General features: G+C 41.7%; 8 protein-coding genes and 1 pseudogene across 8 annotated transcripts; 3 read left to right on the forward strand and 6 right to left on the reverse strand.

Annotated features, from left to right (window-relative positions):
• Positions 1 to 2,693: 2,693 nt before the first annotated feature.
• Positions 2,694 to 3,770, reverse strand: LOC127204966 (trace amine-associated receptor 7b). The gene has a single exon (XM_051164083.1). The coding sequence runs from the start codon at positions 3,768 to 3,770 to the stop codon at positions 2,694 to 2,696; it is 1,077 nt and encodes a 358-aa protein (XP_051020040.1).
• A 9,717-nt stretch (positions 3,771 to 13,487) lies between these two features.
• Positions 13,488 to 14,564, reverse strand: LOC127205252 (trace amine-associated receptor 7c). The gene has a single exon (XM_051164455.1). It carries the CDS (start codon positions 14,562 to 14,564, stop codon positions 13,488 to 13,490), a length of 1,077 nt encoding a protein of 358 aa, XP_051020412.1.
• A 4,248-nt stretch (positions 14,565 to 18,812) lies between these two features.
• On the reverse strand, positions 18,813 to 19,889 carry LOC127205264 (trace amine-associated receptor 7c-like; annotated as a pseudogene).
• A 1,814-nt stretch (positions 19,890 to 21,703) lies between these two features.
• LOC127204967 (trace amine-associated receptor 7a-like) lies at positions 21,704 to 27,477 on the forward strand. The gene is made up of 2 exons (XM_051164084.1): positions 21,704 to 21,760; positions 26,374 to 27,477. The coding sequence occupies exons 1-2, from the start codon at positions 21,704 to 21,706 to the stop codon at positions 27,475 to 27,477; spliced, it is 1,161 nt and encodes a 386-aa protein (XP_051020041.1).
• Positions 27,478 to 33,517: 6,040 nt separating this feature from the next.
• On the forward strand, positions 33,518 to 34,555 carry LOC127205259 (trace amine-associated receptor 6). The gene has a single exon (XM_051164460.1). It carries the CDS (start codon positions 33,518 to 33,520, stop codon positions 34,553 to 34,555), a length of 1,038 nt encoding a protein of 345 aa, XP_051020417.1.
• A 7,148-nt stretch (positions 34,556 to 41,703) lies between these two features.
• On the reverse strand, positions 41,704 to 42,717 carry Taar5 (trace amine associated receptor 5). The gene has a single exon (XM_051164270.1). It carries the CDS (start codon positions 42,715 to 42,717, stop codon positions 41,704 to 41,706), a length of 1,014 nt encoding a protein of 337 aa, XP_051020227.1.
• A 6,043-nt stretch (positions 42,718 to 48,760) lies between these two features.
• On the reverse strand, positions 48,761 to 49,804 carry LOC127205106 (trace amine-associated receptor 4). The gene has a single exon (XM_051164284.1). It carries the CDS (start codon positions 49,802 to 49,804, stop codon positions 48,761 to 48,763), a length of 1,044 nt encoding a protein of 347 aa, XP_051020241.1.
• Positions 49,805 to 65,124: 15,320 nt separating this feature from the next.
• LOC127204980 (trace amine-associated receptor 4-like) lies at positions 65,125 to 66,167 on the forward strand. Its single transcript, XM_051164094.1, is given in 2 exon segments — positions 65,125 to 65,761; positions 65,764 to 66,167. Coding segments are annotated over 2 exon segments (1,041 nt in total).
• Positions 66,168 to 69,371: 3,204 nt separating this feature from the next.
• On the reverse strand, positions 69,372 to 70,403 carry LOC127205320 (trace amine-associated receptor 3). The gene has a single exon (XM_051164563.1). The coding sequence runs from the start codon at positions 70,401 to 70,403 to the stop codon at positions 69,372 to 69,374; it is 1,032 nt and encodes a 343-aa protein (XP_051020520.1).
• Positions 70,404 to 71,625: the final 1,222 nt, after the last annotated feature.

Consider the following 71,625-nt stretch of genomic DNA (forward strand, 5'->3'; position numbering starts at 1 on the left):
GTTGTACTAAAAAAAAGTCATGCTTTCATGGCTGGTAGATGCTCAGAAAATTAAGTTTGCATCCATTATACTCCCATAGGTAAGAGTGTCTTGTTTGCATACGTCTGTGTACCATGTAACGGAAGTGTCTGAGGAAGCCAGAGTTATGCACAGGACTATAGTGACCTACGGCTGTGAGATGACGTGGATGCTGGGCCGTGAATCCTGGTCATGAGGAAGAGCAGCCAGTGCTCTTAACTGCACAACCATCTCTCCAGCCTAAGGTTTGGAGTTTTGTAATTTCATATGTCAAACAAAATAATAAAGAGTAGAATGTGAGGGTTGATTATTCCTCTGCTATATAATGCCCTCTAGTTTATATTAAAGCAAGACGTTACAAACACCCAACTGGCCTCATCCAGAATAGATTATATGAGGAATTCAGATCTCTGTAGGAGGAGGCATTAGAAATATATCTGCAGGCCCTAATAAAATGTGTTTTTTAGACTCTGAGTGACTGCATATTTTGCCCTTTATCTCAGAGTTTTCTTCTTCAGAACACAATATTAATTTTACTTTTATGTACATCTTTTAAAACCCGTGAAAATTTTTAGAAACTTTACAAAATAAGTGAAAGATCATAGTGACTAAAGAGGATCATCTTAAAATCCTTGATTTAAACACATTACAAATTGTAAAGCTTTAGAACTGTGATCATTCCTCTGTGTGCTTCCTCTGTAGACAGCACGTCACTGAACAGAAGTTACTATCTGTGGTGACATTTACCTTTTCCTCTGTAAGCAACTGAGTGCATTGCCGCTTCCCAAGACCAGCTCCAGGAATGGGGAAGAGGAGAGAAGAGAGGCAGATCCGCAGTAGGGAGAATTGATCAGATGATGAACAGCTGGCTAAGGGAAACCAACTGTTGGCTGAACAACTATCTAAATGACCCAGTTGTTGAGGAGAAGTTCAGGAATGGAGGAAAAAGAAACTCTCAGAGACTCGGGCATATGCGCTATAAGGTGAAAGTCTTGAAGCCCAAGAGAACTTTTCTTCTGGCTTTCAGTCTGTCTCTGTTTCTGTATGATTTGCTGTCTGTCTGACTCCTTGCTCCTTGCTCCCTTACTTGCTCATTGTCTTTCTATATAACTATCTTCTTGCTTGCCGTTGTCCATCTTTCTGTCTCCTTGCTTGCTGTCACCCATCTTTCTAATTTCCTTACTTGCTGTTACCCATCTACCTATCTATCTGTCTCTCTTACTATCCCCCATCTCACTCTAGCTTACTCGCTCATATCTGTTACTTGCCTGCCCTCTTTTCCTTGGGCCAAACCCCGTATTTTATTGAAATGAAGTTCAGTTTTTTTCATTACACATCGCATCATGATTTTTTTTCATCGTTACAAATACTAGAACAATCAAAAATCAACAGAGTAACAAGGAAATACAAAAAGTTCTGTAGCCTACAACAAAAATCAATTAATTTCCAAATAATGGTCAGAATAATCTGCTTGTTATCTTTTAAACACTACATAGGAAAGTTTAATCAAAAATTTCCCCGAGCAACAGCCAGTGTGTTTACAAGATGCTCATAGCAACATAGCTTGACCTAAATGTTCTCTAAAGAAAAAAAACTAGACCTACTTCCAGTCCCAGACCAACAGGTATGTTATCTAAACCTAGGCTTAACTGCCAAGGGGTCCTCTATTGTAAAATAACTGTAAAGCCTGACTTTCCAAGCCCACTTCTAGTGCTCTCAAAGCAAATTATAAGGAAATGTTTCTGCAGGTAACGGTATCTATCCAGGTACTGTTATGTCCAGGTCTTAACTTTCTTTCATGCAGTTTCTCCTTGGGTGCTCACATTCAGAGCAAAAAATACTATCATTGTCTCAAGACTTTGGCCAGATACCCTCTTTTTAACATTCTCTATGGGAAAAAGTTTTCCCTGTATGAATTTTCTAAGGACTGAGAAATAAAGAAAAAAAAACAGTTTTAGTATAAATAGCACATTTGTAAACAACATTACACCTGGACCATACATAATATTTAGCTGTAGTGGTGATCAGCCAGAGATCTTTGGAACTTTGTCAAGCAAAGCCTCAATAGCAGTTCAAGATATTTAGAGGCCACTTTGGACAGTCAGAGGTCTCTGGAACTTTGTCAACCAAAGACTCTATGACTTGTCCTCATGTCTGTGACACTGGGTATTACTTAATTTGTAAACATCTTGGCTTACTTTAATAACTTCAAAAGTAACATTTTGAAATGCACAAAGCTAGGACCTATGTATCCCCCATCTTTGAGCACGAGAAGGCCCATGAGGGTCTCTTTGTTTCATGTATATTGTATTAAAGACATAATACCAAGGGAATTAAAGACTATATATTCAAATTTGAGACTTAAAAGGTTCAATAAGAGCCAACAATTATAATTTTTAGAAAAACAGGAAAAGGGACAGCTAGGCATGGATCAGGGAAACCAAGCTAGACTAACCAGGACAAAATGTAGTGATAAATGATTAGAGCTGGGGTCCTCAGACTCCATTTAACTGGAACTTAATCTTACATTTAATTTTTTAAAAGCCTGTCAGCTGAATTTGCCCTTTTGAGCCACAGAAGAAACATAATTCATCATTTTACAGGAGCACTCTGGGCACTCAGTTTCCTGCTGATGATGTCTGAGTCACTTTTCAATCCCCAACTAAACCAAGAATCTATGCAGGAAACAAGTTGGTGGTGGAGGAATTCTCTCTTAAGATTTGGCCAGTGACAATCATTCTGATGGCTTTTCGAAACCAAGGATAAAAAAATGCATAAATCAAAGGATTCATGGCTGAGTTATAGTATGCAATCCAAACTAGTATTTCATACACATACGTGGGAGTGATGAAGCCTAGGAAGGCATCAATGATGGAGTCAGTGAAGTATGGCAGCCAGGAAAGGAGGAAGGCAGCCACTGCGATTCCCAGGGTTTTGGCTGCTTTCCTCTCCCTCTTGGCCACCCTGTCCTTGTAGCTCTCTGCTGCATTGGCAGTCCGGTCACTCATCTTCTCAATTTTCTGAGCCTGCTGTTTAGCAATGAGGAAAATCTTAGAGTAGACAGTTATCATCACAAGTGTGGGGATAAAAAATAATGAAAAATTGATGAAGACCCAGCTTTGATTCACAGCGACTTGACAACCCCCCACACAGGTGAGGGCACTGACTAGATCCTCCAGCCCTACTTCATTTGCCCCTGAGTAAAGGAGAGTAAATCCATAGATGATTGACAGGAACCAGGAGAAGGTGATGCACTTGCCAGATACAGATGCAGTGAACCTGGTGGGGTAGGTCAGGGGGTCACTGACTGCAATATATCTGTCCACAGAGATAAAGCTCAAGTGAAAAATAGATGAATAACAGAAAGATACATCAAAACAACTGTGCAATTTGCAGTAATTCTCCCCAAAGTACCAGCATCCTTCCACAGTCCTCACTGTGCTGAAGGGCATCACAGTCAGTCCCACCAAGAAGTCAGCACAGGCCAGGGATGCCACCAGGAAGTTGGCAGGAGAATGCAGCTGCCTGAAATGAAGAATTGATGTCATCACCAGGAGGTTTCCACACACAGCCAGCACAGTCCCAAAGCCAAAGACTGTATATAGGATGAGGCGAGGGCCTGTGGAGTATGGGATCCTGACACAGGAAGTGTTCAGGTTCTCATAGCACAGCTGGGCAGATGTGGCAGAGAGCAGGTCTCTGCTCAGGATGCTGCCTTGATCCCAGGTAAAATTGTCATCTTCTGCTGCCATGTGTGCTGTTCCAAATGTCCTCAGATTCCAAATACAAAATGTGTAATTTCTAATGCATTTTGTCTTAGCACCATACTTAGACATTGATTCAGGTTTTCATTTTCTGAAATGAGTTCCTTTCTAATCCACAGGAAAGCTTCCTAAGTATATGAATGCCATTCAAGTCTCTTTAAAATGTTTTCTCTGCTTTATCTATTTCTTCGCATCTCATAAGCACCAGTGTGTCCTGTGATGCACATTTGAATCTCACCTTTTATTAGCATTCTCAGCCTTATTTAGCTAACCTACATTAACAACCAACCACTCCTAACCCTCAGGAAAATGGCCTAATGATGACAAATACAGTGTGTCCCTAGGACTTAATTCCCCCGGTGTCAGGTGAGGCAAGTGAGAGCTTGTCTATTCATCCTGTTTATTTCCTAAACAGTTTTGTCCTTGTAATTTGCTAGTGACTGTTGACCTTTCTGTACAATGTAGGTTGGTTGTGGTATCTACCCAAATAGAACTTTACAAAATATTTGAACTTTGATCATTAATTGGAGATGACCTTTTCCCTTTGTGAGAAAATTTACCAATAACTCTCACATTGGAACTGACCAAAATTCCTTCATGAAAAAATTTTCCTTCCCTCAAGGATTGGTCTGTGTCAAAGAAATAAGATCCAAAGCCATGTGAACACCTACTGTCCTCCGCGTTCGGCTTTAATATTTCTCATTTGGAATAATGAGGCATTGACTGCCAGAATTTTTCATGGAATGAGGCAACATATAGGAATTCCTTCTCCATGTGCCTCGTTTGATTTAACAGAATCACTGGAGAAATACTGTAAGATCCAACATGGAAGGGGTTTTCAGAGTGCGGACAGCTAGTGTGTGCTTCCATTTTGTCGTAGAAAATAAAAATGGTTAATTATGTTTATCATTAAAAGCCTAATTATTGCTGCAGTATTATCCTCTAATCCACTACTAAACCTGTAAAAGACACAGACACTTGGTAGATTTTAGATATTTTTACCTGGGGTTAGGCAGATATTTACCCCTAAACTCCCTTGTCACCACCCAGCCCCACACCCAATACCATTTGCTTTCATTATTCTTATCTGGGCAATTTTCCATCCAATATACCCATGTATATTGCGCGTGCTTCCCATGTAGGCCGCTCTTTTCTATGCCATGCTCAGAATTCTCCCCTCCTGGCCCAAGGGGTTCTTTTTCTTTTCCTATCCCGTGGTTGCTACCCTTCCCTTACCCCACCTCTCCCCCTCAGCCTCTTCCTTGACCCTTCTTCCTCCAAGCCTGGGAACTTTGACCACACCTACCTCAGTTTTGCCCCGCCCCCAGGCAGGCATTTATTCAACCAATCAGGGAGAAGTTGGAGGCAAGGATTACAAATGTCATTTCGGGGTCTGTGAGTGTCTGCTCCTAAAAGAGAGCAAGCATACCTGAGCTGGCGAAATAATTAACAATCAGATGCAAAGCAGCAGACCGTTACACCATTACACCATTTTACCTTGGAAATGCTTCCTTCCTTCCCACAACACTGCTACAGAATCTGCCCAAGCTCGGGAAAGATTTTTCCTTTGCAAATCTGGACATTGTTAGCACTGTTTTTTGGTTTTGGTTTTGTTTGTTTGTTTGTTTGTTTTTGACTTGTAAATTATATTTTAAATTCTTCACATTAAATTTTTTTAATTACACAATTTTTGCTTTCATCAGCTTATACTAATATGAAACTTCCCTGTAGATTAAGTGTCGGCAACATAGCATTATTTTCACCATCGTCCTCATCTACAGAATAGTATATTCATATTTGCCACGCAGAACAATAAAGGGGTAACATTCTTTGCATTACATTTATGGTTCTACTCAAAATAAAACCATGCTTTCATGGCTGGGAGAGGCTCAAAAAATAAAGTGCTGGCAGCACACATGTGGAGATGGGTGTGTGGACCCTCAGACCCCTGTAAATGCCTGGTGTACATGGCTGCTCACCCGTAATTTCAGTGCTCAGAAGAAAGATACAGTTGATTCCAGAGCAAGTGGGCCAGTTGAGTAGAAGTGTTAGCAAGCTACAGGCTCAGCTGAGAGAACTTGCCTTGAAGAACAAGAGATAGTAGTTGAGGAAGTCTTACAATGTCCCCTTCAGGCTTCCACAGGCACATGTTCTGACATGCACACACCCGCTTAGCATAATGATAAGAAGTAATGTTCTATTCTCTGTTTAATTCTAAATTTTCCATTTTATTATTGGAGATATTTTGCTTATAGTTTATGATTAGGTAACATTTACTTAGTTTTAATTCTATGAATTTTATAGGGTACATTATTATCTCTTAATATATATCTCAGGGGCCATGTGCAATTTTTATAGTTTCAAACATTTATATATCTTATTACTTTCTATTCCTGTGACAAGTATCCCATTATATTTTATAATGTTAATATTTCATCCAAGAGAAAAACCAACATTTTCTTTTAATACTTGGTATCCAAATGAACTAATTACAATTCTGTGAAGGATATGGATGGGTAAGTTACTTAGTAATTTTTAAATAGCTCTATACTCCAATATCATTTCTTAAATGATCTATTCTTTTTCCATATCTTATTCTACATTGTGGATATTTTATTATCAACACTGTAAAAATATTGTAGTTGTCAAAAATAAAGACAATATTCCTGTATATTGTGACACTGGGCATACAAAATTTCAGATAAGTGTAAAAGATCCCCACAAAAGACAATGTCTAGGTGTTGGAGAGATGGCTCTGCGGTCAAGTACACTTGTTGCTTTTGCAGAGGACCTATGGGTGGTCAAAACTCTCTTTAACTCCAGTTTCAGGGGATCTGATACTTTCTTCTCATTTCCACGGGCACCAAAATGCAAGTGGTGCACAGACATACATGCAAGAACAGCACTCACATGTCAGAGAGGGCTAGTGTAGGTTTCTCCCCATCACCCAAATTTTCTTCCCAGATTGCCTTCCTCCTGTTCCAAATATACACAGGGAGAGTTAAGGCATATTACTGAACAAGGAGTCATTGTTAGAGACTAAATCCGGAACCCTCTGTCAATGACTTCTTCAAAGGCATAGTCCTTTACTGAACATAACCATATGAAAGTCCCACAAAGTTTTCTGTCATTGACACTGCCAACAGGAGTTGGGAGAGCCACTGGAAAGGCTCACCCACATGCCTTTGGGTGGGAAGGGCTGAATTCTCCCAATGGAATCAGGAGTGTACCACATCCTGGAGCTTACATTCATTGGACAGCACATGGAGACAGCCATACATCTCCCCACCTGACAACTAGACAGCAGGACATCGCCCTCAGAGTATCAATATTCTCTTTGTTTCATTTTTTCTCTGTCCTGGATATTGAGTGGGATTATAAAAGGAAGGAATGGAGAGACTGAAAACTAAGAAATATCAGTCTCTGGTATGGAAGTGGATGGCATAGACATGAAAGATAATGTGTTATACTGTAAATGATTTTGAAGTTGTAAATTAAATTACATTTTATGCAAATACTAAGCCTTTTTCATCGTTGTTGTTAGCTTTTTAATTTTATGTGTTTCAATAATTTAATAAAATCTTTTATTTGATTTCATAATTATTAGAATTTATTAATAACATTGTAACATATTATACAGAACATAGTGTATCATATATTTTCACAAAGGCAACTTTATTTAATTATGATTAATAAATTTCCCAGAATTCACAATAATACAGTATCATAAAGCATATGATTCATGAAAGTCTATAATTTTCAAACAAGTTCTTAGAATTTGCCTTTGTAAGCTGTTTCCATGTCTCACACTAAATTTATATTAAGAAAAGATGCTCACTGAAAAGTGTCTAAATTATACAATTGTTTTTATAACTATGACCTAGAACAAGTAATTTTCAATAGTAACTATTTGGCAAAGCCTTTTGTATTATTATTAACTTTATTGATTTATTCACTTTACCTCATGATTATACCCTCCTCCCTCCTCTCCTTCTGGTCCTGCCCTCCCACCCTCTTACCCCTCTCCCTGCTCCCCTTTTCCTCAGAAAAGGGAGCCTCCCTCATGTACCAACCCACCAGGAGCACATCAAGTCACATCAGGACTAAACACATCCTCTTCCACTGAGGACAGACAAGGCAGCCCAGATAAAGGACAGGGATCTAAGACAGGCAACTGAGTCCATTCAGAACCTAAGTAATAACTTATAAAATCTATTTAGTGGATTTATCAAAGGTAATGAATTGATTTAAGGACAGTGACCAGAACAGAGAGATAAAATGATAAGGCCATTTTGAATCTGTGACAGGCCAAATTTAGATTAAAATGAAAGTGGAAAAATTGTTGACATATCATGATTCATTGTACATAAATAGTAACTAATGCTTTAGGGTTCTTTGATACACTTAAATTTTTATATGTCCGCTTGCATTAACACAATTTAAATGCAGAGACAATGTTTAAGGAGATGTCATTACGAGATTCCTTAGTCCATATTCTAAAAGCAGAAGAGCAAGGATAGGGCAGCAACCAACCAGAGTCTGTGATATTCTGAGAGTGGAGCATGGCCCTGAGATCATGTGACCTCGGGACCATGCATCAGCATGACCAGCATGGAGGAAGAAGTCAGATCACATGACCTCGGGACCATGCAGCAGCATGACCAGCATGGAGGAAGGAGTCAGATCACATGGAGGCCCAAGGCCTAGGTATTTCCTAATAAATATTCCACTTGCACAATTCCACATTGTATTAATCAAATTATTGATTAGTGTCCACTACCTCACTTCACACTGAGTACAAAGTTTTGCTTGCATTGTTCATGAATTCTCACTGAAATAGCTTAAGACATAGGCCTGAAAGATAAAAAACAGAAGTGGTCAGCAGGGTGGTGGCGATGCACTCCTTTAATCCCAGCACTGGGGAGGCAGAGGCAGGCAGATCTCTGTGAGTTCAAGGCCAGCCTGGTCTACAGAGTGAGATCCAGGACAGCCAAGGCTACACAGAGAAACCGTCTCTGGAAAAACCAAAAAACAAAAAACAAACAAAAAAACCAAAAAACCAAAGTCATCAAATTGATGGAATAAAAAGAACACCACAAACACACACACACACACACACACACACACACACACACACACACACACATGTGCACATACTTATAGACATACACACACATAGACCTTTAAATTTAATGATGAAATAATTTTCCCTTCAAATAATTATGTGAAATGTATGTGTTACAAAATTATACTAAACAGCTTTGCAGTAGTGACTGGGCCTCATCTCCTCTGTGATAGAAGGAAGATTTAGGAGCAGCCCCCTTACTCTCTGAGGGGCTGAGTATGAAGGCATTAGGCTTTAGACTTGACCTCTTCTGACCTAAATGCACTCACTAACAGAGGGCCCACCCTGCCTGATTTACCAGGTTGTGGTGAAAGTAATGAACCACTGTAATTAACGTAATCCATAACACAGAATAAACACCCTGCAAATTTACATAAAATCTTCTGAAGGTTTAAGTTCCCTCCATGTTGTGTGAATTGGTTCCAGTTTCCAGAGTTGGTGTGTTTGTTAGTGAGCAGCTCAACACCTGGTAACTGAAAGAAGGGCTCATGCACAAAGAGCCAGCACAGGTGAGAGATTGTTAGAAATTAATGATGCACTAACACATTCAGATTTATACTCAGTTTTCCAGTGCGTACAAATACATTCAGAAAAGTATGATGATCGAGGAGGGGACATGGTAAAATTACTTGTCAAATGTGTTTAAACGGTGTCTTAGTCAGGATAACTATTGCTGTGTGTTGGGAGCACGAAGGTCCTGTAGTCACAGGAACCATCTCAGTGGAGGAGATAAAATAAGATGCCTGCAGTCCACGTTAAAATCTGTGAAAGGATGTTGTTATTGTCCCGGTGAACTTTTTGCTATTAGTAGCGGCAGACCTCACCCAAATACAACAGAATGCCTATTCCAGACTCTTCCCTCCCTGGGCTATTATCTCTAGTTCTCAATTCCTAGTGTAAGACTCATGTGGGGAGAGTCTTTTCCTGGAAGCCCCAATGAGAGACGGAATCCGAGACGGATGCAAACACAAGAGGCTTTTATTGATCTGTTGCGATGGGGTCAACCTGTCTTCGAGAAGGATGAGACCCTGAACAGCAAAAGCTGTGGGTTTTTATATCCTTTACAGAAGCAAACTTCAGCAACCCTGACCAGTACAAACTTGATTGGATAACAGGGTAACATTTAAGATGATTGGCTGAGTGACCAAGGCTAAGCAAGGGGATCAGGGCCAGATCATAGGAGGGAATTTTTCATTTGTCCTGGTCACTGTGACCTGTAGCTCTGATTGGTTGGCGCCGGGTACAAAGCTCCTAAGAACAGTTGCTAACTGTGTGCTTATGGCTCTCCCTGGAAACTCTGCCCGGGGAGGGTCAAGTGCTCAGGCCCTGAACACAAAGTGGTGTTGATTTGGTCTCTACACTAGACCTCACTTGTAATATGACTGTCACATGCACTTTATGTCCCGCTGATCACTATGCTTTCATGGTCAGAGAACACACTAGATTCTAGGCCTTTCCCTAATACAACACACCTTCATGGTCATATGTACATTTCAAAGGAGTTTCCAAGTAGTCATGAGACTACTTAAGCTTTATTGCGCATCTGGAATCAGAACAATTGTTTTCCTGAAACCTTTTCCGAATTCGATTGTGTGGCTAAAAATTAAACCAACTGGCATCAGAATCCCCAAAACTACCATGATGAAGGCTATCAGAATCAAATTTTTACTTTTCCCTCTTCAAGGTTCATTTCTGTCCCTTCCATGACACATGTAGGAGTTCCCATCAATTGTGATAAAGAACCAGGGCCAAGGCAACTTGTGGAGGAAATGGCTTATTTCAGTGAGCACTTTCAGCTAACAGGCTTTCTCTTAAGGAAGTCAGGATAGAAACTGAAACAGGCCAGAGACCTAAAGCAGCAGCTGATGCAGAAGTCAAGGAGGGCACTGCTTACTGGCTTGTTCAACATGTCTTGCTCAGCCTGCCTTCTTATAAAACCAGGACCACCAGCCCAGGGATTGCACCATTCACAATGGCCAGGGCTCTCCCCTATTAGTCACTAATTAAGAAAAAATTTTATTGTCACATCTTACTGACGTATTTTCCCAAATAACTTTTTCTCTTTTCAGATAACTCTAGCTTGTGTCCAGTTGATATAAGACTAGACAGCACAAAATGCTACTGGAAAAGGAACTGCTACTTTTACTGAATTGAACTAAATATCAGTTACATTTGAATGCAGATACTCTGAAGCTTTTGTTTACCTACACTGCCACTCAGATGAGGAACACATACAGTTCTGTGGCTGCAGGAGAAGCCGCTCTTAGTGAAACAGCTGAAGACAACCCAAACTGGTGCTGTTTAAGGTCTGAACAGAAGAGCCATGGGAAGGGAATATTAATGGGTCTGAGGTTCCTTAGTCACCTGTCAGTCACACAAAGACAGGCTTCCTCAAACACAAAAAAAACCCTCTAATCACAAGGTTCAGAAACCTGAGGCATGGGGATTGCCTGCAGTTAGTCTGAGCTACAGAAAAAGTCTCTGTGTCTCAAATAAAAATAAGATACAGTATCACACCTAACGGAAAGCTTTACAAGTGTAAAATATATCTAAAATAAAAGACAGTGTATACTGATGATAGTCGTGGTACATGACAAAATCAAAACTGGAAAAAATTAGCAAGCCAGAATATTTCAATACATATCAATAACCTTGCTATACACAGTAGACTTAGAGTTTTTTCTTTACTTTTCTTCTTGTAGGCTTTGAGCTTTTTCAAAACCTACTTCATTTGGGTTCTTTAATGTTTATTCCTTCCTTTTCAACCCATCTACTGTAGATATGAGAGAAAACAGGTTGCTGGCAACAGGAGAAGTAGACCTTTGTAGACTCAGTTCCTTGGACCCATTCTGCTCTTTGTGGTCAAGATTCCAGCAAACCAAGTAAACACTGCAAACCAGCAATTCAGCAAAGGTGACTGCAACTGTAGCAGCCGGAACCCAGAGCAGCACCTGGAACCCAGAACTTGGAAGAGTTCTCTGGATCATTTCCTTCGAGAAGTGTCTCCAAGCAGAGCAATGAGCAGTCAAACAAAGTCCAACAAAAGGGAGCGATGCTAAACCCAAAATTCCAATCCTCTGGTTTTTGGCATATATATATATATACATATATATATATACACATATCCTCTCAGAGTTCATACTAGGGTTTTGTCAGTTGACAAAGATCATGATCCCCACAAAAGGCAATTCCTCTTCTAGTAGACAAACACCACGTGTCCTCCCACAACTCTGTTTCCAGCGAAAAAATACCATACATTCTCCCAGAAATCTATTTCATCCCACATTAGGGATCAAAACAAAAACATGTTTACATCCAATATACCACTATATGTAAGAGTGTCTTGTTTGCATGTCTGTGTACCATGTGACTGAAGGGACTGAGGAAGCCTGAGTTATGCACAGGACTATCGTGATCTATGGCTGTGAGATGCCATGGATGCCGAGTCATGAATCCTGATCATCAGAAAGAGCAGCCAGTGCTCTTACCTTTACAGCCATCTCTCCAGCCTAAGGCCTGGAGTTCTGTAATTTCATATATCAAACAAAAAATAGGGAGTAGAATGTGAGATTTGATTATTCCTCCACTTTATCCTGCCCTCTAATTTATAAAAAAAAAGCAAGACATTGCAAACACACCCAGTTGGCTTTACCTAGAGTAAATTATACAACGAATTCAGATCTTTACCGGAGGAGGCATTAGAAATACATCTGCAGACCCTAGTAAGATGTGATTTCCAGACTCTGGGTGACTGCTTATTTTTCCATTTATCTTAGTGTTTTCTTCTTCTGAACACACTAGTAATTTTATTTTAATGCACAACTTTGAAAACCTGTGTAAATCTTTAGAAACTTGGCGAAATGAGTGAAAGATCATCTATAAACCACAGTGACTAAAGAAGGACCAATGTAAAATCCTTACTTAACATATTACAACATGTAAAGCTCTAGCACTGAGACCATTCCTCTGGGTGCTTCCTCCCTAGACAGCAAGTCACTGAACAGATGCTGCTATCTGTGACAAAGCTTTTCTTTTCCTCTATAAACAACTGAGTAGATGTTAATGTATAAACATCTTGGTTTATACATCTTGACCTTAAAATTCACATTTTTTGAATGCAGAAATCTAGGCCTCAGTTGACAGAGATCAATATATTTCACTTCTGTAAGCACGAAGGGCACTGTGGGTCTCACTTTTTCATTTACATTGTATCACATATATACTACAAAGAGAATTAAAGACTATATACTCAAATTGGACGCTTAAAAGGTTTAAGAAGAGCCAACAATTAGAATTTTAGAAATACAGGAAAAGGGGGAAATAGGCATGGAGCCACAGAAACCAAGCAAGACTAATCAACACAAAACACTGTGGAAAATGATTAGAGCTGGGGTTCTCTAACTCCATTACAATGAGAAACTAATTTTATATTTAATTTTTAAAAACTCTGTCATCTGGATTTACCCATTTGAGTCAGAGCTGAATCATAAGTCATCACTTTGCAGGAGCATTCTGCGCTCTCAGTTCCCCCAGTGACGATGTTCTGCTGTCTCTTTTCAATCCCCAACTAAACCAAGAATCTACTCAGGAAACAAGTTGGTGGTGGAAGAATTCTCTCTCAAGATTTTCCCAGTGACAATCACTCTGATGGCTTTTCGAAACCAAGGATAAAATAAAGCATAAATCAAAGGATTCATGGCTGAGTTATAGTAACCAATCCAAACTAGTATTTCATACACATATGTGGGCGTGATGAAGCCTAGGAAGGCATCAATGATGGTGTCAATAAAATATGGCAGCCAGGAAAGGAGGAAGGCAGCCACTGCAATTCCCAGGGTTTTGGCTGCCTTCCTCTCCCTCTTGGCCACCCTGTCCTTGTAGCTCTCTGCTGCATTGGCAGTCTGGTCACTCATCTTCTCAATCTTTTGAGCCTGATGTTTAGCAATGAGGAAAATCTTAGAGTAGACAGTTATCATCACAAGTGAGGGGATAAGAAATAATATAAAATTGATGAAGACCCAGCTTTGATTCACTGCAATTTGACAACCCCCCACACAGGTGAGGGCACTGACTAGATCCTCCAGCCCTGCTTCACTTGCTCCTGAGTAAAGGAGGGAAAAGATATAGATAATGGAGAGGAGCCATGAGAAGATGATGCACTTGCCAGAAACAGATGCAGTGAACCTGGTGGGGTAAGCCAGGGGGTCACTGACTGCAATATATCTGTCCACAGAGATGAAGCTCAAGTGGAAGATAGAAGAATAACAGAATGAACCATCAAAACAAGAATGGAATTTACAGTAAGTCTCCCCAAAGTACCAACATCCCTCCACAGACCTCACTGTGCTGAAGGGCATCACAGTCAATCCCACCAAGAAGTCAGCACAGGCCAGGGATGCCACCAGGAAGTTGGCAGGAGAGTGCAGCTGCCTGAAATGAAGAATTGATGTCATCACCAGGAGGTTTCCACACACAGCCAGCATAGTCCCAAAGCCAAAGACTGCATATAGGATGAGGCGAGGGCCTGTGGAGTATGGGATCCTGACACAGGAAGTGTTCAGGTTCTCATAGCACAGCTGGGCAGATGTGGCAGAGAGCAGGTCTCTGCTCAGTATGCTGCCTTGATCCCAGGAAAAGCTGTCATCATCTGCTGCCATGTGTGCTATTCCAAATGTCCTCAGATTCCAAATACAAAATGTGTAATTTCTAATGCATTTTGTCTTAACACCATACTTAGACATTGATTCAGGTTTTCATTTTCTGAAATGAGTTCCTTTCTAATCTCCAGGAAAGCTTCCTAAGTATATGAATGCCATTCACGTCTCTTTAAAATGTTTTCTCTGCTTTATCTATTTCTTCGCATCTCAAAAGCACCAGTGTGTTCTGCGATGCACATTTGAATCTCACCTTTTATTAGCATTCTCAGCCTTATTTAGCTAACCTACATTAACACCCAACCACTCCTAACCCTTAGGAAAATAGCCTAATGATGACAAATACAGGTGTCCCTGGTGTCAGGTGAGGCAAGTGAGAGCTTGTCTATTCATCCTGTTTATTTCCTAAACAGTTTTGTCCTTGTAATTTGCTAGTGACTGTTGACCTTTCTATACAATGTAGGTGGATGTGATATCTGCCCCAATATATTTTTACCAAACATTTGAGCTTTGATCATTAGAGATTGCTTTTCCCCTTTGTGAGAAAATTTACCACTGACTCTCACATTTTGTGTTACCAATATTCCTTCCTTGATACATATTGAAATATTCTGGCTTGCTAATTTTTTCCAATTTTGATTTTTGTCATGCACCATGACTATCATTAGTAAACATTGTTTTTTGCCTTAGACACATTTTACACTGGTAAAGCTTCCTTCCCTCGAAGATTGGTCTCTCAAAGAAATAATATGCAAAGCTATGTGAACACCTATTGTCCTCTGTGTTCAGGTTTAATATTTCTGATTCAGAAAAGTGAGGGCATCAACTGCCAGAATTTGCTCACGGAACAAAGCAAGGAGTGTGTTGTGATAAGCAGTAGGGAAACCAGGATTGATAAACACACAGGGAACCATCTCAGTGAAGGAGATAAAATAAGGTGCCTGCAGTCCACATGAACAGCTGTCAAAGGATGCTGTTATGGTCCAGGTGAACTTTTTGCTATTAGTAGCAGCAGACTTCACCCAAATACAACAGAATGTCTATTCCAGACTCTTCTTTCCCTGGGCCATTATCTCTAGTTCTCAGTTTCTAGACCCCCACCTGTAATATGACTGTCCCATGGTCTTTATGGCCTGTGGATCACTATGCTTTCTTCGTTAGAGACCACACTATGTTCTAGACCTTCCCCCAACACAACACACCTTCATGGTCACATGAACATTGCAAAGGTATTACTATACTTAGTCCCATCTTAAGCTTTATTGTGCAGCTGCAATTGCAATGATTGTTTCCTGGAAACCTTTCCTAAATTTGATTGTGTTTAGAGATGCTTAAAATTAAACCAACTGGCATCAAACTCCCCAAACGTCCATCAAGTTTAATGAAGCCTATCAGAACCAAGTTTTTATTTTCACCTCTTTAAGGTTCATTTCTGTTCCTCCCATGACACCTGCAGGGAACTCATCATCTGTGATAAACCGCCAGGACCAAGGCAACCTGTGGAGAAAATGGTTTATTTCACAGAACACTTCCAGGTAACAGGAAGTCAGGATAGACACTCAAACAGGCCAGGAACCTAAAGCAGGAGCTGATGCAGAAGCAAAGGAGAGGCTCTGCGTACTGGCTTGTTCACCATGGCTTGCTCAGCCTGCTTTCTTATAAAACCAGGACTACCTTCCCAGGGATTGTACTACTTACAACACCCTGTACCATCCCTAATCAGTCACTAGTTTAAATTTTTCATACAGCTAGATCCTATGGAGTCATTTTTTTTTCAAATGAGGTTCCCTCCTTTCAGATAACTCTAGCTTGTATCAAGTTGACGTAAGACTAGACAGCACAAAATGCTACTGAAAAAGGAACTGCTACTTTGACTTAATGGAACTAAACATCAGAGTTACCTTTGAGTGCAGAGGATTCCAGTAAGCATGAGCTCCTCTGAAGCTTTTGTTTACCTACACTGCCACTCACTTGAGGAACACATACAGCTCTTACTGAAACAGCTGAAGTCATCACAAACTGGTGATGTTTAAGGTCTGAACAGAAGAGCTACGAGCAGAAGACATTAAGGAGTCTGAGGTGCCTTTAGTCACCTGTCAGTCACACAAAGATACTTCCTCAAACACATTAAAATAGGAAATAAGGCAAGTGTGGTTCTTTAAACCTCTAATCACAAGGTTTAGAAAGCTGAAGCGGGGGGTATTGTCTGCAGTTAGTCTGAGCTACAGAGAAAGTCTCCATATCTCAAGTGAACATCAGAAATAGTATCATGGCTTAGGGAAAGCTTTACCAGTGTAAAATATATCTAAAGAAAAAGACAGTGTATACTAATGATAGTCATGGTGCATGACAAAATCAAAACTGGAAAAAAATTAGCAAGCCAGAATATTTCAATATGTATCAGGAACCTTGCTATACATGGTAGACTTAGAGTTTTTTCTTTACTTTTCTACTTGCAGGCTTTGAACTTTTTCAAACCTACTCCATTTGGGTTTCTTTAAAACTTATACCTTCCTTTCAACCCACCTACCCTAGATACGAGAGAAAACATGCTAATGGACACAGGAGAAGTAGACCTTTATAGACTTGGATCCATTCCACTTTTTGCGGTCAAGATTCCAGCAAACCAAGTAAACACTGCAAACGAGCAACTCCTCAAAGGTGACTGCAACTGCAGCAGCTAGAACCCAGGGCAACAGCTGGAACTTGGAACCAGGAAGAGTTCTCTGGGTCATTTCATTCTAGGAGTGTCTCCAAGCAGAGCCCATGAGCAAAGTCAAACAGTAGGGATTGATGCTATACCAAAAATCCAAGCCTCTCAGAGTTCATAGTAGGATGTTTTTCAGTTGACAAAGATCATGATCCCCACAGAGGCAGTTCCTCTTCTAGTTGACAAACACCACGTGTCCTCCCACAAGTCTGTTCCCAGTGGACAAACATAGCATACCCTCATACAAGTCTATTTCACATCCAACATTTAGGATCAAAACAAAAACATCTTTACATCCATTACACTACTATATGTAAGAGTGTCTTGTTTGCATATCTGTCTGTGTACCCTGTGACTGAAGTTCCTAAGAAAGCCTGAGTTATGCACAGGACCGTAGTGATCTATGGCTGTGAGATGCCATGGATGCTGGGCCGTGAATCCTGTTCATCAGGAAGAGCAGCCAGTGCTCTCCAGCCTAAGGTTTAGAATTTTGTAATTTCCTATATCAAACAAAATAAAAAAGAATATAAGTGGGGGTTTGATCATTCCTCCACTGTATCCTGCCCCCTAGATTATAAAGAAGCAAGACATTGCAAACACACCCAGTTGGCTTTACCTAGAGTAAATTATACAACGAATTCAGATCTTTACCAGAGGAGGCATTAGAAATACATCTGCAGACCCTAGTAAGATGTGATTTCGAGACACTAGGTGACTACGATTTCCAGTTTATGTTAGTGTTTTCTTCTTCTGAACACACTATTAATTTCACTTTTATGCACATCTTTGAAAATCTGTATAAATCTTTAGAAACTTTGCAAAATAAGTGAAAGATCATCTCATAGTGACTAAAGAAGGACCAATGTAAAATCCTTACTTAACATATTACAACATGTAAAGCTCTAGCACTGAGACCATTCCTCTGTGTGCTTCCTCCCTAGACAGCAAGTCTTGAACAGATGCTGCTATCTGTGACAAAGCTTTTCTTTTCCTCTATAAACAACTGAGTAGATGTTAGTTAATGTATAAACAACTTGGTTTATACATTTTGACCTTAAATTTTGCATTTTTTAAATGCAGAAATCTAGGCCTCAGATGACAGAGACCAATGCGTATCATTTCTGTGAGCAAGAAGGGCCCTGTGGGTCTCACTTTTTCATTTGCATTGTATCACAAATATACTACGAAGGGAATTAAAGACTACATACTCAAATTTGAGGCTTAAAAAGATTAACAAGAGCCAACAATTAGAATTTTAGATATACAGGAAAAGGGGAAAATAGGCACGGATCCACAGAAACCAAGTAAGACTAATCAACACAAAACACTGTGGAAAATGATTAGAGCTGGGGTCCTCTGACTCCATTACAATGAGAAGTTAATTTTACATTTAATTTTTTTTAAAAGCCTGTCATCTGGATTTATCCATTTGAGTCAGAGCTGAAGCATAATTAATCACTTTGCAGGAGCATTCTGGGCTCTCAATTCCCCCAGTGATGATGTTCTGCTGTCTCTTTTCAATCCCCAACTAAACCAAGAATCTACTCAGAAAACAAGTTGGTGGTGGAAGAATTCTCTCTCAAGATTTTCCCAGTGACAATCACTCTGATGGCTTTTCAAAACCAAGGATAAAAAAATGCATAAATCAAAGGGTTCATGGCTGAGTTATAGTAAGCAATCCAAACTAGTATTTCATACACATACGTGGGAGTGATGAAGCCTAGGAAGGCATCAATGATGGAGTCAGTGAAATATGGCAACCAGGAAAAGAGGAAGGCAGCCACTGCGATTCCCAGGGTTTTGGCTGCCTTCCTCTCCCTCTTGGCCACCCTGTCCTTGTAGCTCTCTGCTGCATTGGCAGTCCGGTCACTCATCTTCTCAATTTCCTGAGCCTGCTATTTAGCAATGAGGAAAATCTTAGAGTAGACAGTTATCATCACAAGTGAGGGGATAAGAAATAATGAAAAATTGATGAAGACCCAGCTTTGATTCACAGCGACTTGACAACCCCCCACACAAGTGAGGGCACTGACTAGATTCTCCAGCCCTGCTTCATTTGTCCCTGAGTAAAGCAGGGAAAAGCTGTAAGTGATGGACAGGAGCCATGAGAAGATGATGCACTTGCCAGAAACAGATGCAGTGAACCTGGTGGGGTAGGTCAGGGGGTCACTGACTGCAATATATCTGTCCACAGAGATGAAGCTCAAGTGGAAGATAGAAGAATAACAGAATGACCCTTCAAAAGAAGAATGGAATTTACAGTAAGTCTCCCCAAAGTACCAGCATCCCTCCACAGACCTCACTGTGCTAAAGGGCATCACAGTCAATCCCACCAAGAAGTCAGCACAGGCCAGGGATGCCACCAGGAAGTTGGCAGGAGAGTGCAGCTGCCTGAAATGAAGAATTGATGTCATCACCAGGAGGTTTCCACACACAGCCAGCATAGTCCCAAAGCCAAAGACTGCATATAGGATGAGGCGAGGGCCTGTGGAGTATGGGATCCTGACACAGGAAGTGTTCAGGTTCTCATAGCATAGCTGGGCAGATGTGGCAGAGAGCAGGTCTCTGTTCAGGATGCTGTCTTGATCCCAGGGAAAACTGTCATCTTCTGATGCCATGCGCACTATTTCAAAAGTCCTCAGAATCAAAATACAGAATGTGATTGCTAATGCTTTTTGTCTTTCTTAACACCAGACTGAGACATTAATACAGGTTTTCATTTTCTAAAATGATCTCCTTCATAATTCACAGTAACCTTCCCAATTACAGGAATGCTGTTCAACTCTATTTTAAAGTTTTAAACAGATTTTTCTATTTAAATTTTATTTCAAATAAAATTTTTCTCCTTCATCTATTTCTTCACATCTCAAATGTGCCAGTGTGTTCTGAGATGCACATTTGAATCTCACCTTTTATTAGCATTCTCAGCCTTATTTACGTAACCTACATTAACACCCAGGCACTCCTAACCCTCCGGAAAGTGGCCTAATGATGACAAATACAGTGTCCCTAGGATTAAATTCCCCTGGTGTAAGGTGCGGCAAGTGAGAGCTTGTCAGTAAGCACGCTGTTTATTTCAAAAGCAATTTTCCCCTTCTAATTTGCTAGTGACAACTGACCTTTCTGTACAGTGTACGTGCATGTGCTTTCTGCCCCAATAGAACTTTACCAACTATTTGAACTTTATTTTAATCATATCAGTAACAAAGAGCTTTGGCCACTTCTGGGATCCAGATAATCATCACGGATCTCAATCATGTGCAAATCTGTCAATCAAATGGCTTCCCAACTGTCCTCTGTGTTTTATTCATTGTGCTGCACACTTTTGGGTGCACACTGTTTGCATTTATAGCTTTTCGTTTCTCTCCATAGAACCCACACTGTTTTCTCCAAATTCTTCTGTCTTGCGGATTCCCTTTGGTCACCTTCTACTCATTGATTACTTTTTGCTGTTGGTCGCTAAAGCCTCCTTAGCATTTTCACTCAGCCATTTTGCAGCAGTTGCACTTTTAAACTCCTAGCTTGCTATTCAGTTCTAGTATTTCTTTTTGTTCCTTAGACATTTTGGTTTCCTGCTCAAGTTTCCTTATAAGCTCCACGTCTGCGATGTGTTACCTAGGCTCCTGGTGGCTCCTTCTCCCTTCCTTGTGGGCCTTCATGAAAAGACTAGTCCCTTTTCTCATGATCTGTGAACTTGGTGTGAACACTACAGAAGTTCTGAATGGTGGTCCCTTCAAGAGGAGATCCGCTTCCTTAAGCCAAGCTATAAGGGCCCTGGGTATTGACAGGTGATTTAACACAATTTAGTAAACTACTCTCAAATCCTATTGAAAGTAGGCAGTCAGAACGACACCTTCTACTTAGTTTCCATGGACCCCAGCAGGAGATCACAGACACTGCTGCGAAATAAGACTATCCCACTCTTCTTGGCAGGTTTTCTCACCAACCCCAGCTGTCTCCCTTATTCTCTGATGCTTTGATCATTGTGCTTCCAACCACTGTTGTCTGCATCAGGGTTGGAGCTTACACTAGCTACTGTTACTTATATGTAACCCAAGTCAGAACTTTCGCCTTGTGTTTTTTTTTTTTTTTTTTTTTTTTTTTGTGTCCCACAATTTTTATTTTGTTTGGTTTTTTTTTTTTTCTTATTGATTGAATTTTTCTCTTCATCCAGATAATTAGATATTGTCATTTTGATTTTTATATCTCCTTTGCCTCGCAGCCCTCTTCATTCGGCCATCTTGCCTATGCCATCAGATTCCCTCGGTCTCATGCCTGACTCCTGTCCATATGCCACTATGGAGGTTACCATCTCCACTGGGGTCCTTTAATTCTACTAGCTACATTCGGTGGAGTGATATCAGCTTCTCCTAGCCTTCCCAGACTCAAGAGCTGCACCAATTTTCTTTTACAGGGAGAGTAGATTGACAAAATGAAGGTTCTCCTGAAGTTAGAGATTGAATTTGCTATAGACTGGGGGATGTTAGGAGTAAGGGAGGTGGGAACCACTGTTCACCTCTGGGAAGCAGTGGCTTAGATATAGTCAGCTCACAGGCAAGGTGTCTGTAAATTGCCAGGAACTAAAGTCTGCCTTCTTTGTAGCTTTATCAAAATAGACCGATAATCTTTGAATACAGAGCTTCTTTTTTTTTTTTTTTTTTAATGGTTTATAGGGGCTGGAGAGATGGTTCAGTGGCTGGGAGTATGGTGCTCTTGTAGAGGATGTGAGTTTGGTGCCCAGCACCCACACTGGGTGACCCTAAGCCCCTGTACGTCTGTCTCCAGGTAACTCTGTCTTCTGTTCTTCACAGCCACCTGTGCTCACACGGAGACAGACAGACACATGCAAAATTAGCAGCAAATCTGTAAAGAACTAGTTTAAGCCAGATGCTGTGGCACACATTTGGTCCTAGCACCGAGGAGGCAAAGGCATGCAGATCTGGGCTCAAGGTCAGCCTAGTCTACATAGCTCCAGGTCAGGCAGGGATACACAGTAAGGCCACATTAAAATAAATAAATAATAAATAAATAAATAATGAAATAAATGGTTTGTGCTTTTAAATAAAATTTAAGAATTGAATAGTGAGACTGCATCAAATTAAATGGCTTTTGTAAACAACAAAAACAAGTAGTAAGATATAATCCAACAACCTACACGTGAAGAAAATCTTACACAATTATTTGTCCAATAGGGATCAGTATCTGTACATAGGATGGCAAATGCACATGCCAACTTCCCACCAAAACAAACAAACAGACAAATAAATGTGATTTTATTTATTTCTATTTCTTTTTTTTTTTTTTTTTTTTTTAATGAGACAGGGTCTCTCTGGGTAGCCTTGGCTGTCCTGGACTCACTTTGTAGACCAAGCTGGCCTCAAACTCATGGAGATCCACCTGCCTCTGCCTCTTGAGTGCTGGGATTAAAGGCATGTGCCACCATGCCTGGCATAAATGTAATTTTAAAAAGTAAAAAAACTGAAGACTGGAGCTAACTTATGATCTAGCTGTTCAGATCCTGGGAGTGTGCCTGGGGAAATGAAGTCAACATACAAAATGACACCCAAAGTCCCAGGTTCTTTATGGCTCTATTCTCAACAGCTATAATAATTAACCAACAAAACAAAATATGGTATATATCCACAGTGGTATACTGGTCAACCACAAAGAGGCAAAGCCTACCATTTGCAGGAAAATGATGAACTGGAAGACAACATTTTAGGCAAAATTAACCAGGCACAGAAAGACAAATATGTCATGCTCACTCTTGCTGGCAGAAGCTAAAAGCCTTTCTCGCTTGATGGAACACCAGGTTGGGTCCTGGATCTTTGGGAGCTTAAAGAAATGTGCTGAAAGAACTGGTTTAAAATGTAGTCGTGTGGAGGCTGCGTCCCACAGCTGTCATCACGCTGCTAATTGAGTATATTGAATTACACCGTGAACACTGCACGTACTGTTTAGCTTACCAGAAAACAGAAAGCTGAGAATAGCTCATGAGCGTTCAAAGAAAGAAAGAAAAATTCCTGATGTCGGAGACCTAACATAAAGGGTGTGGTGAGTCTGAGAAAGTGGAAATTGGAAATTTGATCAAGATGCATGAAAAGAGAAGCTGGCAACAGAGGGAGCACGGGCTCCACGGAAAAGGACAATTAAACAGAAACAATAACTAAAGCGCAGGCTGGGCATGGTCTACAGCCCCAAAGACTATAACCAAGGAGAAACAGAAGATCTCTACGCTACTGGGACAGTGAAGAGAAAAAGAGAAATACAAAGAAGATGTTCCTTGTGCCGGCTTTGCTGCAGAACCCTCCTGAAAACCCCCCATAAGAAAGCACAGGCCTAAAATCCCACTCAGCATTTGAGAGGCAGAGGCAGGCTGATCTCTGAATTCAAGGCCAGCCTGGTCTACAGAGTAAGTTCCAGGACAGCCAAGACTACACAGAGAAACCCGGTCTTGAAAAGAAACCAACCAACCAAACAAACAAACAAAAGAGAGTCTCACACACAAACACACACCCACACACATAAACACAAACTCACACACTCATACACAAACACACACGCATTCGAGCACACACGTGCACACACACTCTCATACATATACACATAGATGCACACACATGTAGATGCACTCATACACTGATTTATACACATAGGCACACACATAGACACACACACTCACATTCATTCACATACAAACACATAGAAACACACAACCCTGCACAAATAAGTAAATAAATGAATAAGTAATGTAATAATAAATATGACTTCAGTGGCAATGTGGACAATTCACTCAAATAAAAAATACACAAATGACTAACAGGATTATGAAAATAGATTTTTTTGAAAATAGATTTTTTTTTATAGTTCTAAAATTTTAATTCAGAACATAATGATGTTCCATATTGAACATAGTCAATTGTGCTAATAAAAGTGAATTTTTTTTTGAAGTTTAGTAAAGAAAATTTGAAATGACGGTTTTTTACAGAATTCACTATATTTCAATATCAATGCTGATTTTGGAAAATGACCAAATGTCATTCTTCAGCAAAATATTACAAAGACTAAGATGAAAGCTGGTTGTCATGGTATATATTTACATTCCTAGCACTGGGGAAACTGAGGCAGGGCACTATCCTGGATCCTTGCATTTGGGGAATCAGCCTGGACAGCAATCAAGAGATTAACTAGAAAACAGGAAAGACAGAAAGACAGACAGACAGAGAGAAAGAGGGGGGGGGAGAGAATGAAGAAAATATGGTAAATAGAGGCTTGAGGATGGGGGATAGATAGATAGATAGATAGATAGATAGATAGATAGATAGATAGATAGATAAAAAAGAAAAGACTCAGGAGTTCCGTGAGGACAAAGAAATTTGTGTGAGAAAATATTAAGCCATATTCAGATTTAGTGAGAAAACAAGGCACAAGGTTGGGAAATAATGGGACAATAGATCTGAAAGGGGCTAAAGATATTCATAAGACATAAACACATGTTATGAGATTATCAAAGAACTAATGAAAACTTATTTTAACATGCTAGAAGAGAAGAGTTGTCCTTGTCCAAGGAATGCTTATGTAGAGTAAAAGAAATTAAGCCTAGGTGATAGCTGAGCCACACAACCATCACACACAGACCAGCGTGAGACACGGGTTGCCTATGAAACATTCAAACAGTGACATTTCTACCATAAGCACATATTAAGAAAACCACTATTAACGTTATATTTTTGTCTGTTTGGAGTTTTCACTCACATGTTTGTGCATACTGTATATAAATAAATAAAGTTACTATATGCAAACCTTAAGAGGAAAGCCATATTAAAATGTCTACATTCTGTCTATTTTATTTTAAATAGATATTCCAGAGCTAGAGAAATGAGTTAAGAGTTAAGAGCAAAGCCATCCAGTTCCAGAGGACAGGATGCCCTCTTCTGGCCTCTACAGGCACCAGGAACACACATGGTATACGTACAGACATTCAGGCAAAACACACACACACATAAAATGAAAATAAATATTAAATATATATTGTTTTCAATATTTCCCATTAATTAAACTAATTGAGAAAGACAGACAGAGACAGAGAGAGTTTGTTTTTCCTTCTTGGAGATAAAGTTTCTCTTTGTATGACCCCAACTGTCCTGGGACTCACTCTGTAGACCAGGCTGACATTGAACTCACTTGATCTACCTGCCTCTGCCTCCCAAGTGCTAGGATTAAAGGCGTGCGCCACACCAAGTGGCAAGAGCTGACTATTTTTATTTCTTTTCTATTTCTATTCTACTCTTACATTATTCCAAGTTAGAATCATTAAAACTAATCCTGCAGCATTACAATCTTAAAACATCTAACTATTGGTACTACTTTCACATACTGTGTCATTAATAAAAAGCAATACTGGAAAGCAGAAAGACACTACTGAAGACATTTTTAAGGCAGCCAATGTTAAGAATTGTTAATAAAGTGTTCTGAAAACACAGTGGCGATTTCAAATAATAATCATGACTTACAACGCAGAATGGGGATCAGTTAGAGCTGGAATTGTCCCCTTCTCCATCTCCAGGAAAGGTCTGATGTCATCACAAATTAAATGGCTGTGAATTTAGTTGTGGCATAAACATAAGGCACACTGAAAGTCTCTTACTTGCCCATTTGCACTCTAGGGGTTTAGTCGTCAGGGCATTAGATATTGGCAGCCATTAAGCTACTTTCCTGCAAAGAAGGTGTGCTTTGGGCATTCCTGGGTCTGGGGACTTGGGGGAGTATGACCAATAAAATGTGACCACAAGCAAGTGGCACACAACAGAGCACTGTGGAAGACACATGCTTGCTTCTCCAATATGAGGAAGTAGGTAATTCAGAAGCACATTTGAAAGCAGAGAGAAAGAGCATTGTACATGATAATGAAAAGTGACAACTTGAACATTAGGAAAGAAATAATGATGATAGAGGCTAACAGCTTGTCTGTAATGAAAAGCTAATTTTATATAATGAAGGTGTAAGTAGATTCCTAAAAGTGGATATAAAGATTTATTTACAGGTACAAGGAAGAGGACAAGAAGTAGCAATTACTGACATGTTTTATATTTTCTTTCCAAGGACATTTTGAAGCCGGGAGTAGCATACATTGACAAATTGGATGGCAATATTCTCAGGGATCAACCCAGAATTATGAATAAAGACCTGCTCTCTGCCACATCTGCCCAGCTGTGCTATGAGAACCTGAACACTTCCTGTGTCAGGATCCCATACTCCACAGGCCCTCGCCTCATCCTATATGCAGTCTTTGGCTTTGGGACTATGCTGGCTGTGTGTGGAAACCTCCTGGTGATGACATCAATTCTTCATTTCAGGCAGCTGCACTCTCCTGCCAACTTCCTGGTGGCATCCCTGGCCTGTGCTGACTTCTTGGTAGGACTGGCGGTGATGCCCTTCAGCACAGTGAGGTCTGTGGAGGGATGTTGGTACTTTGGGGAGACTTACTGTAAATTACACAGTTGTTTTGATGGGTCATTCTGTTATTCTTCTCTTTTCCACTTGAGCTTCATCTCTGTGGACAGATATATTGCAGTCAGTGACCCCCTGGCTTACCCCACCAGGTTCACTGCATCTGTATCTAGCAAGTGCATCACCTTCTCATGGCTCCTGTCCATCATCTACATCTTTTCCCTCCTTTACTCAGGAGCAAGTGAAGCAGGGTTGGAGGATCTAGTCAGTGCCCTCACCTGTGTGGGGGGTTGTCAGGTCGCTGTGAATCAAAACTGGGTCTTCATCAATTTTGTAATATTTTTAATCCCCACACTTGTGATGATAACTGTCTACTCTAAGATTTTCCTCATTGCTAAACAGCAGGCTCAGAAGATTGAGAAGATGAGTGACCAGACTGCCAATGCAGCAGAGAGCTACAAGGATAGGGTGGCCAAGAGGGAGAGGAAAGCAGCCAAAACCCTGGGAATCGCAGTGGCTGCCTTCCTCCTTTCCTGGCTGCCATACTTCATTGACTCCATCATTGATGCCTTCCTAGGATTCATCACTCCCATGCATGTGTATGAAATACTAGTTTGGATTGTTTACTATAACTCAGCCATGAACCCTTTGATTTATGCATTTTTTTATCCTTGGTTTCGAAAAGCCATCAGAATGATAGTCACTGGCCAAATCCTGAGAGAGAATTCCTCCACCATCAACTTGTTTCCTGAGTAGATCCTTGGTTTATTTGGGGATTAAAGAGAGACTCACAGCAGAAAATCATCACTGGGGAAACTGAGTTCCCAGAATGCACCTGTAAAGTGATGACTTATGCTTCAGCTGTGACTCAAATGGGTAAATTTGCCTGCGATTGTTCCCTGAGTGACATAACATTGAAGCTTATTTGTAATGGTTCCAACAGGACTGATTCTAGGCTTAGGGAAATTCCAGCACACTTTGCCCTTTGTTGCTGGATTCTTCTTGAGTTTCCCTCTATTTATAGATTAGTAAACCTGTCCTTGTAGTATTCTTGAGAAAAGTGTGAGTGTTTATGCATATTTCTCTTTCTCTATCCATGTGTGTGTGTGTGTGTGTGTGTGTGTGTGTGTGTGTGTGTGTGTATTACAGCATTTCCCTTTCATGTTAGTTCAATCTCTAGACATAATATACCTGCTGTGGTTTTTTAAAAAATAAAATTTAAGTACAAAAGAAAAACATAGGTACCCAAAACTTAAGTACACGGTGTTGTTCAGAAAGTTCAATTTCAGTGATGAAAAATAAATGAAGAAGTAGCTTTACTAATGACAGTGTTGGTGCAGCTACTGGCAACAATAAGGAAAACTAACGTCATAAGCAGTAACACCCGTTCACATATTTACAACCTCGAAACGAGTGTTCACTCTGACCCCCTCCGATTCAGGGGACAGGAGGTTACTCCTAAATGTAGGCTCCTGTACCCACCAAGGGAGGACACACAGTCCCAGACATTGTTGTCAATGTTCTTAGAGCTCTGTGAAGTGCAATATATTTATGTATATTATATGGGCAGAGCAAAATAATTGTCATGATATAAAGTATAAGTAAGAGTCACAGGTAAAGTAGACACCGGAAGGCGCAGTTGATTTACAGTAAGATGTGTTTGATCCACCAACATTCTCATCCATACTTCTCAGTTCAAAAACACCTTTGTTGTACAAGATGGCGTTCCCCTAAGGCTAAAAAGAGAAAGTGTCAATAAGACAAACTTTTTTGCTTATTAACACAAGCGTTGCTAGTGCGTCAAACAAAACTGTGACTATGACATTTTCTACAGTTTGATCCTTCAGTATCTTTGAACCTCTCCCTAACTAGACTGGCACATTCAAGCCCATTTATTCAGATTAGATGAGATAACGAGTCACAACTTGCTCTCCATGGGCACTAGTTTGCTATTAGGAAGAACAGTGTGACCATGTTTGTGAATTGCACGTTACTGCAGTGGCTTATATATGTAACAGCACCTTGACAAGTGTCCTGTGTACAAAAGCTTAAGACAAAAGCGATTCCGGAAGCCTTCTTGTATCGTAGGCCAGGCTTTAGGATTGAGGTCGCCTATCCATGATAATGCTACCTTCTGCATCATAGTGATGGACACGTATGTGCTCCGTCTCCTTGTTCATCTGTATGCCTCCGGCCAAGGACTTTGTGCTGTGTGCTGAGCATAGTGACTAGGCAATGGATTTTTGCTGAATAAACACTTTCTCCTTTAAATCCAGAAATATTTAACATCTTTCTTTTAAACACAGAAGCACTTAACAAATGTGAGATGTACACGCTCACAGTAAGCGATGATGGGGCACTGATCCCCCTTCTACTGTTTCTACTACTCACAGGGCCAACGGTGGTCCTTCAGGAAAAGCCAAGACTCCTCATCTGGTCACAACACATCCTCCCCTTCCTCCATCAAATTGTGACAGCCTGGTTCTATAGACCCATGGCTGTCTCTTCCCCTCTCCAACATAATATGTAAAATATTACCATTATATTTATTCTTTAATTACTGGTGGTCCATTTATGATATTTATATTATAATTATACTTTTAACTGGTATTAGAACTCTGGCCCAAAAAGAAATCTCAGAATTTTGAAAGCATATCTATATTTTAAATTGTGTTTGGGGTGTGTGTGTATGTGTGTATGTGTGTGTGTGTGTGTGTGTGTGTGTGTGTGTGTGTGTTGCATGCATGGGGGTATACAGGTGCACACACAGAGAGATTAAAGAAGAGTATCCAATATTATCCTCTGTCACTGTTGGTGACACATTCCACAGGATCTGAGGAGTAAATATGAAGGATTCAAATAAAAATAATCACACCACCCAGCCACAAGGTAGTGGGGTACATGAGGCAGACCCTACTGGAGAGCTCATGTTACACTGCGAGACCAGTGTGATTTGGCTCAGCCGTAGAAGCACAGAAAATTCCACACAAGATTCATTGGCTTCTTTTTCCCTCTCTTTTCATTACTTTTCTTTTGGAGGCAGGGTTGCTTTAAAAATGTCCCTTATTTGCTTGAGATCCATATTAGGAATTCAGTCTTCTCAGTCATTGCCATGAGTGAATATAAATCAGGGAAGAGTTTGTTCTTTCACATAAAGGCACCCACATGCCATGAAGGCAATCATAATACATGTTATATATACATACACACATATGTGTATATGTACATATATGTATATATACATACACACACACACATACATACACACACATACATACATACACATCCGCACTGTTAGGTGTGGTGATATATACCTGTAATCTCAGCACTCATGAGGCAGAGGTGCACAGGCCTCTGAGTATGAGGCCAGCTTTTTCTACAAAGTGATTTCCAGGGCACCCAGGGCTACACAGTGAGGATACAGAGCGAGGTTGACTCATTTTAGATATATATGTGATAGCATAATTGTATCTTGTATGTCACCATAAAATCAGGGGAACTAGTAAATGTAGCTTCCAGTACAGATATTCCAAGCTTAGAAACAGTATTGGAAATATGATTGAGATTCTTCCTAGATGCGGCAGTGCATCTCTGTGAGTTCTAGAACAGACAAGGCTACTCAGTGACCCTGTCTTTAAAAGAAAAAAAAATTTTTTTTCTTTTTCTTTTTGTGTGTGAAGGATTTTTTTCATCCTTTGCCTAAAGCCGGGCTTTTTGAGGGCAGACATACTGTAGTGGGTGTGGCCTGCAGCCTTAACTGGAATTCTAACACTGAAGCTCCTGGTGCCCACAGTGACTAGACAAGCCTGTGTGGCAGCTGAGATCTGACTAGCAGATAGAAAAGGGAACACTTGTTAAACTGCACTTGGAGAAAAAAATGGCTTCTACAACATCTCACCCTACCCCAAGTACCCATAAGCAGTCAACACACACTTAGAGAAACACTTGTCAAGTCAACGCGAGGTGGTGACGTAGAGAATCAAGTTGATTTAGCAATGCTTCTGAGAGCCTCACCAGACAACCTGGCTGCACATACGCAATGCCCAGTGTTTTTAATTTGCAGATTAATACTTTGACCTGCCTGGTGTTTGGTTACCTCCAGTCTTTAATCCACGGAGACAGGACTAAAAACATTTCCCCTCATTAACACTCCTCGGGGTGGGTCTGGGCTCTGCCATGACCACAGGCCATCATTATCACATCCTTCTCCTACTTTGGTCATAATGAGGACTATTTCACACATTAAGTCACCAGGGAGATGGTCTCATTAGGAATGTCTTAAAGGACCAAACTAAAGATCAAGTGCAGAAATGAGAGGGAAAACTTTAGCTGATGTAAGAACCAAAAGTTTGCCTGGGAACCCTTTCCTGGCCATTAGAGTCATAAACCCACAGGAATCAGAAACTTTAGAGTCATAAACCCACAGGAATCAGGAACTCTTCCTGACATTGCCAAACCATGTACTAGCCATGGCCTTGGGGGTAGTATTTGAGGAAGAAGTTTAGAGGCCTCAAAAGAGCCTCCAGTTCCATCCCACCTCAGCACCAGGGAAAGTGCTTCTTCCTGAGTTGGTAAACATGAGGGTACAAATTAACCTTCCTTCCCCTATTGGTCTTAGATGACATAAAAAATATAGAGAGAGATAGAACTGTACAAATGTTGAAGCAGTTATTCATATAACCTTATTATTTTAGGATCTCTGGGCCTGGATCTGCCTGTTCTTACACTTACTGTACTATTGTAAAACATTGTATTATCCCTTCTGGCGCTGCAGTCACATGTCCAGCCCTCCATCAGCGTCACTTCATCTTCAGGACCTCAGGCTTTAGGATCATGAAGATCACATGCACTTAGTTACAGACATCCACTGTCTGCCCAATGGCAAGGATGCCAAGGGAAAGATTTGTATTTGCCAGAACATAGATCTCAATGTGGGGAAGGGATAAGTTTGCCTCCTGAAAATATTCGAGAATGTTTAGAGACACATTCACAAGCAGGGATTGTGGGTGAATAATACTGGTTGTCAGGAATGCTACTTGGTGTCACACAACCTGTATGTAGAACTGGTTCACATCTCTATAGAACACAGGCGGGGAAAGCCTGGCATAGGGTTTTGTAATCTAAGCAATTGACATCGTTTTGTAAAGTCGGGCACTAAGAAAAAATGTCAGTAGAAATCTGAACAATATCTAAATAAGAATAATGCTGTTATTGAATTGTGAACAGGTAGGCAGTGGGATGAATAAAAAAAAATAACTTCTCACTCTTTATAAATCACCGTGCAAGCTTATACATGCCTGCGTGTCTCCAGCCCTGCGCTGCCAGAGACTTGACCTCTTCACCAAAGAAGGTTGAAAAAAACTCCCAAGTGCTATGCCAGGATTGAGACTGTGGACATGGAATCCAGTTCAGAGTTCTCACTCCCTGTAAACTGCTCTTTGTAAAAAGAAATCTCCTTAGGAGCATGGGCAGGAAGGCCAGTCTCCAGTAACCACAAAGGAAGTGTCACACAAGCAGAGTGTCACTGTAGATCTGTCAGTGGATGGGCAGGCTTTGCACACATATCCTAGGTAGCAATGGCTCGAGAGCAGAATTCATCTTCCCAGAAGTCCTTGAGAAAAGCTGCTCCGGTTTTAATGCCTCCATATAGCACATCTCTCTGCAGTTTAGTATCTCCTCACAGCTTTTTATCTTTCTGCTTGGTAGCCACAGTAGGTGCATAAATGACTGTTGACAGACAGGAAAGAGCCAAGATGACCTCTAAACTTCGTGGCCTCGTCATATCTTTTTAAAGTTCCAGGAAGGTGACTGAATCATGCCTGAGAAGGAAGGCGTGGTTCCAGTCTGAAAACAAAGGAAAATAATTATTTGGCCTAACTCACTCAAGTAATTAATGTAGAAGAGATTTGTTTTGTAGACCAACTTTCCTAATAATCACTGTTGAATATAATCTTATTGGGTCACACCTTGCCCTGCTGGGATCCCATCAAGGGGTTTTCCCATTGGTGCTGTCTATTTAGCTGAAGGGCCACGTCCTTTAGGCAGTAGTTTAAGACATGTCACATGGAAGTCATCTATAGGTGAACCGCCAGCTTCATAGCTACATCCGCCCTTACTGACTGCTGCCAGAGGAGCACAAGAGGTAAAATATATATATATATATATATATATATATATATATATATATATATACACATATATACATATATGCATATATATGCATATTGAGGGATCAAAGAATATTTAACCAATTAAGAAAACATGTCATTTGTTAATTGAAATTCATCCCCAGTAATTTTGGGCCATATAGTGTTTATTGGATTTTTCCACCAAAAGAATTCTTGGGAATTGTTAGAAGGGTTAAAAATGAAAAATTACAACAGACTTAATATATCATCATCATCATTATTATTATTATTATTATTATTATTATTATTATTATTATTATTATTAATTCATATTACAGCTTAATAGTTATCCCATCCCTTGTATCCTCCCATTCCTCCCTCCCTCCCGCTTTCCCCCTATTCCCCTCCCCTATGTCTGTGACTGAGAGGGACTTCCTCCCCCTGTATAGGCTCATAGGGTATCAAGTCTCTTCTTGGTAGCCTGCTATCGTTCCTCTGAGTGACACCAGGCCTCCCCATCAAGGGGACGTGTAGATTTAATATCTCATAATACCATCCTACTGGATTGATATGGACTTCTTCTCCCCTACAGTATTGAAAACTAGAATTCCTGAGTCGTGAGAACCAAGAGCAAACGCAGACCGTCTGCCCATGCACACAGCAGCGACATGAGCAGGAATTCATCTCCGCCCGAAGTCCTGCAGCTCTGCTACGAGAACGTGAACGGGTCCTGCGTGAAAACTCCCTACTCGCTTGGGTCCAGCGTCATCCTATACGCAGTCTTTGGCTTTGGGGCTGTGCTGGCTGTATTTGGAAACCTCCTGGTGATGATCTCCATCCTCCACTTCAAGCAGCTACATTCTCCCACCAATTTCCTCATCGCGTCCTTGGCCTGCGCTGACTTCTGCGTGGGGCTCTCGGTGATGCCCTTCAGCATGGTCAGGTCCATCGAGAGCTGCTGGTACTTCGGGAGAAGCTTCTGCACTTTCCACACCTGCTGTGACGTGGCATTTTGTTACGCTTCTCTCTTCCACCTGTGCTTCATCTCCATCGACAGGCACATCGCCGTCACCGACCCTCTGGTCTATCCCACCAAGTTCACGGTGCCTGTGGCAGGAATTTGTATCAGCGTCTCCTGGATTCTGCCGCTGGTGTACAGCGGGGCCGTGTTCTACACTGGGGTCTATGACGACGGTCTGGAGGACATATCCAATGCGCTCAACTGCGTAGGAGGGTGCCAGGTAGTTGTGAATCAGAACTGGGTGCTGATAGATTTTCTCTCCTTCTTTATCCCTACACTTGTTATGATCATTCTGTACAGCAACATTTTTCTGGTGGCTAGACAACAGGCTAAAAAGATAGAAAATGTTGGTAGCAAACCAGAATCATCCTCGGAGAGCTACAAAGCCAGAGTGGCAAGGAGAGAGAGAAAAGCCGCCAAGACCCTGGGAATCACCGTGGTGGCGTTCATGATCTCGTGGTTGCCGTACAGCATCGATTCTTTAATCGATGCTTTTATGGGATTCATCACTCCCGCCTACATTTACGAGATTTGCGTTTGGTGCGCTTATTACAACTCAGCCATGAATCCCCTGATCTATGCTTTATTTTATCCATGGTTTAAGAAAGCTATTAGGGTTATTATAAGCGGCCAGGCCTTCAAGAACAGCTCAAGCACTATGAGCTTGGTCTCTGAGCAAATATAAGCAGCAGCACAGAGGAGCATGAGGATACCTTTAATTCCTTAATGAACTGAGTCCTTAAAAAGTCTAAGAAGACCCTTAATGGAAAAGAATAACGGCTGCTCACGTTGACATCAGGAGTCAGCATTTGCCAGCCTTGTTGAGGTGAGCACCTTGCTGCCGTTCCTCTGAAAGGTCAACCTGACCAACAAATGTTAAGTTATTATATGTTTTCGACTTCGGAGCTGAGCAAGCAACACTTCTTTCATTTGATTTCCCTCATACACTCCTTCTTTTAATACACTGGTTTTTCCTTTATCCCAGCATCGTCTGCTAAAGCACCACAGGCCACCTCTGGTGCTTTCCTCTTTTCTTTTCAAAGCTTCCAGGTTGACCCTAGCCTGCTCAATATTTCATTTCAGGCATAAACAGGCTTCCACCAGTCCCTGCTTTCCTTTCATCTTTCAAAGACAACATACAAAAGAGGTTATTCGGCAAATTTAGTCAACTGAGTCACGTGAGAGATCCCAGAGTGCAGGGGGACAGTGGGCAAATGGGCACCACCTCGGCTGGGCTCTTGTTACTGCTCTACATCATCATCCTCTCTCCATTAGGCTTTCCAGAGTGAAGGCCCTGTGGTTCTGTGGCAGCTCCTTTGGCTGGAAACTGGATGCGTGTGCCACACGGGACTCGGCGTCACACCGGTCAGTTTAGGTGCATGGAATAGTGTTCATTAAGGAGAATCTCTTTCAAGTGAAGTCTCTAATTTTCTTTAGTAAAGTTTAGCTACCATGAAAATTTTGTGAGTTTCAGTAACTATGTAGAATATATATTAACAGCAAGCATTCAAATATTCATTGATTTACCAGTTTGGGTTTGTTTTTTTTGTTTTTTGTTTTTTGTTTTTAACAAAACATGAACTTTGTGCCTACACCATAGTAAAATCCATGCTTAATGCTTTGGAAACAGGGAACAGCATCTCCCCATTTGTAAGCCATGACTCTGGTAAGAAACATTGTTGCTCATTGCAAATATTTTTTTAAATAAATAAGCTCAAATTCTTTTCTCTAAAATAAATAAAAATTTAGCAGTCTACAGAATAGGAGAAAAATTCTTGCTTACTGTACACCTGACATGGGATTGACACCTGGACTATATAAAGAAATAAAAAACATAAATACTAAAAACCTAAACAAAACAGTCAGGAAATATCCCAACAAAAGAGGCAGATTGCTTTCAAAAAATGAAGTACAAGTGGTCAATAAATATATGAAAAAAAAAAAAAAACCTTTTCAACATCCTTATCCATCAGTGAAATGCAAGCTTAAGTTACTTTGAGACTTACTCTATCTTATCCCACCCAGAATATCTAAAACTGAGAGCATGAACAACATCAGCTGTTGGTGAAAATGTGGAGAAAGGGGATCCCTTTGCACAATGCTGCACGATGCTAACTAGTCTACTCACGATGGAAACTAACGTGAAGATTTTTCAAGGATGTGGGAGGCAGACCTTTCATGTGATCTAGCTATGCTACTCCTGAGTATACACCGAGCACTTTGAATCAGCGTACCACAGTGTGTATTGCAGCATTGTTTACAATAGCCATGTTATGGAATCAGTTTATCTGACAACAGATGAATGGATAAAGAAAAGGTTTATATATGCCCAATGGAGATTTATTCAGTCACAAAGAAGAGTTTTAACTGGATCACCTGAAGAAAAATAGATGCAAACTGAAGGTCATCAAGTTAAGTGAAAGAACTCAAGCTTAGAAAGACGAATATAATATTTTCTGTCATTTGCGGATCCTAGATTTTACATCATACACACATATTATATAATGTACCTACATATAATGCCATAAAAATAGAAACGAGATTAAGATGCTAGTGGGAAGAGGGCAAAGGGAAGGGTACTGGGTTGTGAATGTGGTTGAGTATGCGATATTATTTCAATGAGATGTCTTTATGGAACAATTGTGATATATAACAAATATTTAACAATGAGAAATTAAACAGTAAGCAAAAGCAAGAGGATATTTAGGACAAACAAGAAGAAATACCACAAAGGAGTATAATTAATAAAATTTACACCTAGGAGAACATGTAAGTTTGTCTTGCCAATGATTTTTTAATCACTTCTAGATCATATATTGAACATATGTATCCACTGCCCCCCCTCCGCCCCACAAAACACACATAATGTATTCACAATACTCAGCACCCTATTCTGGACTTTGCCCAAAGCCCTAAGACCAATTGCAGGTGTAGGATGCAATGATCACAGTCAGGTATAGGTTAGACATAGCTGAGTTAAAAACAAGTACTTCCACAGCTTAGCATAAAAAGGTTTATTTCTGGCTCATGCGATGCCAGGTGAGCTATCCTGGGCATCTGCCCTCACATGAGGGCGTGCTTAGATTCCACCACATTCTTTCAACCAGAACCTTCATTCATGCTTTGCTGGAGCCTGTCAACAAGAAGACCTAACGGAGTGCTCCACCTAGTGGCCAGGGATAGTGGGAGTGCAAGAGGAACCTCACACAGCGGCTTCTTTCACCTTGCAGTACTTAATGAATGGCAGGTTACTGTGTTAGGATTTTGAGTATGACAGAAACTGAGTAAGCACATTAGCACTCATTTCAATAACAATGTCGCTGAAAACGGTGGTGTGGCTTTTGGCTTGGGGACTCAAGCATGCTTGATGCTGAGATTTTTGCTCCCAAAATGGTCCCTGCCAAATCAAAGTTGTTCCTGGGTACAAGGAGCATGTGTGTTTGTGTGTGTGTGTCCCCATATATGAGATAGATAGATAGATAGATAGATAGATAGATAGATAGATAGATAGATAGATAGATAGATAGATAGATGATAGATATGAGATCAGGTAGGAGAGAGGACAAGGTTGTAATATTTTGTTTTCAAAAAGTATTAACTCCCCTCCTAAAAGTACAGAAAAATATAGATAGCTATCTTGAGCTTGCTGCTTCTACATCTGTAAGCATACTTGCTTATGTTTAAAATTGGGGAAAATAGTTCCATGACAACCAAGGTTATACAGAGAAACCCTGTCTCAAAACAAAACAAAAAACAAACAAACAAACACCCCTCAAAAAAAAAAAACAAAACAAAAGAAAAAAGGATGGGGAATAAAAGTTCCACTCAAACCTGATAGGCTGTGATCATATGGTGGGAGAGGAGGTCCCCTTCTGTAACAGGCCTAGGGGAGGGGGATAGAGTGAAAGAGGGAAGGGGGGAACAGGAAGATACCAGTGAGGGGCTAACAATCACAATGTAATATGAATAAATTATTTTAAAAATTAAAAAAAAATTTTAAGTTCTACTCAAGGCCTTTAACCAAGTAGACTATAAGGTACAGCCCACCTATTAGGGGGAAAAAATACACCATTAAAAAGTGATGGCGTATAGCCAATAAAAATCCATGAGACACAGGACTGCAGTCCAACTGCTTAGAGCATTACCTAGGGTCAGATGATCAGCTGAAGTGAACCTGGGTTCCCTGTCTGCCAAGGGTACTTGGTGTATTGAGGGTCTGTGTCTGTGTTTTTGTTTGTTTGTTTGTTTTTTGTTTTTTCGAGGCAGGGTTTCTCTGTGTAGCCTTGGCCATCCTAGACTCACTTTGTAGACCAGGCTGGCCTCAAACTCACAGCGATCCGCCTGCCTCTGCCTCCCAAGTGCTGGGATTAAAGGTGTGCGTCACCACGCCCGGCTCAAGGGTCTGTTTCTGTAATGTATCTATCCATCTTCGCACATCACTCATTCCTCACACCTTTGCAAGGCTGGCTCAGGTCACTCTCACAGGCTCATCTCTGATATTTCTCTCTCAGGAAAGTCACTGTGGAGCCAGCACTGGCAACGATCCTCTACTTTACAATTCCCCGCCCCCAACTTCTTAATTGTATTTATCAGAATGGGTCTATCTTATTTTTCTGCTTTCTTGCTCACCTTATACCTGTTGGTCTCTGATCAAGGTGTGTACACCGCGTTAGTAAGCTTGGTGGGACTTAGGGTCAGCTGCGAGACACGCCTCTGGGCATGTCTTTGGGAGTTTAAAGAAGGGATTAAAAGTGTGCAGCACCTTCCAGTGGGTAGGTAGCTCAGATATGAAAGGTTTGGAGGGCACACCCTGTTTCTACACCCTGAGTGTGACTAAAGGTGTCTCTGCCGCCCTCTGCTGATGTCAGAATTCATCTGCTCCAGCCCTTCAGAGCGAGGTGGGAACTGCTGAGGCAAGTTGCTTTGCTGAGCAGCTGCGGGGCTCTCAACCTCCCTGGGATGCAGGTAGTTGCTGTTGGGTAGTTAACTCCCATCATGTGAGTCAATTGATCACGCATCCTCTCTCTCCACATCTATGTACATATGCTATTGTAAATCAATAAAAACCATAGGATGCTTTTTCGAAAGACTTGCCTAAAAAATAAAATGACTTTTCTAAAGAAGTATGAAAACACTAAGACTTAAACCATGCATTTGTTTGTTTTCATTATGGTTACATGTGTCATGTCAGAGTCTAAGTAGCTCAGCCAGTAAGGCATCAGACTTTAGGTCTGAAGGCCCAAGGTTCAAATCTCTGCTCTGAGCTGAGTACAGGCCTGTAATCCTAGAACTCAGGGGAGGTTAAGGCAGGCTGATTTCTGTGAGTTCAAGGTCTACAAAGCAAGTCCAGGACAGCCAGGGCTACACAAAGAAACCCTGTCTTGAAAAACAAAACAAACGAAAAAGTTTTTTTTTAAGTGTGATGTCATGGACAGCTAATCATTTCCAGTGAAATCTCCAAAATGTTACTATCTTGTACTCCTAAAAGGGGGCACTGAAGTCTAGACAGGAAAAGGCACATGACTTAGACTTTAGGGACACCTGGGATTTGGACCCAGGTCTATCAGATAAAGGGATCCTACTCTCTCCTCACCCCATAATCCTCTACAGAGCCTGCAATGGTGGAAGCCATGCTAACTATACTTTAGAAACAATGAAACTACAGATTCTAAAGGGCCTTCCCACAATGCTCTTGTATAGGCTAGCTGTAGTGAGCTCATGTTGATGGCAATTCAATTACAGAAAGTCTTTTCAAGGCTACTTTAGAACTGAACATTTTCAGTTTGGATTATCAAGGTTAAAACTTTTAACAAACAAAAACAGTAAGAGGAGAAATGTTAAACCCAAGCTTGTCAGAGGAGGAGGTAGTGGTGGCATTGCCTCAAGAAGGCTTGAGTTAGTGGGGCACATGACAGTGACAGACGGCTTTGACCACACTGGCCACATAGTTGAATAATGGCAATTCATCCCAGTGACTGCCCTTGAAATTCAGGCATTGTTCTTGTCTGCCCTTTTGTGTTCAAAGTACAAAGTGGGAGGCAACACTGCCCAGGTCTCACCACTACTATTTTCTGTGGGCCCAAAGGAGCTTGTGCCTGCAGCTGTGTCACCAGCAGCTGTGTCACCACCTGCCTGGACCACTGGCACCATCTGTGTTCCAGCCTTCTCTGTTCTCCTCTTTCCTTTTTCTAACCGCATTGTTTCATTCCAGGGAGACTCCTGCCAAGTGGGGCAGCATTTACCCCAACTCGGATCCGTTGCCTTCAACTTTTTATTTTTGAATAGTGTGGTCTTTGAAAGCACAGTGTGGTCTTTGAAAGATTATATACAGAATGAAACACCAAGACTAGAAGAACTCTTTGTAACTTCTTTACCTGTCATCCCTGGAGCTTCTAGATACACCTGAGCCTCGTCCTTCCAAGCAGATGAAAGCTACTAGGCCTCTCTGCACTCTGGCTAGTACCTGGCCTTCTTGGAGCACATGGTGTGAGAGCTGCAGAGGTGTGGTCGTCCTGCCTCAGCTATAGGTTCTCCCTTCCTGGGTCTTCTTTCTCTGAGATCCTGGCTGAAGAAGCAACTTCCTCTGGGTTCCCCTGTTCCAAAGGTGGAAGGCAGAAAACTGAGCTCAACCACGCATTATTCTTTAAGTTTCTGGTTGGAGGTGCCAGGCACCATGACCCATAAGGCTTTGATCAAGACAGGTCATACAGCCAAACCCAACATGAATGAATCTGAGACATTTGCCCAGTAAGTGGGTAAGGAGATTGAGGTTGTTCCAGAAACACATGCATTTATCCATGGTCTGTTTATTGAGATTGACAAAAACCGTAAACACATACACACACCCGTAAATATGTATGGAACAACCCAGAAGCTTCAAATTAATTTACAAGGAAATTTTACAAAGAAGCTATTACTCAGGACTGGTGTAGACTGGGGAACCAGAGTGACTCTCGGAGACCTTTAGGAAACCGGCAAGAAAAGGACAGAAGCAAGATGTATTCTTCTTAGTGACAAATGCTATTGGCTGTTTGTTTCTGTGTCTCTATGCATGGGGCTCAGGTATTCTGAAAATCATGCACTAGGACTTGTGGGAACATAGTGGATTTAGTTTATGTGACGCAAACATAAAAGAGGAATATTAAATGACAAGAAGATGTGGGTAATTATCACAAAATAGGTCACAGATTTTAGGCTTCCCTGATTTTTTTTAAAAAATGAAGAAAATATTCCTTTAATAATATACAATTATCCTGCATTGAAAGGAACAGATGTGGCCTCCAAACTTTTAAACAGCTGGGTTCTAAAAAGACGGGGATTCTAAAATGAACATTTTAAGACACGTTCCAAATGTTGGACCCCATTTGTTGAGTATGACATGAAATTACGACTTGAGCAAAATCATAGATTGTACAGTGTTTTATTTCTGGGCCATTTTAGAGAGGAAATGATGTGAGCCTGATTTTTTAGTGAGTGAGCAGTGGCAGAGGGGAGAGTCAATGGGAGTTTCCTGACTGATCCATGTGTTGTACACAGGGAGCAACTTAGAAAGCAAACCCCGTGCTTCCCTGACTTCCACCTCTTCTCAGTGTCTAGGAAGCAATGACTTACAGGCTGGCTAGTTCCCAGAATTCTTGTTACCCACTCGGGTATTCATAGGATCAGCCCTCTCTCCCTGCGTTCCTCTGTGAGAATACTGATTGATAGCGGTACTTCTTCGCTGACTAAGTAACATGTTATTCTTCTTCACGTGAGCCCTGGGAGCTGTCTACAAACTAGGGAAACATCGTAGCTGACGGCTATACTACTGTCCTCCCTCGTGCTTGGCTAAAATCACTCATGGTACAAATCAATAGTTGGTGTCCACGGTGAGAGGATCTCTCCGCTCAGGAGGAGTTTCAGTGCCTTCCTAAACCACCGGTAGGAGAAGACATATATGATGGGGTTACAGGCCGAGTTGAAATAAGCAAACCAAATAAAGATGTCAAAGACCAGAGGTGGGGTGATGAAGTTAAGGAGGCTGTCAACTAGCGTGTCGACAGTGAAGGGGAGCCAACACACAAGGTAGATGCCCACAGCAACGCCCAGAGTCTTGGCTGCTTTTCTTTCCCGCTTGACAGCCCCAGACAAGCTTTGACTCAGGGCACTGATCTGCTGAGCCTGCCTAGTGGCAACCACGAAGATCTTCACGTACAGACTAATCATGATGAGGCAGGGGATAAAGAACGCAGGGAAGTTTAGCCAGCCCCAGAACTTATTGAAGAGCAGCTGACAGCTGCCCACACACGGCATCTCTTCTAGCCACTGGCTGAGTGCTCTCTCTACCACATCTGTGTAGAGGAAGAAGGCAGTGTAGGCTGCTGGTATCCCCCACCCTGCCAAGATGTAGCGGAGGGCTATCCTGACCGTGAACTTGGATGGATAGAGCAGCGGGTCACAGATGGCACAATGACGGTCAATGGAAATAAAACAGAGGTGGAAGATGGAAGTGAGGCAGAACAGCGTGTCCAGGTAGGTGTGCAGACGGCACAGGAAGTCCCCAAAGAACCAGCAGCTCTCTACAGAGCGGACTGTGCTCAGGGGAAGCACGAGCAGACCCAGCAACATGTCGGCCAGGGCCAGGGAGAGCAGCAGGAAGTTCGTGGGAGTGTGGAGTACTTTAAAGTAGGACACAGCAAACACCACAAACAAATTCCCCAGGACTGTGATGAGCACACCTACTGTGCAGGCCAGGTAGATGACTACCTGGATGGCCAGAGGGTGCACTGTCCTGGGACAGGACCCATTCACCTGGTAGCAGAACGCTGCAGGCTGCTCTCTGGCATCCGGGAGGAGGACAGCTCTCATTTATAGGTTCTGTTCTTCAGCTTTCCCTGGGAAGTGATCACCTTTTCAACATCAGTACAACAGAAAGGAAACAATTATTATTATTATTATTATTATTATTATTATTATTATTATTATCATTATTATCATTATCATTATTATTATTATCATTATTATTATTAGCATCATTATTATTATTATCATCTTTATTATTATTATTATCATTATTATTATTGTTATTATTGTTATTATTATTTTAAACTATCACAGAATGAGATCAAGAAGAGAAAAGCAAAGGCGACTAAACTAATTGATCCCTGGGTACTGGATCAAATATATCCTGAAAATCAAGTGCAGCCTGGGACTAGGAGTTCAGGAACTTGCTCTGCTGCCAATCAGACAAGACTCTTCCAAAAAACCCTGTAAGCAATATCTCTATAAAAAGAAAAGAAAGATCTAGGCTAAATGTTTCCTCAAAGGAAAGTGTGCCGTAGTGTTCGGTATAAAATCATAAACCGTTCTCCTTTTTGCTTAAGGCTCTTGCCAAATGCAAAGTGAAATTTAAAAGTTTTGAGTCTGAATCCAGGTGGCAAACTAACTATTGTGAACAAGTTGTTTCTTGAGGAAGACTGTATGACCTTCTCCTTCAATACTTACATAAATTGACAATAATTTAGTAAGTTAAAGTTTTTAATTTTATCAATTCATCCCCAAGAAAGAGTTCAGCAAACAAATAAACAAAGGGACAAAATTTTTCTTAATGCAGGGTTTTGTTTTTTTTTTTTTTTTTTTTTTGCATTGCATTTTTTAAAAAATATAACACACAGGGTAAAACTACGTAAGATGAGAAAATACTTACCACACACTGACCTGTAGACTATGAAACACTGCACTGACAACCTGAGGATATGCCTCAGTGTGTACAGTGGTTTCTTAGTATGAACAAATCTCTGGGCTTGATTTCTAATGTCACATAAACTGGATGTGGTAGCACACACTGTAATCTCAACACATGGGCGGTAGAGGCAGGGGAATCATAGTCCAAGAGCATCCTTGGTGCCTCAGTAAGTTCAAATGTAGTCTGGTATACATCAGACAGACATGTCTCAAAAAAAAAAAAAAAAAAGGTTAAAAAAAAATTTAAGGTAAATTGAAGGTTTCCAAACTACTTACTCAGGTAAGAATTAGTCACCCCATAAAAGAGTTGTCTGTCCCAGGTGGACACAGGCATGAGCAGAGCTCTTCTATCAGCAAAAGTGACAAGCAAGAGATCAGGGGAGTTTATATATTCTCAGAAGAACTGGCTCCTTCATGTGTGTTGCTACAAATAAACAGTGAAGGAGTGTCAAGGGACCTGGGTCCCGCTATTCACAAATCTCCATTGCGTGTCTTCCTTTTCAATACTGCAATTAACTAGAGGGAAATCCAAACACACTGAGGTTTTTCACTTCTGTGCTTGGGGCCAGCCACAAAGGAATCTTCATAGATAATTACTAGACATACGCTTCACTTGATCTCAGCCGGTTTAGAAAGTGCCACCCAGCCTTTCTCCTCCACGACTTCTCTGCCGACGTCATACTGATCTCCTACATCTCCGCTGACCTGAGAAACAGCCCTGATTGATCGATTGATCTTTACGTGAGTGGCACCAGTGGATGCCTGAAAATCTGTCCACCTGGAAGCCAAGGATCATAGACTTGAGGCCAGTCTGAACTGTTCCATATAAGTAAGTTAAAAGGCAGGTTCTTAAGAGAACATCTCCAAAGGTTGGTCACGACAGAAAGACTCTCTGAAGCTCTTCTCAAAAAGCAGCCCAGGGCTCTAAAGGTGCTTACTGCACAGTATTGCAAACAGCCAGACAATAAGGCTTTAAAAATTGTTTCTTTTAAAAAATTGAAAATGGATTTTTTTTCCTCACATGATATACATTGATTATAGTTTCACCTCGCTCTACTCCTCACAATTTTCCCTCACCTCTCCTCCTCTCAGGCTCCACTCCCTTCCCATCTCACATTAGAAAAGGATAGTGATAAAATATAAGATAAAACTAACATATCAGAATTGGAAAAACAAACAAACAAACAAAAAGAGCCCACAAGCAGGCACAAAAAAACAAATAAACACACACACACACACCCCATTTGCACACTTGAGTATCCCATAAGAACAGTAAACTGGAAGCCATAATATATGAGTGGGGGCCTGGTGCAGACCCCTGCAGGCCCTGGGCTGGCTGCCTCAGTCTCTGTCGCCCACATGAGCTTTGGTCATGTTGATTCAGAGGGCCTTGTGCTCTTGGTGCCCTCCATCCCCTCTGGATCTTAGGCTCTCATCACTTCCCCTTGCATGGGGTTCCCTGAGCCCTGAGTGGAGGATTCGATGGAGACCTCTCATTTAGGGCGGAGTGTTCCAAGGTCTCTGACTGTTTCTCTTTATAGTTGCAGTCTAAAAGAGCAGCCACAGTGGGCTGATAAGATAAGGATTCATGTTCTCAGAATTAATAGTAAAAGCAACCATCTTCAAATAAAGACGTAGTTCCAGCTGTGTTTGGACTACAAAACAGCCCACTTTTAACAGTGCCTCCATTGATAAATCCAATAATCAGGAAATTTTGATAACGTTAGAATGCAAATAGCTCTGCAGAGAGGGAGCTCCGCTTTGACTATCACTTCTAAAATTTGAGCTCTGTGACCTTGGCGTTGGGAGCAAGAGGTTCTAATGTTCTGGGATTTAAATATTTAGAAAACCCAATGAAACACATTATACCCCTGGCCCAGAGCTTAGTAGGGAATCAACAAAGATTAGTTAATTTCTCTTGTTACTTTGCATAGCCTCTAAATGTATACCCTATTAGGCATTTGTTTAACTTTCTTCTTTGTGTTACTTTTGGAGTTGTTCTTATGGAATTTATGTTTTATTGTAGCATGCTGGTAAATGTTGTCAACATGGGGACCTTCCGTTGTCTTTCAAAAGCCCCCCGTTCTGATGGCTCTCCTCCTCCGCTGCATTTTGCCTGACCTCCTCTGTACTATATACATTGTTAAATAGTTATTCCTTGATTTCCAAAGACTGGACCACATGCCCTACTCATATATACATATATTTTAGGATTCTCTGAACTTCATGTATAGCATTATATAAGATGCTTGGTTATAAATCCCTGTCTCTTTTCAGAGCCCATCAAATCTACATGAGAGGGAGAACTGAGCTTAAACTCTTCCCCAGTACCCAGCATGTGTCAGCCACTTGGGAAACATGGGCGGGGGGCGGGGATGGTAGAAGAATAAAAGAAGGAAAAGAGTAGGCATGTGGTCAAAATATATTCTATGTTATACATTAAAGTGTCAAAGAATTAATGAGAACATATTCAAAACTTGATATAGTTCTACTATTACTGGCCAATATGTTCATGAATTATTAGTAAAAGTGATTGCTAATCTCAATTTTCAATTTGATGCGAATGAGAAATGCCTAGGAAATTAATAAAATACACCTGGGGGATATTTCCAAAAGTGATTAGATGACGAGGCCTCTGACCTAATAACAAATGGGTTAACCTCTTCATTTATTTGTACTTGATGGATTTAGTAGAAGGAAAGGTGGGAGGTGATGCTTGGTTGGAAAGAGCAGGTCTCTGGGGTGTGCTCTTGGCAGCCGTATCTCGCCCTGCCCTCTTCTTCTTTGGCTGCTGTTTAGCTGCCATGGTGTGAATAGCTCCTTTCTCACGTACCACACACACACACACACACACATATAACACATACACACTACACACACACGTACATACATACATACACGTACACACACACACACACATACACACACACACACCCTGCTGTGATGTTCTCCAGCACATGGGGACAAGAGCTGATAAAACAACTAATGTTTGAGTAGAAAAGACAGATAGCAAGAAGCCATGTGGAGCAAAACTAAACATGAACATCTGTTCATGGTCACAGGAATTGACATCATAGCGAGTCTTTGGTTGGTTCCCTCATATGCTTTGTGAAGTTAGTTCTCTTCACCCACTTTCATGTGGGATCAGAAGAGTGAGCACAGTTTGCCAGACTTCTTCTGAAGGTTCATTTACCTAAGCAAATTATCAGCCACTTTTGAAAACAAAAACAAAAACAAAAACTCTTCTGTTAAAGGAAAAACCCATAAAGTCTTAAAAGAAAGGTGATTAATAGTAATAACAAACTATTGAATGTGTCTTATTTGTGCAGCCATTGGCCCTGCAAGACAAGGAGACTGTTGCTGGCTTTGTATAAAGCTTAGAAACTAAAGGCTTAGAAAGGCAAAGGAAGTTGTCCAAGATTACTCAATAGGAACTAGCCAAGCTGCCTTGGACTGTCCTGCTTCATTAACTCAACCCTCACAAAAGGATGGAAGCCTTGAATGATCATCTTTCCATCTTTGTAACAAATGCAAATATTGTTATGCATTTACATAATTGCATGTAATGACTACAGACATAAAAGGCAAGTTATATAGCAGGAGATTCAAGTCTCATCTCATCACTTTGCTCTCTGAAATGTTGGCAATTAGAATAAGCTTTAAGCCAGGCATGGTGGCTCACAGATACAATCCCAGCACTGGGGGAGGCAGAGGCAGGTGGATCTCTGTGAGTTCAAGGCCAGCCTGGTCTACAAAAGCGAGTCCAGGATAGCTAAGGCTATACAAAGAAACCCTGTGTCCCCCCACCACCATGAGAGAGAGAGAGAGAGAGAGAGAGAGAGAGAGAGAGAGAGAAGAAAAAGGGAAAAGAATAAGTGTTCTGTCACCAGCATGGACCCTTCAGTGGCCTATAGCTCAGAGCATCAGGGTGGGCATGTACATAGTAAGACTAAGTTCTTCCCATGTGATGGAACTCAAAATCCTCCCAAATGTAGCTTACTACAGGGATTATACCAGAGCCCTGCATTTTGTTTACCTTCCTCCTCTCTAGAAGAAGTGTGCTCCCCAGAAGATCATTTCAGAACTCACATGCAGTGAAACACTGAAGCAGCTAGCACGGGTTCTGTGGGGAGACCTTTCCCAACCTGGGAATAGGCCTGAGAGAGAATAATACCATAGATTTTCTTTACACTGAATAACTTGGGTTTTACCTTCATTCATATGCCAGTCTAGGATAGAATCAGAACTATCATAATAGAGATGAATATTTGTTCTCTCATCACCCAGGATGCTGAGACAGGAGGACTGACACACCTGGGTCAGCCTGGGCTACACAGAACCTAAATGTTTTAATGGAAAATAGAGAGAAAAAATTTGGAAAATTAGTAGTTGAAATATCTTCATGTTTAAGTTATTTGTACTCACCAAATGGGAGCAGTTTCTTAGCAGGTTGCAGGTGGGGGACTCCCCAGGCCTTGCCTCTCATACCCTTCAAGCTTAGTCTGTCCTCACTGGCCTATTGACTCTATGCTGACACAGGTGCTGCTCCCTTCTCTCATTTTAGTTCCCATGACAAGCCGTGCTGCCTTCACCTAGAAACTGCATGTCCCAAACGTCCTTCTGGACACAATCTCACATTGGAGGATCATGTACTAGATGTTCTCAGGACTCAAAAGGACAAGGTAAGCTGTGTCCAGGATTCTTTTATTTGTCCTTAAGTTGGTACTGTGCTGGAGAGGAAGTTTGTGTCTCCTCTTCTGATGCCCAAAGTTCTCAGAAAGGAATAAACCCTTAAACCTCATAATTCAGGAGTCAACAGTCTTTGAAGGAACTTGTCTCTGTTGCTATTCTTCTTTGTTCAAAAGAGTGCCAAAGACAACAAACAGGAAACAAACCACTCTATAGGTTTAGTACACACACACACACACACACAGGCACACACACACACACACACACACACACACACACACACACACACACACATACACACACACACAGGCCCATGTACAGCAACAGTAAAAAACAAAAAGGAAAATCTCACTAGGTCTACTGTGTGCACAGGTAGTCATAAAATCTGCAATAGGTTTCTAATCTAGCCATGCAACCCCTCTTTGCTATGGGAGAAAAAGCATCTTTGAGAAGAGTCTGGACTAAGAGGGAAGATTGCCTAAGGATGTGCAGGATGCAGGCTTGAGGTAGAAGAGTCAGAGTGGAAGATCATCCCCGTGACTATCATCCTCAGGGCCTTGCGAAACCAAGGATAGAACAGGCCATATATGATAGGATTGAAGGTGGAATTGAAGTACCCAAGCCAGAGGAAAACATTATACAAATCTTCAGGGGTTGTAAAATCGATGAAAGGGTCTATGATTGTCAAGACAAAAAAAGGGAGCCAGCACAACACAAACACCCCCATGACTATGCTTAGAGTCTTGGTGGCCTTGCTCTCCTTTTTGGATGTGGCCTTCACTTTGCTTTCTGAGGCGACCTGTTTCATCCTAGGACCTGTGCCAATCTGCCTGGCATGCTTCCGGGCAACTGTGAAAATGTGTATGTAAATCCCCACCATCACTGTCCCAGGCAGAAAGAAAGCTATGAGAGAAGCCAGCACCCCCCAGAGCTTGTTAAATATCAACACACACAATCCTTTACACTCAATGGCTGTGACAAACTCCTCAGCACCGATCAAATTTAATTCTGAGAATACCAAGCCAAAAGCAAAGAAGATGGGAATTGCCCAACTAATGAGTAGGAAGACCTCTACGACAGGGATGGTGATCTTGGCGACATAGTGCAGAGGGTCACAGACAGCATAGTAGCGGTCCACTGAGATGAAGCCCAGGTGGAAAATGGAGGTGGTGCAGAGCATGATGTCACAGCAGCTGTGGACTTTGCAGAAGAGGTCACCGAAGTACCAGCAGGACTCGATGGACCTGATCATACTGAAGGGCATGACCACACAGCTCAGCAGGAAGTCCGTGGTGGCCATGGACAGAATGAGGAAGTTGGTTGGGGAGTGGAGCTGCTTGAAGTGGGCAATGGAGATGACCACGACCATGTTGCCCAGCATGGTCATCACTATTGCTCCCACCATGACAAGGTACATGGCCCAGACAACCAGAGTGGGCCTCACATTCCTAGGGCAGGAATTGTTGGTCCCAGCAAAGCAGAACTGGACTTCACGGGGAGTCCAGACATCAGGCTCACTCATTGTCTCTGCCTGGTGGGGAGGATGAGGCCTTTTCACACCAGGTGTTCCTTCCTGTGGAAGAAGGAAAAGAACAATAAACCACTGTCAGGGTGATTGTCCACTGAGTCTTAGCTGGCCTGCAAGTCTGAGCCAAGTTGGAAGCCCCTGCTGAGCAGGAATGTGTTCCCCAAATTAGTGAGCTTATGAATCACTGTAGATCTTCCTTAAGCTTAGGCTATGACTCTCAGATGGGGCTGCAAGCTTGCCTCTCACAACCTCTCCTGAGAGGACAACAGTGTTAGGCTGAGGCCAAACCTTGAGTAGGAAGGCAACTGAAAACAAACAAAACAAACAAAACAAACAAACTTGGATTGATGTAGTCCCCCAACATCCATATATCCAACGAGGAAGTATACAGCATCTGTTAAGTTGTACTCCTGACTCCATAAGCTGAATTAGACTTTTTCCTGTCCAGTTCTATTAGCCAATTTCCAGGATTGAAATCCACTCAGGAATGATCATGAGCCATAGAATGGCTGCTTAAGCCAAATGGAGGTTTTAATGTGAAGCTGGACTTCTACTTTTACAAAACAATCTTTTCTGTGAACAGCCACAAATGCTGCTGCCTCTGCCACCTCCGCTCAGAAGCATCTCCCTTTGCAGAGTGGAGAGTAGAGTCTGCAGAACTTAGATTAAAAGCATGGCCAAGATGAGAAGACCGTACATAAATAATGTTCAAAATGAAAAAAAAAAATGCCTGAAATGTCAGACTCCTCAAGTCTCAGCGGCTCTCAATACACTTAGCACCTGCCTTGAGGAAGTAGAGTTGTGGTGGAGGGCCTACAGGGACATAGATTCCAGGTTTCACACTGCTATCAAATTAGATATACAGATGTCAATTATTTAACCTGTCATTTTGTAACATCAGTTAGCTGAGAACAATGGGGCTGACTCACTCAGGCTTTACCTTGACAGCTTTTTTGTTTGTTTTCCCAAAGCTGAGTCTCAACATGACTTTCTGACAGCCAATGGCAAGCGTGTGTGAGATCAAGTGGCAGATTGGAGAAATGGACTTTGGCCTGAGAACAGAGTGAAACTCACTGACTCCACAGGAAAGGGAATACACAATGCATCCTGAAACCAATTTACACCAAGAAAACAATAGCAGGAAAACAGCCCCACTGGCAACAAGTTTTCTATCATTAGCTGTAATACCTCAATAATTGATCTAGTGTCTGTGGAGTGTTTGAAATCTCAATTAACACCATAATATATTTTTATTGGCTTTGGATATAGAAATTTAATTCTTAAGTTCAGTAATTTTCTTTTTTTTCAACTAAAATTGCAATGAAAGCGAAGCTGAGACATTAAGCTGTAGGAAGTCAAATATAAGAAGGAGAAATTTTTCAAGGGCTCCCCCAAACTGCACATGATCAGATCCACAGCCCAGAGTATTGGATTATGTATCATTCAGGGCCCTAAGCTATGACACTAAAAATAATAAAACCCTAAACACCCAATTACTTCATTTAATAAATTAACTTTAAAACTAACAAACAATCACCACAAAATTACTCAGGTATCTACGTGACTGGTTACTACAAACATGCCATTCCCCAAAAAAAGCTAGACGATCTGCATTATGTCTCTGTATGGTTATTAGAGTTTTCATTTTTATTTTTGTCAAGGTGGTAATTCAGAAAGTTGAATTTATCCTGAGTTTGTAAAGTATATGTTTGGGAAAGGAGCTGGGGCCCCAAGCCATGGCTGTAAGCGTGCTGTGCAAGTGTTCTAACAGTGAGCTACATCCTAGCCTTAGTCTTCTTATAACATAGCATGAAATACTTGTAGCAGTTACCAGTGTCTGTGCTCATTCCTGTTGCACAGACACACCTACTAGGGAAAGAGTTAAAGTTCAGATTAAGATGGGAGCTAAGCTAAAATAGAGTTGCATGTACTAGGGAGACAGTTAAACACTAGCTGAACATAGGAGACAGGTAAAACACACTCATTCTATTAAAACGAACACCTGGAAGAAAAGCTCAGGTAACACAAAGATGCTTACACCCCTATCCTGAGGAGCTGGCCACCAACTGCATACAGCAGCCTGACTGCCTGACCTGTTCGTGCTGCGTTATAACGAAACTGTCAGGAAAGTGAACACAGATAAACTGTTGTGTGCCACTTTAAAGCTTGGTGTACTACAGATTCTCCTCCCCCATTTGTTTTGGAGATTTGCCTTCAAGTTATAAAAAAAAAAATTTACAGTACTTTTTTTTTTTTTAATGAAATGTGCAATTCTTCAGGGCATCTCCCTTTAATGGTGGCAAATTATTGTCTTGCCTGTTTTTAAAAAGTACTCAACATTTCCTTCAAACTTGAACAGGAGAGGGGCAAATTAATTACCATGTTTCCCACCATCACTCAAGAAAGCACAGACAGTAAGACATGATGGCACATGCCTTTAATCCCAGCACTCGAGAGGCAGAGCCAGCAGATCACTGAGTTCGAGTCCAGTCTGGTCTTCAAAGTGAGTCTAGGACAGTCAAAGCTGTCAAAGCACAGAGAAATGCCATTTTGAAAAAAAAAGAAGGAAGGAGAGAAAGCATGGAAAATGATTGGGTATTTCTTTGAGAAAGTAGGAAGAAATGTTTGGTAGTCATTCTGGTGAGGAGAAATAATTGCAAGTTGTTGGTTCAAACCTGGCTCCTTGAGGGAAAAGTGTGCACACTGGTGAGACAGACACAGACTGTGGGTTCTGATTCTGAATGCAAGCTGCTCATGGCGTGCTCACTGTAATCACAGCACTATGGAGACTGAGGAATGAGAATTACAAACTGGAGGCCAGCCAGGGTGGCATAGCCAACACTGTCTATAAGAGCTAGAAAGAAAACTATGGTACACATTGCTCCAAGGTGCGGGGGAGAAAAAAAAGATAACTCTTCACCCATATTAAATACCTAAAATATATCAATGTAGATTTATTTCTCTCAAGTTGAGAGATGATATTCCACAACTCAGTGATATATATACATGGAAAGATGAGAGGACACATCACATCAGCTTTCCCAGAAACACGTTTTATTTTCACTGTTAGGTATCTCATACATCCCACTTTGGGGACTAGCTGAAAAAAAAAATATTCTTACTTTAGTGCATCTCACTAATTCCATAGTTTCTTAGGTAAGATGGGTGGTGGGATAACAGGTCTGCCCAGTGTCCCTCTCCCAGCCTCTTTAGTGATCTTTTTGAAGTGCCCCAGAATTTTTTTTTACAGACCAGCATTCTGCGTTGTTCCCTTCTATAAAGCAATATAGAAAACAACAACACCCAAAACATCTGAAATAATATTCCCCTCTCATAACGCCATCTCCTCTCTTTTACCAGGATTTGGTTTCCTGGCAGGTAATTTATAGCGAAAGGGATAGAATCAAGAGCAGCCAGTGCTCCAGTCCCTTACCAGGCAGGTGAGCAGGTACTCCCTGGTCCTCTACTCCTCACCCATTTCTCCCTCTGCAGTAGGGACACAGGACACAGGCTCCTGCTCCTGAGGGAGGCCTCTGGAAGCCTGCTCCCTCCTCAGTATTTAAGCATACAGTGTGCCTCTGGAGGCTGCATCTCCTGCAGGTGATCCTCTCACCACTGTCACCTGGCTACCAGTGGAGATGACAGGAGGCCATCAGTGAAGGGGCTCCAGAGAGCAACCCAGCCTGTGATCCTACAGCTGTGGCCTCAGAGACAGGGCAAAGCAGTCCTGACCTAGGTCCCACGTGGAAAGACGGGAGAGTGTGAAGTGGGGAGGAGAAGGAGCAGAGAAAGGTGGGCAGAGACAGAGAGGGGGGAAGAAAGTGTGACCCATCAAATTCTCACCTTGCCAGTTTATTTCTCCTCTTAAGGATTTATTTCTATTTTACGTAAAATCATATTTTATTTATGCATTTAAGTTACATGATTTCATTATCTCATGTTGTTCTTCAGTATGTGTCTGGGTGGGAGTACGGGAAGAGAAGCATGCACACATAAGTGCATGTGGCCTCAGAGGCCAGAGACCCAGCATCCCCTACCCATCCATCCCTACCCTCCCACGCTCAAGACCTGGAGTTAAGTGCAACAGTGAGCATGCTGATATGGGTGCTGGGGAAAGCACTCAGGTCTTCTGTTTGAACAATACTCACTCCTAATCCTTGGACCCTGCCATCTCCCCAGGCCCTATTTGGCTTTTTGTAAGAGGGTATGGCTATACAGTCCTAGCTGGCCCCTGAAAGCTTTAGGTAGAATGGGCAGCTATTTAGCCTGGCAGTACCATAAAATTGATCAGAGTCATTTCTTTTCTGAGGAATTGACTTTGTAAACTTCATCTAGCTGGGTGTTTTAAGTATACCTCTAATTCTGGCATTCTGGAGGCAGAGGCAGGAGGATTGCACCAAGTTGCCAGCCTGGACAATTTAATGAAACTAATGTCTTTTGAAAAAAAACAGGCATAATAGTAATAATAAAATGGAGGGGAAGTTGTAGGCACAGGTCAGTGGTAGCCATGCTTGCCCACAGGAAGCCCTGAGTTTGACTCCTGACATGTCCCCAGGAAGACACATGTGAAGTGGGACAAGCCCATCATAATGTGAAAAGTGCCGTGATCTGGGGACCACGGCTGCATTAGGGTGTCATAGACCAATCAGATCATTTCTATCATTCACTAATGCCAAAAAATTGTTAAAATTCAGCATATGCATTTCTGCAAGGGTAGAATCTGATTGTTCATGTCTAAATCAGCTTGTGAAACACTAACTGTGTGGCCTCCTCTGAGGAATTCAGTCCTGAAATCCAACACTTTTGCAAATAAGGACAGCATCCTGGAGGTACTGAGGTTTGGCCTTGGGACGACAACACCCATTTTTCTAAACTTTCCAGATTGAACAAATATAAATCTATAATAGGTGTTTAGTTCTTAAAATGCTATATGTTTGGGGGGGGGTGAGTGTGTGTGAGAGAGTGTGTGTGTGCATGCTTGTGCCCTACATCCTGTGTGAAGGTCAGAGAATAATCCTAGGTGTCGACCTTCACCCTCCCACAGGTTTATGACAGATTTTTTGGGTTGGCTGACCCTTGACCTCTTGAACTCTCCTACCTCTGTGTCCCATTTTCTGCCTGATCTCTCACCTACCCCACATGGCTTTTCCTCAGGTTCTGGGGATCCCAAACTTTGAATTTCAGGCTGTGTGACAAGTGCTTTTACACTGAACCATCCCCCAGTCCAGGTTTTATTAGTGTTGATACTTTCAATTGTGCGCAGTCATGAAAACAGAAAGGAAGGTAATATAAGCAATAGTTTAATAGAAGTTTTTGGAGAAGTGCACACTAGTGAGAGAGAGGATCTGGGAGCAGGAATCCGGCTGGTCAGTGTCTCCGAGCTCAGAGACAAGGCTGCTGGCGAGCTGTCTCTGCTTCCTTGGGAACCTGGAAAGAGCCGGCTATGGGGCTGAGTTCTTGTTATCCAATAGTTGCTGGTTACAATCTAACAATGATTCAAATGAGCCCTCTCCTCCTTCCTCCCCCCTCCCTCCTCCCTCCCTTGCTCCCCTGTCCCTCCCCTATGAAAGGCTTTGAATGCCAATACAGTGAATTACTCAAATGCTTCCATGTTAATTAAACAGAAGGTCTGTTGGGCTGGTGCTTTCTACAGGGCAAAAATGACTTTAGGAGTCCCAGTATTTCTAAAAGTAGGAATAAAAACAAGTTAGCTCGCAAAAGGAAAAGTGATTTGAGTTTGAACGTCTCTAACCAAACAATCCAAATAGCAAATACTTCAAAATCCAAAACACTTTGATTTTGTTGTTGTTGTTGTTTATTTTGTTTTCCTCTGCAGAAAAAGCCTCTCATCTTCTGTGCCTGATGGCCAGACTGCCTCTGCCCACCTTGACATGGAGACCCTAGGAACTAGGGACAACTGTCTAGGTAGAGGACTGTGGACTATTTATTCAGTCGATTTGATTGATACACAGGCCATGTAGGTAACAATTCATCCTTCTCAGGTCTCTGCTCGTATCGATGGCTAAGCTAATAGTAGCTTGACAGCTACAGAACAGGCCGCTCGCTTCTTAAGCCAAGGTGAGCTGCCACTATGTTAGTTGATTGGTCAATTCATTAGCTAGTTAAAACCACTAGGTACTAGATCTGTTATTAAAAAGGCAAACAGGTTTGGCTTGCTCACAGACCCCATGTTAAAAGGCAAACAGGTTTCAGATGCCTTCTCAGGCCTCTTTATGTTTAAAATCAGGCCTTAAGCCTCACTCTCCCAGAGATTCTACCACTAGGTCTAGACACAGCCTACCTTGTTACCAGCCTCAAACAAAACAGAACAGAACAGAACAGAACAACAATAACAATAACAACAACAACAAAAACAACAAACAGGTCTCCGATGCAACTTTTTACCATTCCTTCAGCTAAAGGACAATGACAGCTCCCAGCAATGTCAGCTGTGTCTCTTGATAAAATAAATTGAATAGGAGGAAAGCTATAAAGCTTAATATAAGGCCTAAGGATACAAAGGCTTAAGTTGTGAGGACCGAAGGAAGCATTTTAGGGTCTAAGAAGGTGTTTTAAGGTTAAAGCCTAGATGATTATAGGAAGGTGATACTTTTGATTTCTTCCTGTTACTCTGCTACTATGGTATTAAGAATGTTTAGAGCTTTGACATTAATCACTGGAGATCTCTGATTTATTAATCTAACTCTGGTGAAAAAAAAATCATTCCACTATATGACCCACTATCACAGTTCCGAGCTCAAGATTTTAAATCTCCGTTGGTTTGTTTTTTAAGTATAGACTTAAAACATCTCTCATTGTGCCAGACTTACATCCATCCAGTCTTCTGGACAGAGGGAAGAAGCCCCACTTTCATCGTTCAGACTGAAAATCGAAGTCAAGTGAGCTTTTCCCCTTCTACTTCCCAGGAGGCTTCTGCCTTCCCTGAGTTCACCTTAAAGAGTGTTCATGCAGTTAACCCAAAATCATTTCCCAAGCCTCTGCTATGCTATGCCACAAAGGTGTGTGTCTACTGCCCTTTTTTACTGCAGTGAATTTCACTGTAGAGTACAAACAATAGTGATGCTAACATGTTTAAAACTTGTCTCCTTTATAAACTTAAAAAGAATTCTTGTAAGCTACACAAAATTTACTCGGACTCACCTCTCCGGGGTTAGATGGGTTCCAGATAAGAACTGCCAATCAACAGCCTAAGTTTCCCACCCACCACCTGCTTAAGAGGGTGGGATTCCTCCCTTTTACCCTGGTTTTAGGACTACTCTCCCACATCTACCAAAACCATGGGTCCAAAAGTTTCAAATGTATGCCTAAAAATGAGTTTTCTCCCTAACCTACTTAACATTGTCTTCTGCCCATGTATATATTCCAGTATCCTGTCAAGTCCAGGTGTTTCCTCCATCCAAGACAATGCCAAAGCAGCTACCCACAGGTGCCCCCAGTCTAACCTTGCAGACTGTGCCAGCTGAGCCCACACTTCCTTCTTTGTCACAGATGCCCTCACAGATTCTGGACAGCAGTGAAACAGCCAGTGCTCCCAGGATTTTTGCCAGCATTCCCATTCTCTTAGGGTCCCCAAAGATGTCATTGCCCTCAAGTCCTCAGGAAGCAGCCTTTTAAAAAAACCCACAATCTCCTCATTCCCACCTCATTACCCGTTTCTAGTTTGCCATTTCTTAATTAAATGAAAAGGGAGGAATGTTAGTGGCCAGGAGACCCTACTAGCCTAGCAACTTCTTATGTCATCACCTGCTGCCACAGCCAGGTGTGCCAGGTATGTGCAGGATAAAAATTACCCTCCTGCCATCCCCACCCCCACCCTCAATCCTCCCCCACCCCCTTCCTTTTCTGCCTACGTGGCCCTGTTCCTGCCTGCCTGCCTGCCTGCCTGTCTGTCTGTCTGTCTGTCTGCCTGCCTGTCCAATCAGCTGCCTCCTGGAGGCCCTAACTTCTCTCCCTTTTCCTCTTTCCCAAATAAACCTCCTCTACCAGATATGCTATATGTCACAATCATATAACATGGGGACCCTTTGCACTGCACCCCGACAATGACTGGGGTCCATGATCAAGAGATTCCTGGCTTCCGGTTCGGTTCTCTCAGAAGCTAATGTCTCTGGTATAAGGAGCTACAAGATTCCTGTCACATGCTTTGATTTGTGCACTTACGTTTCACCAGTCTTTGTGTGCTGAGCCTTCAAACATCCTCCTCAGAGGTAGAGAGATCTTACAGATTCATAGTAAACACGAGACTAGCCAGAAGCCACCACAAATACAAATATTGTTCCCACACATTAAAAAATTGCTAGATATGATTTTCATTGTTCTCCATCTTGGTTGTTTTACATAGTGTATCTCGGAGGTTTATTATATATCAGTGAACATAAATCTGTATGTTTTCAGACTACAATAATATTCTGGTTTTGGAAGTCTCACATTCTCTTTGATTGCTTGTAGTATCTGATCTTCTGCTGCACTAGCTGACCTTGTATATATCTCCTCAAGGCGTCTACCAATCTGTGCTTTGGTAGTTTGAGTTTTAAAAATTGTTTTACTCTAATTCACTGATAATACTGCATTTCTGTGTAAGAAGATTGACTTGGCCCATTTAAAACTTGTATGTAATTAATAGGTTTGTTAACTATGAGAAAAAATTGCTAAAATTTCTAGTGTTCTGTTTCTGGATGCCTGGTGGTATGGTTTGAGCTTTTGCTTTGTTTTCTGAAACTATATTTTCACCTTTTTTTTTATTTCATATCTCTTTGTTTCTTATTTCTCCCATTTTTATTAAATTTTATTTCCACTCCATTTTGTGTTCCTAATTTTGCAGAGAAGGTCAATGCCTGAGAACAATGCCTGAGAAAATGAAAAGGTAAGACAATATCAAAATATTAACTATAAAAACAGGAATATATTGAATATACTTTATTAGTGTGTTTAGGACAGAGGAGTTTTTTTTTACTAGAACACTTATATGTGCATAATAAGACATCCTGGAAGTGAGCTAGCTATGCATATACCTATGCAGTTTAATTCTTTAACATATATAATGTATATTGACTAAAGGTAATTTTAGAGAATCTATTCAGTAAGCCTGCATTTTTAAAAGTTACTTTTTCTTTCTTTCTGCATGTATTTATGTAAGTGCATATGAGCACATGTGTGTGTCTGTGTATGTATGCATCTGTGTATGTGGGGTTGCTGCGCATGCTAGGGCATACAGGACTATTCAGAGGCCAACTCACAGTTGGTTATCCTTTCACTATGTAGAAGCTAGAAATTGAGCACATGTCATCAGGCTTCCCCAGTAAGTCATCTCAATGGACCAGGACACCTTATACTTTTACTGTGAACCTATTCATGACATCAGGTGGGAAATTTTTCTACTTTTGACGTTGTGTTTACAATCAAAGTGTTTTGAATTTTATAATATTTGGTATTTGGATTGTTTGATTAGAGTTGCCCAACCTCAGATCACCTTTCCTTTTCAAGCTAACTTGTTTTTATTCCTACTTTTAGAAATACTGGTACTCCAAAAGTCATTTTGCCCTGTAAAAAGCCTCGGCCCAGCAGACCTTTTGTTTAGTAAACATGGAAGCATTTTTTGACTTCTCTGAGTCAGCAATTAAAGCCATTAATAGATGGAGCAGTGTGAAGGTCAAAGAAGGAGAGAAGTTGAGAGACAGAGAGAGAGAGAGAGAGAGAGAGAGAGAGAGAGAGAGAGAGAGAGAGAGAAGAGACACACAGGGAGAGACAGAGAATCAGAGAAACAGATCACCTTATGTCCTTGTTAGATTATAACCAACACTTTTGATAAAATAATTTGTACAAAGTAACAATGACATCAACTATTGGAAAACGAGAATTCTCCTCCATAGCAGGTTCTTTCCAAGCTACCAAGCAACCAGAACTAGCCAGCCAGCAGCCTTGCCTCTGAACTCTGAGAATCCGAAGGGCCTGTTTCCTGCTTCTAGCTGCTATAATCCCACCAAGGCCAGCTTCTCCAGCTCCAGGAAAGAGGCTTTCCTACTGTCCTGTTAATGTTTCCTTTCACTTTGCCTTGTAGATCCTTGAGCAGACCTTAAAACACTTTAGGAGCTTAGCTTCTATGGAAGTGTTAGTTTTCTTTTCTGTTTTCATGACTGAGCACTATTGAAAGTATCAAAAGGAATAAAATGCAGGCGGGGGGGGGGGCTCAGTGTAAAAGCACTTGTCACACGGCCTGAAAACCTCACTTTGTGTCCCCAGAACACGATGAAAAGCCACGTGGGAGATCTCAGAGATCAGGCAGAAAATAGAACACAGAGGTAGGAGAGCTCAAGAGGTCAAGGGTCAGCCAACCCAAAGAGACCTGTCTTAAACCTGTGGGAAGGTGAAGGTCGACACCTAGGATTGTTCTCTGACCTTCACACAGGATGTAGGGCACAAGCATGCACACACACACTCACACCTCCCTCTCTGTCTCTCTCTGTCTCTCTCTCTCTCTCTCTCTCTCTCTCTCTCTCTCTCTCTCTCTCTCTCTCAAACATATACCATTTTAAAAACTAAACACATATTATAGATTTATATATGTCCAATCTGGAAAGTTTAGAAAAATGGGCCTTGTCCTCCCAAGTGAGGACGAATCAAATCTCAGCACCTCCACCTATGCTGTCCTTATTTACAAGAGTGTTGGATTTCAGGACTGAATTCCTCAGAGGAGACCACACAGTTAGTGTTTCACAAGCTGATTTAGACATGAACAATCAGATTCTACCCTTGCAGAAATGCATATGCTGAATTTTAACAATTTTTTGGCATTAGTGAATGATAGAAATGATCTGATTGGTCTATGACACTCTAATGCAGCCGTGGTCCCCAGATCACGGCACTATTCACATTTTGAGGGGCTTGTCCCACTTCACATGTGTCTTCCTGGGGACATGTCAGGAGTCAAACTCAGGGCTTCCTGTGGGCAAGCATGGCTACCACTGACCTGTGCCTACAACTTCCCCTCCATTTTATTATTATTTTTATGCCTGTTTTTTTTCAAAAGACATTAGTTTCATTAAATTGTCCAGGCTGGCAACTTGGTGCAATCCTCCTGCCTCTGCCTCCAGAATGCCAGAATTAGAGGTATACTTAAAACACCCAGCTAGATGAAGTTTACAAAGTCAATTCCTCAGAGAAGAAACGACTCTGATCAATTTTATGGTACTGCCAGGCTAAATAGCTGCCCATTCTACCTAAAGCTTTCAGGGGCCAGCTAGGACTGTATAGCCATACCCTCTTACAAAAAGCCAAATAGGGCCTGGGGAGATGGCAGGGTCCAAGGATTAGGAGTGAGTACTGTTCAAACAGAAGACCTGAGTGCTTTCCCCAGCACCCATATCAGCATGCTCACTGTTGCACTTAACTCCAGATCTTGAGCGTGGGAGAGTAGAGATGGATGGGTAGGGGATGCTGGGTCTCTGGCCTCTGAGGCCACATGCACTTATGTGTGCATGCTTCTCTTCCCGTACTCCCACCCAGACACATACTGAAGAACAACATGAGATAATGAAATCATGTAACTTAAATGCATAAATAAAATATGATTTTACGTAAAATAGAAATAAATCCTTAAGAGGAGAAATAAACTGGCAAGGTGAGAATTTGATGGGTCACACTTTCTTCCCCCCTCTCTGTCTCTGCCCACCTTTCTCTGCTCCTTCTCCTCCCCACTTCACACTCTCCCGTCTTTCCACGTGGGACCTAGGTCAGGACTGCTTTGCCCTGTCTCTGAGGCCACAGCTGTAGGATCACAGGCTGGGTTGCTCTCTGGAGCCCCTTCACTGATGGCCTCCTGTCATCTCCACTGGTAGCCAGGTGACAGTGGTGAGAGGATCACCTGCAGGAGATGCAGCCTCCAGAGGCACACTGTATGCTTAAATACTGAGGAGGGAGCAGGCTTCCAGAGGCCTCCCTCAGGAGCAGGAGCCTGTGTCCTGTGTCCCTACTGCAGAGGGAGAAATGGGTAGAGGACCAGGGAGCACCTGCTCACCTGCCTGGTAAGGGACTGGAGCACTGGAGCACTGGCTGCTCTTGATTCTATCCCTTTCGCTATAAATTACCTGCCAGGAAACCAAATCCTGGTAAAAGAGAGGAGATGGCGTTATGAGAGGGGAATATTATTTCAGATGTTTTGGGTGTTGTTGTTTTCTATATTGCTTTATAGAAGGGAACAACGCAGAATGCTGGTCTGTAAAAAAAAATTCTGGGGCACTTCAAAAAGATCACTAAAGAGGCTGGGAGAGGAACACTGGGCAGACCTGTTATCCCACCACCCATCTTACCTAAGAAACTATGGAATTAGTGAGATGCACTAAAGTAAGAATATTTTTTTTTCAGCTAGTCCCCAAAGTGGGATATGTGAGATACCTAACAGTGAAAATAAAACGTGTTTCTGGGAAAGCTGATGTGATGTGTCCTCTCATCTTTCCATGTATATATATCACTGAGTTGTGGAATATCATCTCTCAACTTGAGAGAAATAAATCTACATTGATATATTTCAGGTATTTAATATGGGGAAAAGTTATCACATTAACACTTCTCCCAATTAGTTTTTCCAGCTTGGAACTATGTGTACCGTAGTTTTCTTTCTAGATTTTATAGAAAAATTTCTGCTATGTCGCCCTGGCTGGCCTCCAGTTTGTAATTCTCATTCCTCATTCTCTGTAGTGCTGTGATTACAGTGAGCACGCCGTGAGCAGCTTGCATTCAGAATCAGAACCCACAGTCTGTGTCTGTCTCACCAGTGTGCACACTTTTCCCTCAAGGAGCCCGGTTTGAACCAAAAACTTGCAATATTTCTTCTTCCCAGAATGATTAGCATATATTTCTTCCAATTTCCTCAAAGAAATACCCAACGACTGCCCATGCTTTCTTGAGTGATGGTAGGAAACACAGGAGTTAATTTGCCCCTCTGCTGTTCAAGTTTGAAGGAAATGTTATATACTTTTTAAAAACAGACAAGCTGATAACTTGCCACGATTAAAGAGAGAAGCCCTGAAGAATTGCACATTTCATTAAAAAAAAAAAAAGTACTGTAAAATTTTTTTATAACTCAAAGGCAAATCTCCAAAATAAATGGGGGAGGGGAATCTGTAGCATGCCAAGCTTTAAAATGGCACACAACAGTTTGTCTATGCTCACTTCCCTGACAGTTTCGTTATAACACAGCACGAACAGGTCAGGCAGTCAGGCTGCTGTATGCAGTGGGGGCCAGCTCCTCAGGATAGGGGTGTAAGCATCTTTGTATTACCTGAGCTTTTCTTCCAGGTGTTCGTTTTAATAGAATGCATGTGTTTTACCTGTCTCCTATGTTCAGCTAGTGTTTAACTGTCTCTCTAGTACATGCAACTCTATTTTAGCTTAGCTCCCATCTTAATCTGAACTTTAACTCTTTCCCTGGTAGGTGTGTCTGTGCAACAGGAATGAGCACAGACACTGGTAACTGCTACAAGTATTTCATGCCATGTTTTAAGAAGACCAAGGTTGGGGTGTAGCTCACTGTTAGAATGCTTGCACAGCACGCTTACAGCCATGGCTTGGGGCCCCAGCTCTTCTCCCAAACATATACTTTACAAACTCAGGATAAATTCAACTTTCTGAATTACTAACTTGACAAAAATAAAAACGAAAACTCTAATAACCATACAGAGACATAATGCAGATTGTCTAGCTTTGTTTGGGGAATGGCATGTTTGTAGTAACCAGTCACGTAAATACCTGAGTAATTTTGTGGTGATTGTTTGTTAGTTTTACAGTTAATTTATTAAATGAAGTAATTGGGTGTTTAGGGTTTTATTATTTTTAGTGTCATAGCTTAGGGCCCTGAATGATACATAATCCAATACTCTGGGCTGTGGATCTGATCATGTGCAGTTTGGGGGAGCCCTTGAAAAATTTCTCCTTCTTATATTTGACTTCCTACAGCTTAATGTCTCAGCTTCGCTTTCATTGCAATTTTAGTTGAAAAAAAGAAAATTACTGAACTTAAGAATTAAATTTCTATATCCAAAGCCAATAAAAATATATTATGGTGTTAATTGAGATTTCAAACACTCCACAGACACTAGATCAATTATTGAGGTATTACAGCTAATGATAGAAAACTTGTTGCCAGTGGGGCTGTTTTCCTGCTATTGTTTTCTTGGTGTAAATTGGTTTCAGGATGCATTGTGTATTCCCTTTCCTGTGGAGTCAGTGAGTTTCACTCTGTTCTCAGGCCAAAGTCCATTTCTCCAATCTGCCACTTGATCTCACACACGCTTGCCATTGGCTGTCAGAAAGTCATGTTGAGACTCAGCTTTGGGAAAACAAACAAAAAAAAAGCTGTCAAGGTAAAGCCTGAGTGAGTCAGCCCCATTGTTCTCAGCTAACTGATGTTACAAAATGACAGGTTAAATAATTGACATCTGTATATCTAATTTGATAGCAGTGTGAAACCTGGAATCTATGTCCCTGTAGGCCCTCCACCACAACTCTTCTTCCTCAAGGCAGGTGCTAAGTGTATTGAGAGCCGCTGAGACTTGAGGAGTCTGACATTTCAGGCATTTTTTTTTTCATTTTGAACATTATTTATGTACGGTCTTCTCATCTTGGCCATGCTTTTAATCTAAGTTCTGCAGACTCTACTCTCCACTATGTAAAGAGAGACGCTTCTGAGCGGAGGTGGCAGAGGCAGCAGCATTTGTGGCTGTTCACAGAAAAGATTGTTTTGTAAAAGTAGAAGTCCAGCTTCACATTAAAACCTCCATTTGGCTTAAGCAGCCATTCTATGGCTCATGATCATTCCTGAGTGGATTTCAATCCTGGAAATTGGCTAATAGAACTGGACAGGAAAAAGTCTAATTCAGTTTATGGAGTCAGGAGTACAACTTAACAGATGCTGTATACTTCCTCGTTGGATATATGGATGTTGGGGGACTACATCAATCCAGGTTTGTTTGTTTTGTTTGTTTTCAGTTGCCTTTCTACTCAAGGTTTGGCCTCAGCCTAACACTGTTGTCCTCTCAGGAGAGGTTGTGAGAGGCATGCTTGCAGCCCCATCTGAGAGTCATAGCCTAAGCTTAAGGAAGATCTACAGTGATTCATAAGCTCACTAATTTGGGGAACACATTCCTGCTCAGCAGGGGCTTCCAACTTGGCTCAGACTTGCAGGCCAGCTAAGACTCAGTGGACAATCACCCTGACAGTGGTTTATTGTTCTTTTCCTTCTTCCACAGGAAGGAACACCTGGTGTGAAGAGGCCTCATCCTCCCCACCAGGCAGAGACAATGAGTGAGCCTGATGTCTGGACTCCCCGTGAAGTCCAGTTCTGCTTTGCTGGGACCAACAATTCCTGCCCTAGGAATGTGAGGCCCACTCTGGTTGTCTGGGCCATGTACCTTGTCATGGTGGGAGCAATAGTGATGACCATGCTGGGCAACATGGTCGTGGTCATCTCCATTGCCCACTTCAAGCAGCTCCACTCCCCAACCAACTTCCTCATTCTGTCCATGGCCACCACGGACTTCCTGCTGAGCTGTGTGGTCATGCCCTTCAGTATGATCAGGTCCATCGAGTCCTGCTGGTACTTCGGTGACCTCTTCTGCAAAGTCCACAGCTGCTGTGACATCATGCTCTGCACCACCTCCATTTTCCACCTGGGCTTCATCTCAGTGGACCGCTACTATGCTGTCTGTGACCCTCTGCACTATGTCACCAAGATCACCATCCCTGTCGTAGAGGTCTTCCTACTCATTAGTTGGGCAATTCCCATCTTCTTTGCTTTTGGCTTGGTATTCTCAGAATTAAATTTGATCGGTGCTGAGGAGTTTGTCACAGCCATTGAGTGTAAAGGATTGTGTGTGTTGATATTTAACAAGCTCTGGGGGGTGCTGGCTTCCATCATCACCCTCTTTCTGCCTGGGACATGATGGTGGGGATTTACATACACATTTTCACAGTTGCCCGGAAGCATGCCAGGCAGATTGGCACAGGTCCTAGGATGAAACAGGTCACCTCAGAAAGCAAAGTGAAGGCCACATCCAAAAAGGAGAGCAAGGCCACCAAGACTCTAAGCATAGTCATGGGGGTGTTTGTGTTGTGCTGGCTCCCTTTTTTTGTCTTGACAATCATAGACCCTTTCATTGATTTTACAACCCCTGAAGATTTGTATAATGTTTTCCTCTGGCTTGGGTACTTCAATTCCACCTTCAATCCTATCATATATGGCCTGTTCTATCCTTGGTTTCGCAAGGCCCTGAGGATGATAGTCACGGGGATGATCTTCCACTCTGACTCTTCTACCTCAAGCCTGCATCCTGAACATCCTTAGGCAATCCTCCCTCTTAGTCCAGACTCCTCTCAAAGAAGGGATCTTGGATGCTTTTTTCCCAATGGAAAAAAGTGGCGGAATTGTTAGATGATAGTATTTTTCCAGCAGACATTGTGGCTACCTGTGAATCAGTAGATCTAGTGAGATTTGTGGTTGTTGCTGTGGGTGTGGAGTGGGTGAGAGCAAACACTGTCACCTTCCCATACTTCTGGGTCATCTATGTCTCACTACAAGTCATTTCTTCATGTTCTTCTTATCTTTTCCTTCCTCTTATCTCTCACAGGTATTTCAGTAGCGTTTGTCCCTCATCTTCTTGGGATTCTTGCAGTGATATCACAATGCTGATTAAGTAGATTCTGTGTTTCTGATCACTTGGCCAAATGGCATCACCATCCGCTGTAAGATACTGTGACCTTGGGGTTTGTGGTACTCATGTCTAAAAGTCTTAAGTTGGCCTTTATAAGCCTGTTTTTCATCTTTGAATCTACCCTTGGCCCCGCATTTTTACTGGCCACTTATTCCTCAGTTTAAAACACCTCTAAAGAGACATTCTCTTCCCAGCTGGGACTCCCCTGGACATCTATTGGCCTGCGTGTTCTGTTAAGTACCTGTCTTTCAGTGATCACGATTTGATCATCGGATAAAGCATCCTCAAAATACTGACCAGGTTCAGTAAGTTGCTTTTATTATTACAGAAGAATATATGAAGTGGAAATTAGGCTTTGAAGTGCTTGACCACAAGTGTATTGTCTTGTGGCTGAGGTCGTTTAGTCCTTTAGATTTCCTTTACCCTGTAAACTGGCTGCAGTACACAAAGACTGTTGTGGCCTTTATTTTCAAAGAGCCAAAGGAACCAGGGGGAAGCCCTTTATAATTAATTGCAGGGACAGCTTAAAACTCCCTTCTCTGGTGGACATCCTTTCTCCTGGTAGCTGAACAGGGCACTTTGCACTGCTGAATATGAGTGATTGAACGGAGGGGGGAGGACATTCGCTCATCACAGTCCTTCTCTTTATTTATTCCCAAAAGGACACACACCTTGTGACAATATATAGAACTGGAGTCTGAGGCCCTGGTTGTGTTGGATTGGCTCTGTAGACCCTTATGTTCACACTCATGAAGACTCCCCATTAGTGCTGAAGTGGCTAAGTACAATAACACACACAAACACATCATCATCATCATCATCATGAAGCCCTGAAACCTGCATGATATTATAATTACTAAGAATCTTAGGAATAGGGGAAGTGGGTGGGAGAGAGGGAGGGAGGGTGGGACTAGAAGGTGAGGAGGCAACAACCAGGATGTAAAGTGAATAAGTAAATTAATTTTAAAAAGGAATCTCAAAACAGCACATTTGTAAGTCATCAATTTTAAAGCATTATATAAACTTGGCAAATGCTTTATAATATAGTTGTCTGCCAATTAAATGATCAAAACCAGAATGTAAGCATTTTAATTTCAAAAATACAAGTACAAAATTAAATCAGTAACTAGACTATGACTACACTTAAAAGTGGTTTTTCAAAAATCACAAATGTATAAATTGAAGCTCTATTTATAAGCTAAAGTTAATCCCATTTTAAGGAACAACTATATTTTCTAATATTGTTTTATAAATGAAGTCTTAACTTTAAATCCAGTATTACCTTGAAGAACCTTCATTGGCTGGCACAACTGGAATATTGGGAAATTCGATCTGTAACCTGATCTTCTAAATGAAGAAAAGGAGGAGGGGGCGTGGCTCACAACCAGGCCAGACTCACAGGGAAGAGGTTGCTTCAGAGGATGAGAACACAGGAAAAAGCCAAGCCTGGCTAGCACAGAACGGGCCACCTGTGAGCGGACTTTCAAAAGGTTCCCTTGGAGCAACGAAAAGCTGCAGCTCATGAAATGTTGAACAGAGAACAGGTGATCCCGCGGCCCTACAGAGCGAGGGACCTTCAACAGAGGCACGGTTTACAAGCCACAGGTAGACACGGGCTTAGGGAGACAGCATGGGACAGCCTGCTGCCCAAGACCAGTGGCAGTTAGGTGCTCTTGCTAGACCAGAACATCAGCAAAAGGGTGCAATTGAGGAATTTCCACAGATGGACTTTTCTGAAAACCACAGCCAGCCCTGGGGCATGTTTGGGAAAAAAAAAAAAAAGATACCTACATAAAAAGCTGGATTCGTTTCACACTTTCTCTGCTCACTGATTCCTTACTACTGCATCCCACTGGTAGAATACTATGGAGACCTGGGCAAGTAGTGGATGTGGGGGATGGGGGCGCGGGGGGGGGTGGGCTCTTTAATACAGCAGTTCTCAACCTGTGGGTCACGACCCCTTCGGGTCCCATATCAGATATTTACATTATGATACCTAACAGCAGCAAAGATTACCGTTATGAATCGGTATCATTTTATGGTTGGGGGGGGCATCACAATGTGGGGAGCTATATTAAAGGCACCTAGGATAAGAGCTAAGGTCTGTAAGGGGATTGTGTCAAATAAAGCTGTCCGCCAAAAACCCTGACAAACCATAAAAGAACTTCCTTGAGTTCCTCAAACACAGCTAGACAGGATCCAAAGCCGTTAGCACTTTAAATTCTTTATTCTGGGGGTCAGTCTTTGACTCGGGGGTATACGTTTACTCCATGATACACGTCACGTTTCTTTGGCAATTTAGTTGCTGTTTCAGCCATCAGAGGTACCTGCAGGCTGGATGCAGAGTTAATGGGTGGGTGCAGAGAGTAACTGGTTAGAGCTATTGGAGGCAGCTTACAGAACAGCAGTTGCTGAAATGTCACAGATAAACCCAGTGTTAGCAGAGACCTGGTGTCCTGGTCACTTTTCTATTGCTGTGACTAGACACCATGACCAGGGTGGCTTATAGAAGAAACAGTTCATTGGGCCATGACCATCATAACGGAGGTGGCAGTAGGCAGACTTGGCACTGTTGCAAGTAGCTGAGGGCTTACATCTTGACGCATAAGCTCTAGGCAAAGGGAGAGGGAGTGCTAACTGGGAATACCTGGACTACTAAAACCTCAAAACCCACCCCCAGTGACACCCCTCCACTTCATCCAATAAGGACACAGCTTTTAACCCTTCCTATTAGCCAATGGGGCTCGTTCTCAGTCAAACCTCCACAGGAGGGTTCGTAAGGATGAAAATAATGCCACTTTTTGCATTCGATTTACATTTATAGTGTATTTTTCCCCTTAGTGTGCTTCAGGAAAAAGATTTGCAGTCTCTGAATTGGAGCGAAATATTTTCCCTGACACTATATGCTCAAGAGCTCTGCGAAACCATGGGTAGAAAAAGCCATGGATGAGGGGGTTGCAAGTAGAGTTGAAGTACCCTAGCCATACCAGAAGATCGAGCACTATGATGGGCGTGGAGTAGTCTAAATATGGGTCAATCAAAACAGCCAAAAAGCAAGGCAACCAGCACGCTAGAAACACCCCCATGACGATGCCCAGGGTCTTAGCTGCTTTCCTGTCCTTTTTCTTAGACAAGTTTTTTCTTAGGTCTCCTTTTGTGTTCTCGGGCATATTGCTGAGAGCTCGAGCATGTCGTCTGGAAACAATAAAAATTTTACCATAAATACCAACCATGATGGAGCCAGGAGTGAAGAAGCAGGTAGTGAACAGTACGGTCCCCCAAAATTTGTTGAAGGTAAGTGCGCAGAAATTGAAGCAAGCCACGAGAATCTCATAGCTCTCCATACCAGAAACATTGGCCTCTGAGAGAACTAAACCGAAAGAAAAAAGAGCAGGGGCTGCCCAGCAAAAAGCCAGCAGTCTCTTGATCGTGGACACCGTCATGGTGGTGGTGTAGCGCAAAGGGTCGCACACAGCGTAAAACCGGTCGATAGCGATGGAGCACAGGTGGAATATGGAGGTCAGGCTTAGCATCATGTCGAAGCTCGCGTGGAATTTGCAAAAGTTGTCCCCGAAGTACCAGCAGCTCTCTACTGATCTCACCATGCTGTAAGGCATGATGACAAACCCCAGCAGGAAGTCCGTGGTTGCCATGGAGAGGATCAGGAAGTTGGTGGGAGAGTGGAGCTGTTTGAAATGCGATATGGAAATAATTATCACTAAGTTTCCGAAGACGGTGATAACCATGGCTCCAGTCATAAGCAGGTACATTATCAGGCGGACACGGAAAGAGCGATTTGTGGGAGGACAGGATTTATTCCCAAACTTTATACAGCTGGATAAGTCTTCTGGGATGTATGAGAGATCCATGGTGCTTTAGCCTGCAAATTCCCTTCCAGGAATTCCTTTCACAGTGAACCTCGCCTGCCAGGAGAACAGTAAGATTCAAAGTCATCTGCCCGAAATTCACACTAAATAGCATTAATTCAAACATACAAAATTAGGAGCTGGCGAGATGGCGTGGTGATTAAAGAGCACAGGCTGCTATTCCAAAGGTCATGAGTTCAATTCCCAGCAACCACAAGGTGGCTCAAGATCATCTACAAAAGAATCTGCTGCCCTCCTCTGGCATGTAGGTGTATATGCAGGTAGAGCACTCACACATTAAGAAAAAAGTACGTCAAACAATTCAAAATTGTGCCTACTGTGTTTATTATCTGAGTTAGTTGTTGCACTGGAAAAATGTAAAACTTCAACTGTTTATTCTTTCCTGGGTTGATCTTTTTTGTTCTTGTCCATGCATTCCCTTCTTCATCCATCATGCATTTCTCTCATATACTGCTTTATTCATGGCATGACTAGGAAGATTTCCACTAACTTTTTTGGTTGACATCTATCATAAACAGCCTCATTCCCAGAACGTATAGAGATACAATAATCTTACAAATCTTTCACCATCAAAATATTTACTATGTAAAATCTTAAATCAAAATGAAGTCTTTCCCTATGTGTTTGTTCAATAATTTGAATTCTTCCGATGCAAAAATTCTATAGGTATTTTAGGCACCAGAAGTAACATACTGCTAAAGAAAAATGTTCATAAGTAACATTCAAATAGTTTACCACTGGGATATTTTATTTCCCCAGTTTTGGTCTCAAACTCATAAAGCTGGCATGCCCTTAGGCACATAGATTTGCCAAAAGTCACACATGTAATGCAAAATGTTATTATGTAATTAAAACCTATTGATTTACTGGACTCTTTATTTCAGCAGGAGGCATATTGACTTCACACTGAACACTAGCTTCATAGTCTAATTTCTTCAGCCTTAAAAATGAAAGCAATGTAAGCTGTGCTTGAAATAAAAAATGTGATCCAAAATTCTATCCTAGAAGACAAATATTTGTACATGTTCCTGAGTAAACGGGACACCACCATTCTCTTAATCCAACTGTCTCCAAGAACTAACCTAGAACTAACACTGACTATGGTTTGCTGTTTATTTCTCATTCCACGGGTCAGAAAACAATGTTATGTTTTATAAAAATAAAGAAGCATAACATGCTGGCTCACTCCAACACTCAGTAGGCT

This window comes from Acomys russatus, chromosome 21 (genome assembly GCF_903995435.1).
Source record: "Acomys russatus chromosome 21, mAcoRus1.1, whole genome shotgun sequence".
NCBI classification, from domain to species: Eukaryota; Metazoa; Chordata; class Mammalia; order Rodentia; family Muridae; genus Acomys; species Acomys russatus.

Excerpts from the sequence above, each read along its gene's own strand:
- LOC127204966 (XM_051164083.1), bottom strand. The coding sequence starts at position 3,770 with ATGGCAGCAGAAGATGACAATTTTACCTGGGATCAAGGCAGCATCCTG.
- LOC127204967 (XM_051164084.1), top strand. The coding sequence starts at position 21,704 with ATGAAGGTTCTCCTGAAGTTAGAGATTGAATTTGCTATAGACTGGGGG. Across the intron at positions 21,761-26,373 it reads TAGACTGGGGGATGTTAGGA|GACATTTTGAAGCCGGGAGT; the intron begins GTAAGGGAGGTG and ends TTTCTTTCCAAG.
- LOC127205106 (XM_051164284.1), bottom strand. The coding sequence starts at position 49,804 with ATGAGTGAGCCTGATGTCTGGACTCCCCGTGAAGTCCAGTTCTGCTTT.
- LOC127205320 (XM_051164563.1), bottom strand. The coding sequence starts at position 70,403 with ATGGATCTCTCATACATCCCAGAAGACTTATCCAGCTGTATAAAGTTT.
- LOC127205252 (XM_051164455.1), bottom strand. The coding sequence starts at position 14,564 with ATGGCAGCAGATGATGACAGCTTTTCCTGGGATCAAGGCAGCATACTG.
- LOC127205259 (XM_051164460.1), top strand. The coding sequence starts at position 33,518 with ATGAGCAGGAATTCATCTCCGCCCGAAGTCCTGCAGCTCTGCTACGAG.
- Taar5 (XM_051164270.1), bottom strand. The coding sequence starts at position 42,717 with ATGAGAGCTGTCCTCCTCCCGGATGCCAGAGAGCAGCCTGCAGCGTTC.